The following is a 72,089-nucleotide window of genomic DNA, read 5'->3' on the forward strand; positions in this document are numbered from 1 at the left end:
TACCATCTCACACCAGTTAGAATGGCCATCATTAAAAAGTCAGGAAACAACAGGTGCTGGAGAGGATGTGGAGAAATAGGAACACTTTTACACTGTTGGTGGGATTGTAAACTAGTTCAACCATTATGGAAAACAGTATGGTGATTCCTCAAGGATCTAGAACTAGATGTACCATATGACCCAGCCATCCCATTACTGGGTATATACCCAAAGGATTATAAATTATGCTGCTATAAAGACACATGCACACGTATGTTTATTGCAGCACTATTCACAATAGCAAAGCCTTGGAATCAACCCAAATGTCCATCAGTGACAGATTGGATTAAGAAAATGTGGCACATATACACCATGGAATACTATGCAGCCATCAAAAAGGATGAGTTTGAGTCCTTTGTAGGGACTTGGATGCAGCTGGAATCCATTATTCTTAGCAAACTATCACAAGAACGGAAAACCAAACACCGCATGTTCTCACTCATAGGTGGGAACTGAACAATGAGATCACTCGGACTCAGGAAGGGGAACATCACACACCGGGGCCTATCATGGGGAGGGGGGAGGGGGGAGGGATTGCATTGGGAGTTATACCTGATGTAAATGACGAGTTGATGGGTGCAGCACAGCAACATGGCACAAGTATACATATGTAACAAACCTGCACGTTATGCACATGTACCCTACAACTTAAAGTATAATAATAATAAATAAATTAAAAAAAAAAAAAAACAATAGGCAAGATATGGAAAAAAAAAAAGATGCATCATTGGGTTATTTGTTAGGAAGTTTTCTTCTTTTTTGAAGTATGCATTCATAAATGTAAATGTCCGTTAGTACTGCTTTTGCTGTATCCCATAGGTATTGATATGTTATGTTTCCATGATCTTTTTTTTAAATGAGTTTTTTCAAATTTCTTCTAAATTTCTTTATTGATCCATTGGTTATTTAGGAGTGTATTGGTACATTTTCATGTGTTTGTATAGTTTCCAAAATTCCTTTTGTTATTGATTTCTTGTTTTTTTTGATTGTGATCAGAAAAAATGCTTGATATTATTTTAAACTTTTGAAATGTTTTAAGACTTGCTAACATATGACTTATCTTTGAGAACGATTCATGTTCTGAGGAGGATTTGTATATTCTACTGCCATTGGATGAAATATTTTGGAAATATCTATTGGGTGTATTAACTATATAGTACAAGTTAATTCTTATTTTTCTTTGTTGTTTTTCTATCTGGATACTCTGTCCAATGCTGAAAGTGGAGTATTTCAGTGTCCAACTATTATTTTATTGAAGTCTATCTCTCTCTAGTTCCAATAATATTTGCTTTATATATCTGGGTGCTCCAGTGTTGGGTGCCTGTATATTTACAATTGTTATGTCCTCTTGGTTAGGTGACCCTTTTATCATTAAATAATTACCTTCTTTGTCTCATCTTACAGGTTTTGTCTTTTAATCTATTTTGGCTGATATGAGTATAGCTACTTTTGCTCCTCTTTGGTTTCACTTGGCATGGAATGTCCTTTTCCATCTCTTTATTTTCAGTCTTTGTGTATGTTTATAGGTAAAGTGTGTTTCTTGAAAGCAACAGATCATTGGATCTTGTTTATCTTTTGATTGGAGAGTTTAGTCCATTTTGATTAAATGTTGTAATTGGTAAGTAATGACTTACTCCTGAAATTTTGTTATTTGTTTCCTGGTTGTTTTGTAGTCTTCTCTTTCTTCATTTCTTCCTTCTTGGATTCCTTTTAGTGAAGGTGATTTTCTCTTGTGGTATAAGTTAATTTCTTGCTTTTTATACTACCAGGGTTTCACTGTTGGTTATTCAGGGCCAAAGGCTTTTCAGTCAGCAGGTGATGAATCCTGCTTGAACTGAGTCATTTCCTTTGAGGTAGTGGGTTCTCTTGACTGGCTCATGGTGTGTCTAGAAATGCTGTCTGTGAGCTAGGGCCTTGATTGGAGGCCTCATGACCCTGCCCAATACTTTATCCTATTGTGGCTGAGGTGGTATCCGAGATGCAAGACAAAGTCATCTTTACTCTTCACTCTTCTCTCCTTAAGTAGAAGTAAGGAGTCACTTTTGTTGCTGCAAGCTGCACTGCCTGAGGTTGGGAAAGGATTTGTGAAAGCACTCCCATAGACACGCTAGATGGTGTCTCTCTAAGTCCCATGTCATCCTAGTCCATTAGCTCTAAGCCCAGCCCAACACTAGGACTTGCCTAGGAATTGCAATGCTTCTGTCCTAGACTGTCTTTCAATTTTATTTATGGCCCAGTGCATTTTGACCTTTCGTGGTGAGGCTTGCTGATAAACCCTAGTTTCAACCACTGAGATGGGTGATTCCTCTTTAGCTAGAGCTTGGTCAAATCCTGCCTGTGGGGGTGGGCACCAGCTGAGCCCAGCAAACTTTGCTGTCTGCTGTGATAGGGCAGCACTGAGTTCATTGTCAATTTCCATAGTCATTGTGCTCTCCCTCCCCCAAAAACACAGATTCTCCCTCCACACCGCAAAAACACTGCCGGGGAATGGAGGAGAGGTGGCATCAGTAATTTAGGACTGTCCTTCCAACCTTCTTCAGTGCCTCTTTCAGTGATATGAAGTTAAAACAAGGTACTATGATTGCTAACCAGATTTTTGGTTCTTATGTTGGTGCATTTGTGTCTGTAGTTTGTTGTTAAAATCTGGTGTTTCTGCAGGGGGGATGATTGGTTGAAGCTTCTATTTAGCCACCATGCTCTGCCCTCTTATGGCTCCAGCCAAATTTTTTATTATGCACATATGTAAACACTGGAGAAGCCTATAACCCAATTTCTCATATGATCATATCTCTGGAAAACTAACATCCTGCTCAAGAAAATAAATAAAGAAAAATTCTGCCTTTTCAAAGTAATATTATTCTCACATTTATTACCATTGATTAGTTTTGCCTGTCCTTGAATATTATCTAAATGGAATCATGAAATATGTACATTTTTTGTCTGATATTTTATTCAATCTGGTTTTCAAATTATTCAATATTCTTTTTTATGAGAGATATATTCCTTGCATTGTTATGCTGAATCCCTGTTTGTCAACAAAACAAAAAATAAATAAAAACCATAATCCCCATATCCATTCTTGTATTGATTGAAATGTGGGTTGTTTCCAATTCAAAGTTTTTAAAAAGCTTTTATTAACATTATTGTATGTGTCATTAGCCTTGGATTTCCTACGTATACACCAAAGAGTGTAGTTCTTGGATGATGGTTTTGGCATGCATTTAACTTTATTAAAGGAGCGAAATAATTTTTCAAAGAGGCTGTAAAATTTACCCTCCTATGAGAAATGAAGGGGAGTTCTATTTGCTCACAACTTTTCTAACACTTAAAATCGCCTAAAAGAGATTCACTTCAACTGTACGGATGTGCATTGACTGAGAGTAAACATGGAAAAATGTTACTTCATGCAAATGGAAAGCAAAAAAAAAAAAAAAGGTAGAAATAGCTGTACCTACACAAAATATACTTCAACCCAAATATTTTAAAAGATGAAAAGAAGGCCATTATATAGTAATAAATGAATGGAAACATCAAGATGATGTAACAATTATAAGTATATATATAAACTAACATTGAAACACCCAAATATATAAAGCAAATATTAATAGAGTTAAAATGTGTGATAGACTGCAATACAATAATAATGGGGAACCTAAATACCTTACTTTCAGCAATGGAGAGATTATTCAGTCAGAAAATCACCAAAGAAACACTGAATTTAAACCACACTCTAGACCAAATTGACCTAAGAGAAATTTACAGAACATTCCATCCCACAGCTATAGAATATACATTCATCGCAAGGGCATATGAAACATTCTCCAGGATATATCACATATCTATCTACAAAAAAAGTCTTAACGCATTTTTAAAAAATTAAAATCATACCAAGTATCTTTTTTACTACAATGGAATAAAATTAGGTATCTATAATAAGGTGAACTTTGGAAACTATATAAATACATGAAAATTAAACAACATGCTTCTGAACAACCAATGGGTTAATAAAATAATTTTTAAATATTTTTGAGGTAAATGAGAATTGAGAACAGAAATAAACAAAATAGAGACTACATGAAATAGAAAAGATCAATAAAACAAAGACTTGGATTATGAAAATATAAACAAAACAATCAAACCTTTAACTAGACTGTGAATAAAAAGAAGTAACTCAAAAAATAAAATCAGAGATGTCAAGGAGGCATTGCAACTGATGCCTCAGAAATATAAAGGATCTTACAAGACAGTTATGAAAAGCTATATGCCAATAAATTGAAAAATCTTGAAGAAATGGATAAATTTCTGGGCACATACAATCTACTAAGATTGAATGATACAGAAATTTAAAAAAAGCTAAAGAAATCAATAGTAAGTAATGACATTGAATCAGTAACAAAGTCTCCCATCAAAGAAAAGCCCAAAACCTGATAGCAAATACTAATTTTTTTCAAACTATCCCAAAAAGTTGAAATGGAGGGAATTCTTCCCAATTAATTGCTTGAGGCCATCATTAATTACTCTAATACAAGTAACAGAGAAAAACACAACAAAATGAAAACTACAGGCCAATACTCCTGATAAGCATAGATGCAAAATCTTCAACAAAATGCTAACAAACCAAATTCAACATCCAAAAGATCTTTCACCATAATCAAGTGGAATTAATCTCAGGGATGCAAGAATAATTCAACATACCCAAATCAATAAACATGATAAATCACATTAACAGAATCAAGGATAAAACTTATGTAATCATCTCAAACATGGGAAAAATCATTTAACAAAATTAAGCACGCTTTTATGGTAAAACACTGAACAAATGAGGTATAGAAAGAACATACCTCAACACAACAAAGGCCATATGTGACATACCCCAACTAACATCCTACTGAATGGGGAAAAGTAAAAAGCTTTTCCACTAAGATCTGGAAATAGACAAGGGTTCTCACTTTCATTACTTCTATTCTATATAGTAGTGTAAGTCCTAACCAGAGCAATTAGGCAAGATAAAGAAATAAAGAGCACACAAACTGGAAGACAAGGTCAAATGTTTCTTACTTGCAGACCACATGATGCTATTTACAGAAAACCCTAAAAATTTCACCCAAACTATTAAAAGTAATAAATTTAGTAAACTTGCAAGACGCACAATCAACATATTAAAAAGTAGCATTTTTATAGGCCAGGCAAACTATCTGAAAAAAAATCAATAAAAGCAATTCCATTTAAAATAGCCACAAAACAAAAAGTACCTAGGAATAAATGTAACCAAGGAGACAAAATATATGTTCACTTAAAAATATAAAGCATTGATGAAAGAAATTGAAAAGGACAGAGTCAAAGAAAAAGAAATCCTGTGTTCGTCAACTGACAGAATTAATGTTAAAATATCCATACTATCGAAAGGGATCTACAGATTCAATGAAATCCCTATTAAAATATTAATGATAGTCTTCACAGAAATAGAAGTAAAAAAATCTTAATATTTGTATGGGACCACAAAGGACCTGGAATACTCAAAGCAATCTTGAGCAAAATGACCAAAGCTAGGCAGGGTGTCATGGCTCACACCTGTAATCCCAGCACTTTGGGAAGCTGAGACGGGGGCAAAACCCCATCTCTGTCTCTACTAAAAATACAAAAGTTAGCTGGGTGTGGTTTTGCGTGCCTATAATCCCAGCTGCTGGGGAGTCTGAGCCAGTAGAATCACTTGAACCTGGAGGCGAGGCTGCAGCTAGCTGAGATTGTGCCACTGCACTGCAGCCTGGGCAACAGAGTGAGACTTTTTTTTTTTTTTTTAAAAAAAAGGAACAAAGCTAGAGGCATCATACTACATTACTTCAAAATATACTACAAAGCTATGGTAACCAAAACAGCCTGGTGCTGGCATGAAGACAGATACAAAGACCAATGGAACTAACTAGAGGACTGATAAATAAGTTCATGCATTAACAACCAATTGATTTTCGAAAAGTCTGCCAAGAACACATGTTGGAGAAAGGATAATCTCTTCATTAAATGGTGCTGGGAAAACCTGATATCCACATCGAGAATGCAGCTAGACCCCTGTCTCTCACCATATACAAAAATCCACTCAAAACTGATTAAAGACTTAAATATAAAACCCCAATTTATGAAACTACTAGAAGAAAACGTAAGAGAAACACTTCATGACATTGGTGTGGGCAAATATTTCTTTAGATAAGACCTCAAAATCTTAGGAGCAAAAGCAAAAATAGACCAATAGGATTACATTGAATGAAAAAACCTCTGCACAGCAAAGGAATCATTCAACAAGGTGAAAAAACAACCTAGAGAATGAGAGAAAATATTTACAAACAATGTACCTGATAAGGGGTTAATATCCAGAATACATAAGAAACTCTAGCAACTCAATAGCAAAAAAAGTAAAAATAATATTAATAATAATAAACAGTAAATCTGATTTTAAAATGGGCTAAATATCTGAAAGGGTATTTCTCAACCAAAGACATACAAATGGCCAATAGATGTGTTAAACATACTCAAAATCCCTAATCATCAGGAAAATACAAATCAAAACCATAGGGAGATATCACCTCATCCCAGTTAGAATGGCTATTATTTAAAAAGACAAAATATAACAAACCTTGACAAGGATGTGGATAAAGCAGAATTTGTTGGTGGGAATGTACAGCCATTATGAAAGAGAGTATTGAGGTTTCTCAACAAATTAAAAACAGAACGGCAACATGAGCCAATAATCCCACTACTGAGTATGTACCCAGTGAAAAAGGAATCAGTATGTTGAGGAGATATCTGTACTCCCATGTTCTTTGCAGCACTGTTCACAAAACCAAGATAAGGAATCTACCTAACTGTCCATTAATGGATAAATGGATTTCTATACATATGCACAATGGAATATTATTCAGTCATAAAAAAGAATGAAATCCTGTCATTTGAGGCAAGATAGATGAAGCTAGAGGACATTGTTAAGTGAAATAAACCAACACAGAAGGACAAATACCACTTGATTTCACTCATGTGAAATATAAAAAATTTGATCATGTAAAGTAGAGAGTAGAATAGTGATTACCAGAGGCTGGTCAACAGGAACAAAGATACAGTTATATACAAAGAGTAAATTCTGGTGTTTTATGGCTCTGTGAGGTAACTATAGGTAACAATAATATATTGCATATTTCAAATAACCCAAAGAGAGGATTTTGAATGTTCTCAAAACAAAAAATAATAATAAATGTTTGATATGATGTATACACTAATTACCCTGATTTGATTATTACACAATGCATACATATATGGAAACATCATACTGTCCCCAAAAATATGTATACTTTTATGTCAGTTAAAAACAAAATAGAACTTTAAAATAAAGTTTGCAATTCATGGGTTGTAATGGTGTCTCATGGTTTTCATTGACGTTCCACTGGTGACTGGGGATGCTGACCATCTTTTCATATGTTTATTGCTCATTAACAATAAACATATGAAAAGATGGTCAGCATCCCCAGTCACCAGTAACATGAAGTGTCAGTTCAAGCATTTGACCAGTTTTTTTGTGTGCTTCCTGATTAATTTGTTGAAGTCCTTTATATAGTATAGATCTGAGTTCTTAGTCAGTCTTCACCTGACTTAATGCCTTTTCATGTACTTAGCAATGTCCTTTGCTAAGACAAAATTTTGAATATTGATGAAGTCTGATGAACTTTTTGATGTATGTTTAGTAATTTTTGAATTTAGTTTAAAAACTACTTATAAAATAATCTGCAATGTTTTCTTCTATAGACTCTGTGGTTTTATCTTCACATATTGGTATAAAATCCATCTTGAATTAATTTTAGGATGTGGTATGTGGGAGAGCTAAAAATTCATATTTTTGTAATTGCATATCCAGTGTCTCCTGGATTTTCTTTCCACATGGAATTGCATAGGTATCTTTGTCATAAATTAGTGATTCTATACACGAATATCTATTCTGGATGCTAGTCTTTTTTTCTATCTTTATACGTGTCTGCATTTTTATATAATTTTTTATTATCCTTATTGATTTCTACACAAATACCGGTTGAAACTTTGATTGGGATTATTTTAAGTGCATAGCTCAATTTAAGATAATTGACATTTTAAAATCTTAAGTTTTGCAGTTCCTCAATATGGTTCTTGTTCTCCATGCCTGTAGATCTCATTTGGATTCTCTTGGAAAAATTCTGTACTTTTCAGTGCAGTGGTGCTTTAGCACATTTTAAATAATTAATTTTATAACTTAAGAATTTATTATGATAATTACAGTAAATAATAATTTTAATCTACCAAGAAATTAATTTTGCCTTTTTGGTTTCTTTTTATTTCTTTTTTGTTTAATCCCTTTGTTGCTATATTGCCTATCTTCCTTGTATCTAAATTCTTCAAAGGGTGAAGTGAACTGAAGAATTATTAACCTGCTTCTTTCTTTCTTTTTTCTTTTCTTTTATCTTTTATTTATTTTTATTTTTAGAGACACTCTCTCTGTGATGCCCAGGCTGGAGTGCATTGGCACGATCTCAGCTCAATGAAACCTCCTGGGTTCAAGCGATTCTCCTGCCTCAGCCTCCTGAGTTGCCGAGATTACAGGCACTCACCACCACAGCAGGCTAATTTTGTATTTTTAGTAGAGAAGGAATTTCGCCATGTTGGACTTGCTCTTCTCAGAATTCCTGACCTCAGATGATCAGCCCGCCTTGGCCTCCCAAAGTGCTGGGATTACAGACATGAGCCATCATGCCTGGCAACCTGCTTCTTCTTTCTAAATGCTGTTCTCATCACCCAAACTGCGAGCAAAAATTTGATATCTTTCTATGGGTGAAGATATATTAATTGAACTACTGTTCAGAAGGCAACCACCCTGTCACAAAGCATAAATCACCACTCCAAGAGATGGGCAATTGTGACTTTATCCACTGAGGCATCTCTCTATGGTTTTCTAGCAAGACCCAGTCTTTCTGGATGGTGTCTATTGCCACAGACTTAAAAGTCACTGGTTCTCAATCCCTGGCTTTTAGGTTCCCATGAACACATTTCTGGAGAAGGGTTTTAATCACATGTCACAGGAGAGAGCTAATCCCCAAGTGTGAGGGGTGTGTTTGTGGGTACTGGTGTCAGTAACCCCACTGCCAGTTCGTCTTGTAGGCCAGAGAAGCTGACCAGAAGCATGGGGTCATGTAATCTGCAGGTATGGGAAGCCAAGTTTGTGTTTCTGTAATAATATTTAACAACACTTAGAGAAGTCATCACATTGCCTATAAAGTGTAAACTTTCCAGTACTTTTGTCATTTGAAATATTTAGCAATGATATTTGGTGTTTGCATTTATTTTGTTTCTCCAAAATATATACCTCAGTATTGACTGGGCAAAAAAAGATGGCACTAAATTTCAGAATATCTTTTCCTTAATTCAAACACTACTCAATTTTGATGTATTCAAATTAACCCTGTTTCTTTTACTTTGCTTTCTATAATTCAGCAAATGTTAACTAAGTAATAAATCTAGCAAACATTTTACAAAATACACATCTTCCGGGATTTACTTAAGGTATTATATAGGTATACACTATTCAATGGACACCAATTTGCTTCGGTATGTATTGAACCTTTGCACTCCACATCTAGAGAATATAAAGTTAAAAATTCTCTCAACGGTGTGAAAATGTAATTTATCTATATAAATATATCATAACTGAAGATATTATTGGTATTATTCAATTCTGAGAAAATAGTTGAAGAAAACATGAAACTATGTAGATAAAATACCTGCAAAATAAAATGATTTATTGGATAAACCATTGTCTGTGTGTCAGTCATCCTTTACACGTGCTTTGATTTTACCCAGTACGGCTTGTTCCCTCAGATACAGGGAGTGCTGTTGGCAAAAAGCCTTTAGCTACAGCCCCTACAGAATTGCCTCAGATGTGGTTGGCTGCTTCACCCAGTCATCATCTTAGGTCGTAGCTTACATCCAATAACTGGTCCAAGTGGTGATATAAAATCTGACTCAAGGTCAACAACTCCGAGATACCATTCCAGCTCTACAAATTCCTGTAATGTTGACTGAAGTTTTGAGGCCTGAATTTAATTTGACTTCTTTGCTCAATCCTGCTTCTCCTCTGTCCCCTCCAAGGACACTCAGTGAGTATTCTGAACATTAAATTATTTCAAAATCTGCTCCCTACTGGGAAAAAAACAAAACAAAACAAAACAAAACAAAAATACTTTCCACAAATCCTATTACTTAATTCAAAACTTGTTTAATATATTTGCAGGTTATATTTTTTTGACCTATATAATTTTATGAAGAGCATGTACTTTTCAGGGTTGTAAATGTTACCATTATTAAATAACCAGCTTTACTTACTCTCTTGGGTGATTTTATTTTTTATTTATTTTTATTTATTTTTTATTTTTTTTCCTAAGACAGAGTTTCTCTGTGTCACCCAGGCTGGAGTGCAGTGGTGTGATCTCAGCTCACTGCAACCTCCACCTCCCAGGTTCAAGCAATTCTCATGCTTCAGCCTCCCCAGTAGCTGGGACTACAGGCACATACCACCACATCTGGCTAATTTTTGTAATTTTTTGCAGAGACAGGGTCTTTCCATGTTGACCAGGCTGGTCTCAAACTCCTGGACTCAAGTGTTCCACCCGCTTTGGCCTCCCAAAGTGCTGGGATTACAGGTGTGAGCCACTGCGCCTAATTTTATCTTAAGTTGTACTTTGCCTGATAAACATTTTGCTACTTCTACTTTACTTTTCCTTCACTGCTTATTCTTTTATTTTTATACATCTCTATTCTTTTCTCTTAGGTGTTTATTTTGTGCATAGCGTATATTTAGACCTTTGCAACATTCAGTTTAATAGTGTGCTCTTTTAATAGGGGAGCTGAAATCCTTTATGTTTACAGCTGTAATTTACATATTTGGTATTATTGATTCCTACTTGCATTTTTCTTATTTGTATTTCCCTTTTCTTCTGTTTCATTCTATGTGGTTTGTATTTCATTTTTATTCATATTATTCAGTGATTTAAGAGGCATATGCCACTCTTATATTTGGCGGTGGTTAACATAAAGTTTAAAGTAGGAACCTCTGCTTTTCAAAGCCTGGCAGACAGTATGTGGGGAAACTTACTTCACAACCAAAAGAGCATAAGCGGTATATCTCTTGTGCATTTTAATTTATACTTGATCCTAAGAAACTCATTATAAGAAATGAGGTTTTCAACAGTTTTTCCTTAGTAACATAAGGCAATGAGCAATTTAGATACACAAGAACATTTTATATTTTTAGATCCAAATTTAGTAATTTTAGAATTGTTTTGTTTACATTTGTATATGACTAACACTAAACTAATTCAAACATAGTTTGATGTTGAAAGGAATGGAACTCAGTTTGAGAGTATTTATGTAGAATCCCTCTTGTAAACCAAAATAATTTCACTGAAATCAACCGTAGTTTACTTAACAACACATTTAGAAAATACTGTATATGTTTTCCCAGCAAACCAACTGTTCAGAACCCGCAAAATTGATGTTTCTGCTAACCTTTTCATAAAAAGCTGTTTCAAAGAAGATGTGAGAAGATTAGCAAATGATTAGTTTAAACTTTCTATTTTAGTGTAATCAAATAGTTCACATTTCTAGATTGCATTTTTTTAATCGACCAGTATTATTTTCTTACTCAGCCCAGCTGTTTTTGACAGACGAAATAGTGCAATTTGGGAAGTGGCAAGAGAAGCTTATAAACTAACTACAGAGATGGAAAATTACCTCCACTGCTAAATACCAAGGGAATCTACAAGATAAGAGTAAAATGCAATGTCACAATTCACAGCAATGGCGTAAAACAACTGGACTTGGGGGAGTACTTGAGTATTTGCTTTTGCTGCATTCTATAGTACACTCCAACTAGTTTTTTTTTTTTTTTTTTTGTATTAAGAAACTTAAAGTTTCCAGTGTATTAAAAGAATAAAATGTATTTCTGGCATTATCAACATAGCTATTTCTCACTCAGAACATTTGATGTGTTCTAGTCTGTCATTAATTACAAAAAAGATTAGACATAAACATAAGTGGTGCAAAACTATTATCAGTTTTCATTTTAATCGTATTTTTAAAAATTAACTTAATTTTCTTACTGAATTTTTACTATTGTGATGTGAAAATTGTGTATAAATTAATGCTTTCTCAAAAGACTGAATTAACCATCAGTCTTAATCCCATGTTCGTGTAAGATAATATTGTAATTCTACAAAAGGATAAGAAATAATAGATATGGGTCAATAATATTATAGGAATGATAGCATAAAACAAAGTGGAATTATTCTCAATTTCAGATACAGTAGAAGGACAGAAAGTTTAAATCATTAAGATCGCAAATTGTTCATTGGCCTACGAAACTACCCAAATTCATCAGTAACATTTTGCAGTGTTCTTGATGGTCATGAAGTGGGAGGAGGAAGCCATGAACAGCTATAAGGCTTAGATTTATTTAGCTAAAGAGATAAAGGATTTAAGGGCAGAAAGAGGAGGTGCGGAAGAAGGGCGGAAAAACAGAAGATGGTTAGGGGTCTTTTCCTTTGCCCCCAGATTTCTTGTGAGAATGCTCAACTAATGGTGAGATTTTAGGCAGAGTTAAGATTAATTCTTGTGATGCCATTGTCCTTTATATTTAGTCTATACTATCTTTCTGCAGGAATGTATACTAATACAAAGTGTGTTTCCATGGAAGATAAAGCTTACAAACTTTATGTTCTCCTGGTTCTTGAACCAAACTCAATGTTAGCAAGTATACTTCCTCAATATAGTTGAAAAACAAAGACATTTTCCAGAGAAATGTTATTGCCTCTGGCTTTCAAAGATCCCACAAAACACATCCTTCTATCTAACTCTTCAACTCAAGCTTTAACTCTTTATTTGTCTCCACTGAATAAGATAAGACCGTAGTTGTCAAAGATGCATCATGATCACCTAGAAGCCCTGGTTAAAAAGCACACTGCTGGCCCATCTTTTCCAGTTTCCCCATCATGTTTCCTGGTGATGCTCATACCACTAGTCCAGGGACCGTATTTTGAGAACACTGGATTGAAGAAACATAAATCACTTTTATACCATGTATATTTAAACTTTGCCAATACAATTTCAGAAGAATCTGTTCAGACCTCAAAAAAGGAAACTAATATACAAATGCTTTAATTAGGTTTATTTGAAAATGTAATTCACATTGTTAGAGTACTTACACTAATCACTTCTATACACATGCACATGATCTTTGCTATAATTTTTATACAATGCCCTTTTACATAATAGTCATACAGCATAGTGATTTTTTTTCTCTTAAACACTGCACATTGCAAGAAGTTGTCAAGTATTTTGTTTGTCACTAAAAGTTTTACACATTTATTCCTTTTTATTTATATATGAGTGAATCCATCTTTCAGTCCTGGCAGTCATGGTGACTACCACTATCAAATGATATTATTCATACCTTGTCTAATAGCCTACAAAATTAAGGTTAGAAAATAATATTAAGTCAAATATCTCAGGCAATTTAAGACATGGAGTGAGTAGAATTAAACTTTTATTAAAGTCCTTTTCTCTATTCAAACAATAAGTAGAAATCTAAAGAATAACTACGAATAATGGTGATGTTAGATACATCATATACCCCAAAGTCCTTATCGCCACAATTTTTCAGAAGACATATATATATATATAAATTTCTATTTTTATATATAAATGGATATATAAAATTATTTTTATTGTGGAAAAATACACGTAAAATTTACCATCTTAACCTTTTTAAGTGTACTGTTCGGTGACATTAAATACATTTATATTGTTGTGCAGTCATCACTACCATCCAACGGCAGAATGCTTTTTCATTTTGCGTAACTGGAACTCTGTATCCATTGAATAATAATTGCTCATTCTCCTGTTTCTGCAGTCCCTGGTAAGCACCATTCTACCTTATATCTCTATGATTTGTCTACTGTACATCCCTCTTATAAAGTACAATTATACAGTATTTATCTTTTTGTGACTGGCTTATTTCACTTAGCATGATGTTCTCAAGGTTCATCCATGCTGCATGATATGTAAAATTACCCTTTTTAATATTGAATAACTTTTTTGTGCATGTATACCACTTTCGCTTACTCATTCATCTGTGGCTTCCACATTTTAGCTATTGTGGGTAATGCTGCTACGAACATAGGTGTACAAAGATCTCTTTAATGAAAATTAAAACTTTTGTGCCTCAATGAACACTGACAACAGAGTAAAATCCAACCTACAGAAGTAAGTATACCATTAGGTATATATCCAGAAGTAGAATTGCTGGATCACATTGTAATCATATTTTTAACTTTTTGAGTTACTGTTTTCCATAGTGCTGGTCAGTTTTAAATTCGCACTAACAGTGCTCAAGTGTTCTAATTTCTCCACATCTTTGCCAAAACGCTCCTGTTGTTTAAATAGCAGTATTTTAATGCGTATGAGGTGGTATCTCATTGTGGTTTTGATTTGCATGTCCCTAGTGATTAATAATGTTTAGCATCTTTTTGCCTGTGCTGGTTGGTCATTCATATATCTTCTTTGAGAACTGTCCATTCTAGTAATTTTCCTTTGTTTGAATTAGATTGTTTTTTGTTGTTGATTTTTAGGATTTATCTTCCTATTCCAGATATTAATACTTTATCAGATATATGATTTTGAGTATGTTTTCCCATTCTGTAGTTTGGATTTTACTCTGTTGTTAGTGTTTATTGAGGCACAAAAGTTTTAATTTTCATAAAGCCCAATTTGTCTATTTTGTCCTCTGTTGCTTTTGCCTGTGGTGTCATATCAAGATATTGTCAAATCCAGCATGTCAAGCTTTTCCCTTATGTTTTCTTCTAAGAGTTTTAGAGGTTTAGGACTAATGTTTAAATCAGTAATCCATTTTGAGTTAATTTTGTACATGGCATTAGGAAAGGATCCAGCTTCATTCCTTTGCATGTGGGTGTCTAGTTTCATAGCACCATTTGTTGAAAATACTGTCCTTTCTTTATTCAATAGTTTGGGCATCCTTTTCAACATTATTTAATCAAATATGTGAGAGTTCATTTCAGGAATCTCTTCAATTCCATTGATCTATCTGTCTGTCGTTATGCTGGTACCACACTATTTTGGTTATTGTGGCTTTGTGGTGAAGTTTGAAATATGGAAGTGTGATTCCTTCAACTTTGTTTTTACTTTTTAAGATTGTTTTGGCCAGTGGGGGTCCCTTGAGAGTTTATATGAACTTTATGAAAAGTTTTTGTATTCCTACAAAAATGTCACTGCGTTTTTGATATTAGGTATATTGAATCTATAGATTGGTTTTGGTAGTATTGACAACTTAATAATATTAGGCCTTCCAATACATAAATATGGAATGTCTTCCCATCCATGTATTTATATCTTTAATTTCTTTCAGCAACGTTTTATAGTTTTAATTGTACAAGTCTTTTATTTCCTTGATTAAGTTAATTCCTTATTATTTCATTCTTTTTGATGCTATTGTAAGTGGAATTGTTTTCTTTATTTCATATTTTGATTATTCATTTTTATTATACAGAAATGCAAATAATTTTTGTATACTCACCTGTGTCCTGCTGCTTTATTTAATTCATTTACTAGTTCTAACAAGTTGTTTTGTAGCGTCTTTAGGGTTTTCTACATATAAGAACATGTCATCTGCAAACAGATGTTTTACTTCTTTTCCCATTTAGATGTGTTTTATTTAGCTGCTCTGGCTAGAATTTCCATTACGATGTTGAATAGGAGTGCCTAAATGGGTATACTTGCCCTCTTCTTGATTTTAGAGAACAAGCTTTCTGTTTTTCATCATTGAATATCACGTTCACTGCAGGTTGTGTGTGTGTTTTGAGACAGAGTCTTGCTCTGTCACCCAGGCTGGAGTGCAGTGACGCTATCTCGGCTCACTGCAACCTCTGCCTCCCAAATTGAAGCAATTATCCTGCCTCAGCCTCCTGAGTAGCTGGCATAACAGGCATGAGCCACCACACCCAGCTGATTGTTGTATTTTTAGGAGAGACGGGGTTTCACCCATGTTGGTCAGACTGGTCTCGAACTCCTGACCTCAGGTGATCCAACCACCTCAAAATATAACTTTTTAAATGTTGATGTAGTAATGTAGTTTTCTTCTATATCTAGTTTGCTAAGTGTTTTTGTTATGAAAAGATGTTGAATTTTGACAAATGTATTTTCTCATTTGCAATTATTCTATTTTTTCCTTTATTCTATTAATGTGGTATATTAATCCATTTTTATATCTGAAAACATTCTTAAATTCCAGAAATAAACCCCACTTTGTGGTGTATAATTATTTTAATATGTTGCTAAATTTGGTTTACTATCTTTTTTTGAGGAGTTTAGTATTAATGTTCAGAAAAGATACTGACTTAGATTTTTTTTCTTTTCTTGTACTGTCTTTGTCCATCTTTGGTATTAGGGTAATGCTGGCCTCAAAGAATAATTTAGAAAATATTCCCTCCTTTAATTTTTTCAAAAAGTTCTAGAATGATTTGTGCTAGATGTTTTGTTGTTGTTGTTGTTGTTGTTGTTTTGTTTTTTCTGTTTGTTTGTTTTTTGTTTGTTTGACAGAATATATCTGTGAAAGCATCAGATGGTGGGTTTTTTTCTTTTTCTTTTTCAGGAGATTTTTTATTTATAGGTCTATTTAGAGTTTTGATTTTTTTATTATTTAGTCTTGGCAGATTTTTATTTCTTGGAGTTTATTCAGTCAATCTAGGTTAACAAACTTGTTGTCACATAATTTTTGTAACACCCTCTTATAATCACAATACTGGAAATATTGTCCTCACTTTCATTTGTGATTTTAGTAATTTGAATCTTTATTTTATTTCTTAGTCTATCTAAAGATTTATAATTTTATACTTATTTTCAAAGAACTAACTTTGGTTTAATTGATTTTCTCTATTTTTTTCCTGATTTTTAAAAATTTAATTATAATACTCTAATCTTTATTGCTTCATTCCTTCTGTAATTTTGCACTTAGTTTGTTCTTTTTTTTTTTAGTTCTTGAAGTTGTAAAGGTAGGTTTTTCACCTGAGATCTTTCTGCTTTTTAAATGTTTTAATGTTTTTATCTGTTATTTTAGGTTCAGGAGTACATGTGCAGGTTTGTTCCATAGGTAAACTTGTATCATGGGAGTTTGTTGCACAGATTATTTCATCATCCGAGTATTAAGCCTAGCAGCCATTAGTTATTTTTTGTGATTCTCTCCTTCCTCTCACTCTCCACCCATCAATAGGCCCAAGTAAGTGTTGTTTCTCTGTATGTGTCCGTGTGTTCTCATCATTTAGTTCCCACTTATATGTGAGAACATGTGGTATTGGGTTTTCTATACCTGTATTAGTTTGCTAAGGATAATGGCCCCCAGCTCCATCCATGCTTCTGCAGAGAAGATGATCTTGTCCTTTTTTATGGTTTCATGGTATTCCTTGATGTATATGTACATTTTTTTTTATCCATTCATCCATTGATGGACAACTAGATTTATTCTATGTCTTTGCTCTTGTTAATAATGCTGTTCACATGCATGTGTCTTTATGATAGAATGATTTATATTTCTTTGGGTATATTCCCAGTAATGGGATTGCTGGGATGAATGACAGTTCTGTTTTTAGGTCTTTGAGGAATTACCACACTGTTTTCCACAATGGCTGAACTAATTTACACTCCCACCAACAGTCGAAGTTTTTTCATATGCTTTTTGGTCACATGTATGTCTTTTTTTAAAAAAGTGTCTGTTCATATGTTTTGCTCACTTTTTAATGGGGTTGTTTGTTAAATTTCTCTGCCAGAACTGGGTTTTGACAATCACCATAAGTTTTCTTATGTTGAGTTTTCATTTTCATTTGTCTAAAGGTATTTTCTAAATCCCCTTGTGATTTTTTTTCTTTTATCTACTGGTTGTTTAAGAATGCGCTGCTTAACTTAAACAAATTTGTGCATTTCCTGGTTTTCCTGCTGTTACTGGTTTCTAATTTCATCTAGTTATATAATCAGAGTAGATACTTTGTACCTTATCTATTTTTGAAAACTATTGAGACTTAATTTGTGGCTCATATCATAATATGGTCTATCCTGGAACATGTCCCATATTCACTTGAGAAGAATGTGTATTCTGTTATTGTTAGGCAAAGTGCTCTGTATATGTCTGCTGGATCTAGTGGGTTTATTGCATTATTAAAGCATTTTTTTCTTTAATTATCTCCTGTCTGGTCTATCATTATTGAAAGTGGAATTTTGAAGTCTCCAAGCATTGTTGTAGAACTTCCTATTTCTTCCTTCAATTCTGTCCATTTTTGTTTTATATACTTTGGCCTGTTATTAGGTGTGTATATGTTTATAATACTTGGATCTTCTTATTGTATTGAAACTCTTTTAATATACAGTATTCTCTAGCTCTTGTAAGCTGTTTCAATTTAAAGTTCATTTTGTCTGATAGTAATATAGCCACCTATATTCTGTTTTGGTTACTATTGATATGAAATATTCTTTTCCACCCGTCCACTTTCAACCTGCACATGACTTTAGATCTAAAATATCTTGTAGATGGCAAATAGATGGATCATTGTTGTTTTTAAATTCATTTTGAAGGTTTTGTCTTTTGATTGTAGAGTTTAAACTATTTATGCTAAAAGTAGTGGATGATAAGAAGGGACTCTGTCACTCTGTTATTTGTTTTCATATGTTTTATAACATTTTTGTCTTTCATTTCCTGCATTAATATCTTCTTTTGTGTTTTTGGTTTGTAGTAAAAGATTTAAATTATTTTCTTATTTTCTTTTGTGTATATCCTTTAGCTATTTCTTGGTGTTTACCATGGGAGTACTTTTAACACCATAAAGTTAGAACACTCTAATTTAAATTTATGCCAGTTTAACTTCAGTAATATATAAAAACTTTGCTTCTTTATATCTTTATCCCTAGCTCTTTCAGTTGTTGTTTTGAAATATTACATCTTAACACACTGTGTGTCCATAAACCTAAACTAATATGTTTAGATGTTATTAGCTTCTTAAATTGTGTAGAAAACAAAAGTGAAGTTACAGAGCATTGTTATATTAATACTAGTTTTCATAATTGCCTATGCATTTACTTGTATTGAAATCTTTATTTAGTTATTCCGGCTTCAAGTTACTATCTAGTGACCTTTCATTTCATCTGCAAGACTCCCTTTAGCATATTGCAGAACAGGTTTATTGGGAATGAACTCCCTCAGGTTTTGTTTATCTGGGAATGTCTTACTTTATTCCTCATTTTTGATTGACAGCTTGCTAGATATAGGATGCTCCAAATTGCCTTAACTTTCTCTAAGAAACTTTTCATTTCTGTAATTGTGCTTTTCAGCTCCAGATTTTCTTTTTGGTTGATTGTTAGGTGTTTTATCTCTTTATTTATATTGTTATTTTGTTCAGGCTGATTTTTTATCTTTCTCTATGTCTTCTTTGAATTCTTTAAGCATATCCAAGAGGGTTGCTTAAAAACCTTTGTCTAGTAGATTCTCCATCAGGTATTCTACAGGAGCAGTTCCTGTTGGTATATTATATTTTCCCTTGGAGGACCATACATTTCTGTTTCTTTGTATGATCTGTGATTTGTTTTGTTGTTATTGAAAACAATATTTGATTTTAATAACATGGTGATTCTGGAAATCAGAGGCTTCCCTTTCTCTAGGGTTTGCTCCTTTCATTTGTACCACTATAGGCTGCCTCTGTGTTGAGGATCAGCTTGAATTATAACCTTAAACTGTTTACAGATCTTTTCTGAGGTGGCTTCTTTCCTGGGCATGTACAGTGACTTTCTATTTTCCTCCATGTATGTGTTTGTTTTTGAAAGTGTTGTTCCTTAATGTTTGGTAACTAAATGAGAAATAAAAATTTGAAAGCTTAAAAGAGGCCCTGACCTATGAAATCTCCTGAAAATCACTTCAGTGGGAGGGGTAAGGTCTCACAACAATGATGGGAGGTACAAAAACAACAGCCGCGCTTGCCTTTGTGTTTGCATCTTAAAGATCAGATGCATCAGTCAAAGATCAGAACACAGATCCCTTATATTTGGAAGACAGACTCCTTTTTCCAACCTGGACTCTCACAAACTTTGTGTAAGCCACTCCTGTGACGTGCACTGACCTGTTTCCAACCTGGACTCTCACAAACTCTGTGTAAATCACTCCTGCAACGTGCACCGCTGCTTGCCATTGGGGTGGGAGAGGATTGATAGTTGATACTGTGGCAAGAGTTGAAATTGACTGAAAATAATGGCAATTTACCTTTCAGATATCCATTTAGACGTTGCAAGCCTTCAGTGGACTCTAGAGTTTCAAAATAGTTATATCAGATGATTCTCCCAGTGCAATTGTAATCTATGTATGAAGAAAGATTCCTGGTGCTTCCTACTCAGCCGTTTTACCAGAATCATTCTCTGTATATAATTTTTCAATAAAAAACAGAGTTTGCAATTTATATGATTTATAATTATATATAAATTAACAAATTAAGAGAGATGTTTACACTTTCATTAGACATAGTATATTAGTCCGTTTTTATACTGCTATAAAGAACTGCCTGAGACTGGGTAATTTATAAAAGAAAGAGGATTAATTGACACTATTTAGCATGGCTGGGGAGATGTCAAGAACCTTACCATCATGGCAGAAGGTAAAGAGGAAGCTAGTCACTTTTTTCACAATGTGGCAGGAAGAAGTGCTGAGTGAAGGGGGAAGAGCCCCTTGTAAAACCATCAGATCTCATGCGAAATCACTCACTATAATGAGAACAGCACGGGGGAAACTGCCCCCTTGATTCAATTACCTCCACCTAGTCTCTCCTTTGACATATGGGGATTATGGGGATTAAAATTCAAGATGAGATTTGGGTGGGGGCACAAAACTTAACCATACCACTCAGCATACTAATCACTTGGCCAGAAGAAGTTTTATCAGCTATTGAATTCCAGGAAGACACAATTAACAGAGAAAGAGAGTATTGAATATATGATGTGAAAAAAATGATTCATTTTGGGGGAAATAAGTATGAAAACAAAAGAAAAATATAATTTTATGGGCCTTACAATTTTCAATAAGATTGACCCTGCTGAACTTCATTTGATTGGGGAATAATAAACGCTTTTTTCAAAGACAACTTTGTGAAATGATGTATGTAGAAAATTCCAAATCACAAACCTTATCAATGTATGTATGTTAAATTTGTTTGTTTTATTTATTTTTCTGGGGGGAGGGTTATTTGTTTGATTGTTTTGGACAAAGCTACCATTCTCTTAATGGGTTTGTTAGTTTACTTGGTGAATCACAATACTCATATCACATTGAGCCACAATAAAATCAGAGGACACTGGCAGAATCAGTAAGAAAATTTTAACTTATTATTTCTTCACTTTGTTTTCAGGACATGCACTCACCCTACCTTTATTGACACATCTAAGGTACTTCCCTTTTGAATTACCCTCATTCCAGGTTCTAAATATTGCAATTTTCCAGGGCTCAGTTGCTGACTTTTTTTTTTTTTTCAATTATTATTTCATAGACAATCTCATCTAGACCCATGTTACTGATTAGTCACTGTACTTTTATTACCGATGGCTTTAAAATTTATATCTTCAGTGTAACCACATACTTTAGCATTTACATAGGCACAAAAAGAAGATTCTAGGAGAAACAATACTCTCTTAGGTGATCCCATCAAGTCTCTTGATTCACAATAATATCTAAACCAGAAATAAGCAAACTTTATTGTTAAATAGTAAATAATTAGGCTGTATGGGTCACACAGTCTCAATCACAACTGTACAACTTTGTCAATGTAGTGTGAAAGCAGCCATAGGCAATATGGAAACTAATAGGCATAAGTGTGTTTCAATAAAACTTTATTTATTAAAAAAAGATGGTGGCATAGATTTGACCCATGTTTCCTATTTTATCCTAATCTATACCATCTAAATTCTAATAATTCTCAATTACATATCTTTATCCTATTACCTCATAGCACTGGATACATATATTTGTCTACTAAATATCTCTGCACAAATATCCAGTACTTAGCTCAAACTTAAACTCTTCCAAAGTAGTATAACTGATATCTCCCTCACAAATTGGTCATTCTCTCAGTGTTCATATCTTAGTAATTAGCAACCCCAGATACCCACTTGTTCAAGCCAAAAACCTTGGAGTACCTGTTTGATTTCCCTCTTTCTATTTCTACCCCCAATCCCATCCGTCCATAAGGTTTACCATCTGCAATCTCAAAATATGTAATGAATCTGACAAGTTTTCACAGTCTTAACCCTCCCACTCCCCTACCACCGCCAAGTACAAAGGACCATCATTTTACTCACACATTAATGCAACAGCCTGTAACTGGTCTCCTTACTTCTAATATGTCTCCCATTTTTAGAATTTTCTACAGTACAGCTGAGACTTGTGGTTTAAAGAATAAATAAAGATTATGTCTCTTTCTTGATCAAAACTCTCAAATGGCTTCACTTCACTATCATAACAACTTCCAAATACCTTATCATGGACCTATAAAAGTCTGTTGGTATCATCACTTTCTAGCTTTCTCCTTCCTACTCCTAACTTTGCTGTAGTCACAGTTTTCATTTTACGTCCTTGAAGGCGCCAAATTAATTTTTATCCCAGGTTCTTTGTACTTACTGTTTCTCTTTTAATAGTAAACTTTATCGAGACTTTCATCTGGCTTGTATAAACTTTAGGAAGTTCCTGAGATTACTTCAGGTTTTCGTAATTCACTAGAAAGACTCAGAGCTGAGAAAAGCCATTATGCTCATGGACGCATTGTGTTTCACTGAAAGGATATTGATTAAAACTAGCAACAGAAAAACAAGGCAGAGTTCAGGAAAACCAAAGGTAGAATTTTCATTTGTACTCATACTGCTGTCATGTGTACAGTGATCACTTCTCCCTAAAACAGTGCTTGACGGTATGCATAGTGTTGTCAACATAAGAATGCTATCCTAAGCATTAATATCCAAAGACTTTATTGGATATGCATCAGATACACAAAGCTGAACACTCACACAACTGACCTTAGACTCCAGCCCCTTTAGAAGTTGAACTGTTACTCTGTGGCCCAAGACCCCTATCATAAGTCACACTGTTAATATAGAATGTTTAGCATGGTCCCAGGACCCCAGGAAAACAAAGTAATTCATAAGATTGAACATTTCAAGGACTTAGAGGTTACCTCCTAGGGGTTGGGGCAAAGAGCCAGACTTTTTTTTAGGCACCATTAGTCTTTTACTACACAGCTTGCTTCCTCATTTTATCCAAGTCTCTCTGATGAACACTTACTGGAACACCTTCCCTAACTTCATAATGTAAAATGTCCACTGGCTCCATCACTCCCCACCATTCTGCTTTATTCGTTTCTTCATTTCCCTTACTAAAAAAATGACAAGCTTATTTATCATTTATTTATGCTTGTCTACTAAAGTAGAACATGAACTTCATGAGGGCAGAATTTTTCTCTCATTTACTATTTACATCTCTATGGACTAGGCCCAGAAAAGGTATTTTCAATGAGTGAATCTAAAACCAAAAGACTTAAATCAATGTGTATATACTCTACATATGTATTTATGTATCTATGTATGTATATCTATAGGAATCTCTTGAACAAGGTCTAATATATAATTAGTATTTTGGGGGAAGAGAGAAAGAAAACCAAATTTCATAAATTATTTTTAATACCCTAGTATTTTCTAAATCACATGGAGTCTAAAATATAATAAGTTTGTTTTATTCTGTATGAGGGATTATCAGATTTTGATAAATGTCATAGTCTTAGAAATTTAAATGAGGATTTATGATTTTATAATTTAAAATATTTTAAATATTTTAAATATTTTAAATGTAGTGTTTTATTTCACTAATAGCTGTAATAGATTAGTTTTTTAGATCTCTTTCATGAAGAACTGAAATCAATATTATTTCTTCATTACATACCAAATTGTATAATTTATTTTTTTAAAGTAAAATTATTAGTGTTATATGCAAGATCATTTTAAGAAAATAATATTTTTTCCCAGCATATGGGGAAAGATTGGGATACATAGCACTTATGTGGACATCACTAAAAAATTCACATACAGAAAAAATATCTAACATAATTGCTCAATCCTGAATATAAATATGAGCAGGCACTGAGTATGTCCTTTGGAGAGAAATATACTAACACTCATATATTTTTATTATTCTGTTTTTTCCACTAATTGTAAAATGATTACTAGGTATTTTATTACACTCTCCTCTATAGAAAACCTACTTAGTGTCTTTCTATTCAAAGAAATCCACAAGAGTGGGGCAATAATGAGACAAGATACCTTGAGCTGAAAATTGTACATTACCTCTTACTAACATAGTATTTAAATAAGTTTTTTTTTTCTCTGCGAAAATTTGCTTTTGCTTATATTAGTGACAGAAAAAGAAGTTGTCACAGTGTGAGAACAAGCAGTTTTGTGTGACGCTCACAAAAGAGGGAGGACACCTAACAAGCAACATAAAGGTCACCAGCATATTTGATTTTTAGGGAAGATAAAAGTAACTGTGATAATTAGCATTTGTAATATTTATTTGATTATGTAAATAATCATAAAAGCCTTCATGTTGCCTTTATAGAACTAAATGACATCTAATACAAGTCAGATTCTACATTAGAGAAAAATAACAAGTCTAAATGGTGAAAGTGATTTGGAGGTTAGCAAAAAAAAAAATACAATTTTACCTTTGGTATTTCATAGACTTACAGAATTGATAGAAACATTAAATATTACCAAATTCAACATTCTAACGTTTCAGATGAGAATCAGAAAACTTATCTTAGTACTGGAAAAGGTGCTCACAGTTGGAAGCCTCATCTATATTAACTGTTAAATGCAAGCAAAATGTAGTCAATAGTTTTGTAGCTTGTGAATATGTTCTAGGTTTTTAGGTTGCATACAATTTTGTATTTTAACCGAGTCATCATCCAGTTCTTGTTTTTAAGCCTCATTTTGTCTTCTGTATGCAAGTATTCCCCTTCAATACCTCTGCAATTCTTGTGTCCTTGGAAGACCAACCCCTATATGTCACTGCAACCACCTATCATAATTATCAATTGCTTCATTTCTCTGGGCTGTCATTGTATGAGGCTCAAAACTCTAGAATAGTGCACGCTTTTAAATTTTTTAAAATTTATTTGCTGAGCATATCCTCCGCAGCACCACCAGTGGAATCTTCTTGGGTGGGGGGAACAAAACAACTTTTGAATCCAAGTTTAAAACCCTAGTTCTACAAGTGAATGAATAGAATGTTATTAATTGTGCCTGATTGACAGAATAGGTAACAAAAAAAAGTGGAACCTAAACAACTTGTTTAAAAATGTTTTCTGGTACCCAACAGCCTACAAAAACAACAACAACAACAACAACAACAACAACAAAATTTCTAAATCTCTATATAGCATTAAAATTGTAATGTTTGGTTTTATCCAGGTCTGCTGATTTTCATTCGTATAGAAACTTTCTTCCCTCACACACCATATGTGGCCATGCCTTGGCATCTTTAACATGTCATTTGCTCATTCCTTTGCCCACACTCCTTTCTCCAGAACATGCAGTGGGCTCTTAATAATAATTCCAGTCTCAGTTGGAGTGTGACTTTCTTGCTGAGAGTTGCCTCATTCAATCAGGCATAGTCGCTGTTTTCTTTCTCATAACATTTTGAGAATTATGAGCAGCTTATTACACTTTTAGTAAAAGTTGAAATTCTTATAATGGCTGTAGAGTTCTACATTATTCTTTATAAGCTCTCTCCTCCAGACATGTCCTCATGCTCTTGTCTTAAAGTTTTCCACTGGTTACTCCTGCCTTCAGTGATCTCCATGCAGACATCCACATAGCTATTGTCTTCACAACCTTCCAATCTTTGCTCAGATTCTGCCTTCTTAACGAGACATATCTTGACAACCATAGTTTAAATTGCAATTGTGTACCAATCTGTTTTATGACATTCATTTATTCATAATATTTAGTATTTTGTAGAAAACTGCACAATGTATTTATTTCATTTATTTGATAATGGTATAACCACCCATTAAAATGTAAGTTCCATCAGGTAAAAATGTTTTGTCTGTTTTTTTCCCCATTGATGTGTACCAAACCTATCGAATGATACATTTTTAATACATATGTATTGACTAAATGAAAGAAGAAATCTGGAGCAAGATACTTTGCCACTTTAGCCTCTATTTCCCTGTATTCAAAGCGGAGGTCACGAGAATTCCTAAGCGAGAAGACTATTGTGACTAATAAATGAGATAATGCATTTAAAGCAGTCAGCACAGCGTCTGACTCATCATCTTCAATTAATAATGCTAGCTTCTGTTGTTAATCATGTTATTATTTTCCAAATTTTAGGATTCAGAAACCTAAGTTGTTAACTATTAATTGCACACAAACGAAAAAAGTAAAGGAGAAAAATCTAGGAAAAGCATCTATAGATAGAATTTATAATATCGTTATATATTTTTTACTTCACAAAAGTGAATGATGATATTTTATGGTATAAAATAATGTTTGAAATATTAAACTATTAACAAAAGTGTTTTTTAAACATTCCAATTATTCTTTTTGATGCAATATAAATAATGCAATTTATCATTGATTTGAACTTATTAGAATTATTAGTTTAACACCATGTTTGTCAAAACTTATCTCACAATAAGTAAAATACCATTAAAACATAGGACATATATATTTGTTTTTTTTAATTTATAAAAACTAACTCAGAGTGATATACATTTTTTAAAAAAAATAAAGTACATGTTATTGATTGAGTTAAACTCAGCAATCATTTGCCCTAACCTTCTGCATGCCTAGCTCCGCTCACTGAAACTGTATTAATGTCTGTTCAGAGCTGTTTCGCTGCTTCCCTTCACATAACTAACACATATGTTTATACTGTTATTTTCTGATTCATCGACTATAGATATTTTTCTATTGTCTTTGGCTTGTGATAGATGAGCTATTAACTTATTTCTCTACCCTCAACTCCTCTCCCACCTTCTTTATTCCAATTCTTGATAATTTTAATATCCTAAAATTTTTCAATTAATATTTCTTGTTACTTTTTTTAGAAAACCTACTAAATGTCCAATTTTTATCAACTATAAACATTATATTTCCAATTTCTATTTTGTGAGAGGAGCATGTTAGTGCCTCTATCCTCATCTTAATTTTCACTTTAAGACTGATAATGTTTATATCCTATTATGTTACAAATAGTTAACTGTGTTTTGCTTTCTGTATAGTTTGATCCTAAAAGTTGAAAATTAAAAACCGGTTTATTATTATGATTGTTTAACTGCTGTTCAATTCAGAAACAAGTATTGTACACAGTTCCATTTCCTCTTCTGTTTTCTTAACATCACTGCAGCTGTGCCGTTCAACAGTGAATAGTCTTACTGTCAATGGCAAGTGTATTTTTACTTTTTATATTTCACTAACTCTTAAAATCATGCTGACTTTGTGTTTACATGTTTTTGAACTATGACTATATTTTACAACAGTATAATCCTCAATCAACAATCACTGATTACAGTTGTTTTTAGTTCTTCATAGAACCCTAAGTCCTAATATCTTTTAGATAGCTGGAGAGTCATCTCCTAAAAACCAATTTATCATGTAGTTTTAATTTGCTAGCATTTAACTTTTCCTCATAGCAGCATTTAAAAAGGACTTAACTGACCTCTCCCCAATCCCCTACTATTGCTTTAGGAGAATGAGGGGTGAAAAGAAGTTGAGAATTGGGCCTTAAAAATATTCACTATGTTTGATTTTTTTTGTCTCACTTTCCAGAATCAATGTGCAAATAATTTCATTGGGAGGAAATTTTTATGTAAGTAAATGCTGAATAATTTTGCATTAATGAGCTTTACTTATCAAGTAAAAATTGATTAATAATTTGTTGAGATAGAGAATTCCAGATTTTATCACATTTTCCCTCTCTGCTTTGAGACCTTGCTCTACTGTCTCCTAACATTTCCTCTCACTGATGAAAAACATAATGCTATACTGATCCCTGTTTCCTCAAAATTCACTTGCCTGTTATTTTATTGTTTTCTGGCTGAAATCATTGGGAAAATTATTTTTGTCTTTAATGTGTAACATTACACAACAACTTATGTACATGTGATTTAAGTCATATTTGGTGTTCGATGCTCAGTTAAACTGTTGCTCTTTTATAGACTTGTTTCCCTTTTATACAGTTACTTCTGTGCTCAAAGTGGCATTTAGTTTTTCAAAAAGACTTTCTTGTTTTTTCCCCTCTTTCCTAATTCCCTGTCCTTGTGTTACAAAGGTAAAACTTCTTGAATTTTTAGAACATCCTGAAATCCTCTGAACACACTTAATCTCACACACACACACACACACACACACACGTGCACACGCATCTCCTCATAACATTCTTTGCCTTTGAAGGTTGACTTGTTTATTCTGGTCTTTCTTTCTGAATCCTCAGACTTTTTTAACCCTATTTTTTTAATAATGAAGGAATAAGTTTAACCAGATGCTTAAAGTTAATAGGCAGAACGCGGCAACCCATGGCATTACTTTAGTGTCAGTTGCTATGGAATAATAACAAGGACACTGTTTTAACATGGTGATACACACATTAACAGTTTTATTTGTATCCTGAGAATGTATTCACTTTTTAAAAGAATACTTTGAATTAGGATAAGGGACTTCATTTTCAGTCTCCTAGTGGAGTGTTTGTACACATGTTTGGGTGTATACCAATACACACCACACCACAAAGCATTTATGAGAGAAAACTAAATTAATCCTACATTTCAGGTTCACATTTTATTACTGCTTTCATTTATATATTTATAATGAATATTCTAAATTAGAGAACTCTGCCCTCACCTCTTGATCTATAGATCTCTAAAAGAAAGAGAAATTTATTTGTTTCTATGTGTGTGAAAGATCTACAGAGAAGGGAGTATCTCTGCAATTAATGCTTTTCTAAAACAATGCCATTAGTCTTTTTTTCTGATACTATTAAAATGAATTGTGAATATTTTATAACAAATTAAACATAGTCGTTTTTCATTAGATGGAACAGAGAAGCTACAGTGGCATGTGAAAGATTTTTGGAAATTTATTTTCCAAAGAGCTTACATAATTAAATTGAATGCAAAGAAGAAATTATCTGTCATTTTTTCCCTTACAATTGGGTTGAATTGCCAAAAGTGTCTAATTAAACAAAGATCATGGAAACAGCAACACCTCAATTCATTATTTATGCAAACATTTGTAGAGCAGAAAATTGTAAATTAACATTATATCAAGTTCTACAAATATTGTCAAACTCATGTTTACAGATCGGTATTAGATTTTGTGAGACTACTGTTAGCACATATAATTAAAGATCAGAAGATTCAGTAATTGCCATAGAAAGTAAAGAGCGAACAGATAAGAGCAAGCTATGGTTTATGATTTTCTTTTTTTTCAATGTTTCATTAGAAGAAATATTTTAGGTAAGTGCAATTCAAGCTTTGGGCCTGGTTGAATAGTTTAAATGATTTCTGGTAAGAAATTATTTGAACCTGACTTCTGAATTCGCCATACTTCTTTCTAAAATGTACCTATCAAATTATGGACTTTTTTCTTTTCACATTCAACTGGAAGTATATTCTACATCTTATTTTGATGTAATTGAGAATAGTTAACTTTTACTGGGAGCTAAACTGTACCATTTTTTCTGTTTATTAACTTTTTATTCTTCACAGTCCTATGAGAGAGGTGCCATTATTATCTCAGTTTTAAAAACTAGGACACTGAGGCAGAGACATTGGGCAATTTGTTAAGGAAGGTCCCACACATAGACTCAAACACCAGAGGCCATGTTTGTACTGCCTTTCACTACGTAGGTCTCATTTAATGACAGTTGCATATTTTATTTACTTTTCATATAGTACTACCAGTTAGACGTCTTCCGCAATTTTCAGATGAGAAAACTGCAGGCCGGAGAGGTTAATACATTTTCCCCAAGACACTCAGCTATCAAGTGTTAGAGGTGGAATAGCATTTTCAGAGAAAATTCCGTCACTCCACTAGAATGCAAGATCAATGAGGGCAGTGATTTTACATGGAAACTACTGAAAGTGCTAGCCCTGAAAATTGTAGTTATAGCACAAATGTATATTTATGACGGTCAAAATATTATGTTACTATGAATTGGAAGAGGTATCATGGATAAATATTCCATAGTATCTTATATATGACTGGAGCATATACAAATCATACAATTATCTCTTAAATGCAATACATTTCATTGTGTAGAGATATCATTACATATCATTGTGTAGAGAACTCTAAGAAAACCTGGAAAGATAACCAAGAATTGTTTTCATAATTTCATTAATTTGGGAAGTGGATTTGCCAAATAATAAAGGTGACTAACCTCTTTTCCATGCCTTAAATTAACTAAAATATTTGAAGAGATAAACAAAGTGAAGAGACAACCCACAGACTAAGAGAAATTATTTGCAACTCCCAGCTGACATGGGATTAATAATTAGAATGTATAAGAAATTCAAACAACTCAATAGTAGAAAAGTTAAAAATGAGCAAAAGATCTAAATAGACATTTCTCAAAAGAAGACAGACAAATGGCCAACAGGTACATGAAAAAAAATTCAACATCACTAATCACCTGAGAAATGTAAATCAAATCATAGTGAGATATCAACTCACCACAGTTAAAATGGCTTTTATCAAAAAGATAGGCAATAATGGATGCTGGTGAGGAGATGGAGAAAGGGAAACCCTTGTACACTGTTGGTGAAAGGTAACTTGGTAGAGCCACTATGGAGAGCAGTAAGGAAATTTTTCAAAAAACTAAAAACGGGGCAACATAGTAAGGCTCCATCTCTACAAAAAATAAAAATTAGTTGGACATGGTGGTGCATGCGTGTAGTCCTAGCTACTTGGGAAGCTGAGGTGGGAGGAATGCTTGAGCCGAGGAGGTTGAGGCCACAGTAGGCCATAATTGCACCATTGCACTCCAGCCTGAGAGATAGAGTGAAACTCGGTCTTAAAAAAAGAAGAAACATACTAAAAATACAACTACCATATGACTCAGCAAACACAAAAACATTAAATGCATTTTTATACACTGACAATAAACAATTGAAAAATAAAATCAAGAATGCAATGCCATTCCCAATAGCACCAAATAAAGTAAAATTATTACATGTAAATCTGACAAAACATCTGTAGGAGTTGAATGCTTAAAGCTACAAAAGAGATAATGAGAGAAATGAAAGAAGACTATTTTGGTGTGATGCTTAATATTGAGTGTCAATTTGATTGGATTGAAGGATGCAAAGTATTTATCCTGAGTGTGTCTGTAAGGGTGTTGCCAAAGGCAATTAACATTTGAGTCAGTGGGCTGGGGAAGGTAGACCCACCCTCTGGTGGGCACGATCTAATCAGCTCCCCTGGAATATAAAGCAGTCAGAAAAGCATGAAAAGGCGAGATTGGTCTAGCTTCCCAGCCTACATCTTTCACTTGTGCTGGATGCTTCCTTCCCTCAAACATCAGACTCCAAGTTCTTCAGTTTTGAGGATTTAACTGGCTCTCCTGGCTCCTCAAGCTTACAGAGAGCCTATTGTGGGACCTTGTGATTGCATAAGTTAATATCGATCTATCTATCTATCTATCTATCTATCTATCTATCTAATATACATATCTTCTATTAGTTCTATCCCTCTAGGGAACCCTGACTAATACATTTGGAGAGATATATTTCATTCATGCTACAGTAATCAAGAACGTGTAGTATTCCCAGAAAAAGATACCCACAGATCAATAGAACCAAATAGATAATCCAAAAATATAGCTACACAGATATGTCTAAATAATCTTTGACAAAAAAATGAAAGTAATTCAGTGAAGGAGTGGTTTCTTGCCAAAAAAAGGCACTAGAGTAATTTAACATCCATAGTCAAGAAAAAAAAAAAGATTCTTAATATAAATTCACACCTTATACAAAAATTAACTCATAATAGATCATGGGCTTAAAGTAAAATTATACAACATAAAAATATGTGGTATACATTTATTATAAACTATAAATCATATGTTTATAATGTATACCACATACTTATATATACATATAAAAATATGATGTATACCTCATATTTATATGTATATATAAAATATATTTATAATAGATGTATGAAAGACATCCATGGCCTAAACCCAGAGTTTTTAGATATGACTCCAAAAGTACAATTCACAAAATAAAAAATTGGTAATTGACCTCATTAAAATCACAAATTTTTGCCTCATGAAAATCTTTTTTAAGGAGGTGAAAAGTCAAGATGCAGACATGGAGAGTATATTTATTAATCTTAGTCAACAAAGTATTTCTACTATATAAAGAACTCTCAAACATCATCATTGAAAAAAACAATAAAATTAGAAAATGACCAAAACACATGAATAGATGTTTCACCAAAGAAGATGAAAGATGTACAGATTTATTAAACATTAGGAAAGTAAAATTTAAATCACAGTAATATATTGCTATGCATGTATCAGAATGGCTAAAATTAAAGATAGTGATAATACTAAATGTTGGCGAGAATGTGGAGAAACTGGATCACTCATATCTGGGAATGCGAGATGGTTTAGCTACACTAGAAAGTATTTTATCAGTTATTTTAAAAACTGGTCTTATTATATGACCCAGCATTTTCACTCTGGAGAATTTATGCCAAAGAAATGAAAATTTATTTTCACACGAAAGTTTGCACATACGTATTCATAGCAGGTTTATTTTTAATAATGTAAAACTTTAAACTTCTCAAATGTCTTTCAGTAGGTGAATGGTCAAGCAAACTGTCATACATCAACATCATGAAATACTGTTCAGCAATAGAAAGAAACAAACTATTGATATATTGTCATACAAATTTAATAAACCTCAAGAAAATTATGTGACGTGAAAAAAGCTGATGCCAAAGGCATACATGTTGTATGATTCCAATTCTTATGAAATAACATAACTATAGTGGTGGAGAATCAGTGGTTGCCCGAGGTCAGGGAAAGGTTAAGGGCTAGGTGTGGCTCTAGGGATAAGTACATTCATTGGTGGAATGGTCATATAAAGCTACCCTGTGATAAAGTTACATCAAGCTATACACACACAAACACACAGACATGAATGCACGTGCCACTGGTGAAAAGTACACAAGCTCTATGGATTGCCCAACATCAGTTTCCTTGATGTGATACTGCATTCTACTTACACAGATGTTAGAAGAGGAAGAGGCTGGGTAAAGGGTACATGGGGACTCTCTGTACTTTTTTTTTTTTTTTTTTTTGCAACTTCCCATTAATCTATATTTATTCTAATAAAAAAAAGTAACATTAAGTGAGGCATTTGGATTTTATTTTTATAGGAGGTGTTAGATAGGGATCTGTTTTAGTTTCCTAGGGCAGTGCTATATATAACCACAGACTGAGTGACTTAAAAAAACAGAAGTTTGTTCTCTTACATTTCTGAAGGCTAGAAGTCCAAATTCAGAAGAGAGTCTCTCTTCTGAAATCTCTGAGGTAGAATTTGTTCTATGTTCTCCTCCTAGCTTCTGGTGTCTGCTGCAATCCTTGTACTTTCTTGACAGCTGCATCACTCCAATTTCTACCCAGTGTTGTCAAATAGCATTCTCCGTGTGTGTGTGTGTGCGCGCGCGTGTTTATAAATTTCATTTTACTTATTACATTAGTCATCAGAGTAGGACCTACTTTAATCCAGTATAGCCTCATCTTCACTTGATTATCTGCAAAGACTATTTCCAAATAAGCTTACATTCACTGGTACTGGGGGTAAACTATGTTTTAAGAATTTATAATCCAGCAGAAATGACATCAAACTACTTTACCAACTTTTAAAATATTTTACCGTTTGGCTCATACAGTCAATTTCCCACATCTATCAAATAACTATTTTGGACTCGAATTTAGTATATATTTTAATACTCTATGCCATATTAATTTCAGCTTCCCTCTTAATTTATGTTCCTGTTCAGAGTAATGTCCCACCTGACTTCAACATTTTCTAATTTGACAGATTCTTTAAGATCCAGATCATGAAACATCCTTTAATATTTAGAACCAAACTTTGCTGCATTTTTTCCAAAACTCTTTTGTAATTATAATTGGTACTGTGGTTTAGCATTCTGTTATTTCCAAAAATGCCTCACCAAGTTTTGGCTTCATGTTTAGAATGTAGGCTCAATGAAGTCTGTGCATATGCTGATTAGATCCAGAGTCGGATCTTGTGTATGTCCCTTCAAGGGTAATAGTGAATATACAAAAGACATTATTAAATGACTGACTGAATACGGGAATGTATCTTTAAAATAGAGAGGTGAGATAATTTACATGTAGATTATGAATAAACCTTTATCTTCTCATAAAGTAAGAGAGAATAAAGACACCTGAATTAAAATTGCACAAAATTGCAGGTTTAAAGATAATAAAACTTATAAACAATGTAAAAAAACTGTTATGTAATGGAAAATGTTTTATTTCTTATACTGTGATTTCAAAGTTGCAGTTGTTTGCAGCGATACAGTAATAAAAATAGACTTCATATAGCAAAATGGAGCTAGTCAACAAAAATAAAGGAGATTTTAGTGCTTACATGTCTACTCCCTCTCTCTCTTTCCTCTGGAGTCTTTGTAGTCTTATCTCTAGGCTAATAAAATGCAGCCTTTCTCCCTTAGTTTCCTATTTATTTTTCTTGGGATCTTGAATTACCTCAGCTTCCAGAAACTTTACCCAGTGGAATCTGAAGAAACAATCTGTAATATCTTATTTTTAGAATGTTAACTATATAAAATTTAATAAATTATAGTTTTAGTTTACCATTTTTGATTCTTATGACTTAGATACTTCCCTTAATGTCATTTTAATTTCATTATGTTTGTTATATTTTGACTGTCATTATGGCTTGTTTTAAATCCTATGTTAATTACTTTGTTTCTCTTTAAAACTAATTTTCTCTTTCACTACTCAAGGGGATTCTTTCTCTTACACAGTAAAAGAAAAACCAACAACTTCTCTAAACGATAAACAAACACTAGCTTCAAGGAGGAATAATTCAATTCACTACAAAAATATCTGTTTTGTAATCACTATGTATTTATAAACCAACATGCAAGGCGCTGCATATGGCCACAAAAAACAGATATGGGACAGCTATTGGCCTTTCAGAGCTTAGTCTTGCCAAATGAATGAAAATAAGCATACATTAAACGTATTACACATGAAGTAAAATGATAGGACTAGGAAAATTACATAGACATAGACATTCAGAGGACTGAGAGGAGATAGAGTAGGGAAGAGAAATAAAGGACCAAAACAAAAAAGGTTAAGGTATTTTTAAAGATTTATTGGATAATCCATTATTTAAATAGGGACTAAAAGAGATTAAGACTCTAACAGATACAATAATTGAGTTTTGAGGAATCCTGCATCTGCTCTCTAACCATTTTAGGCCTTAAGAAAATTATTCTACCTTCTTAACCCTCAGCTTTTACTGTAGGTGAAAAGTAAGTATAAAAAGACCACCTACCTTATGAAGCTTTTATAAATGTCAAGTGAGAGTTGTATAAAACCTTTGAAAATTGTATATAGTGTTCTATATTTTTTTCCTTTCTTTCATTTTTTTTTTTTTTGCAGAAAATCTGGGATTTTTTTTTTAGGAAAAAAATGTCAGTATGGATAAAGGTAAACATCCTATTAATATTTGCAAAATAAATTCAGAAATATATTAAATATAGTATATCATGCCCAAATAGGGTTAATCCCAGGAATGCAAGGATGGATTAGACTGATTAGAGAATCTGCTTATATAATTTTCCTTATTTAAATTAAAAGGGAAAATGTAGGTACATAACTGTGGAAAAACCTTTGACCTAAAGTCAATACCCATGCATCATAAAGATATTTAAGCAGGCTGGGCAGTGTTTTATGCTGGTAATCCCAGAACTTTGGGCAGCATAATGAGACTCCCATCTCTATAAAAGTAATAATAATAAAAATAGCCAGCCATAGTGGTGTGGGCCAGTAGTCTTAGCTACGTGGGAGATCAAGGTGGAAGGATCTCTTAAACTCAGGAGTTCAAGGCTGCAGATAGCCATGATTGCGTCATTGCACTCCAGCCCGGGTAGCAGAACGAGACCCTATCTAAAAAACAAACAAAACAAAAATAAACCAAAAAAAAAAATCTCCTAGAAAACTAAAGATAACAGGACACCACCTAAAGAAAATGAAGAACAAACCTAAACCAACATAGTTTTAATGGTGAAATGTTGGAAATATTTATTTTTTTAAAGTAACAAATGAAAAAATGTCTCTTCCTACCACCATTTGTAGTCAGTATTATGTCTAAGGCCTTAATCAATTCAGGAAAATGGAAAAAAATACCCAGCATGAGGACAGGAGAGAGGTACCATAATAATAAACTGACACACTAACAGAGTAGATACAATTTTAAGTATTTTTTTGGTATAAAATTAACTGCATTATTATACACTAAGTTAAAAAGTAAGAAAAGACTATTTAAAAAGTACAAGATGTAGAAATATGATGTACATAAGAATGCATTTGACAAGGAAGGTCCAAATCCTTTATGGAGAAATTATTTAACTTTATTAAAAATCATAAAAGATGACAAAACTGAATATAGACTGTATTCATGAATTAAAAAAAGATTCAGTATCACAAAGATGTCAACTGTCTTATGTCAATGTGATTCTAATAAAAATCTCATCTTTTCTTTGAACTTGACAAACTGATCTGAAAATATATTTAATTGTAGAGACATAATGATAGGCAAGATAATTTTAAGGAGCAACATGGAGGGAATTGATGCATTGACACATGTTAAAGTATAGCTACCATAAAACAATGGAAATTGAGACAGTGAATTTGGCTGTGGTGCAGACAAATGACCAATGCCACAGAAGAAAGGTTCCAAATGGAACTATGTATTTCTGGACAGTTTTTGTATGAAGAAGGTGTAATTATAGATCAATGTAGAAAGAGGAACAACTTAACAAATGAGGATGAAAGAGGTTTTCCATTTTTAAAAGTTGGCAGGGAGTGATGGCTCACGCCTGTAATCCCAACACTTTGGGAGGCCAGGCCGGCGGATACCTGAAGTCAGGAATTCGAGACCAGACTGGCCAACATATAGCAAAACCCCGTCTCTACTAAAACATACAAAAATTAACTGGGCCTGGTGGTGCATGCCTGTAACCCCAGCTACTTGGGAAGCTGAGGTGGGGAAATTGCTTGAACCCGGGAGGCAAAAGTTGCAGTGAGCCAAGATCATGCCACTGCACTCCAGCCTGGGCAACAGAGCAAGACTCTGTCTCTCAAAACAAACAAACAAAAAGTTACCTATACTTCACATCATATACAAAATTTCTGGTGAACAAATAATTTGGTATAAGAAAATTTTAAAACTTTTAGTACAAAATATGAATTTTCATTTTTTTTTTTTTTTTTTTTTTGAGACAGAGTGTCGCTCTGTCGCCCAGGCTGGACTGCAGTGGCAGGATCTGGGCTCACTACAATTTCCACCTCCCGGGTTCACGCCATTCTCCTGCCTCACCTCCTGAGTAGCTGGGACTTGGGTGCCCACCACCACGCTTGGCTAATTTTGGTTTCGTATTTTTAGTAGAGACGGGGTTTCACCGCATTAGCCAAGATGGTCTGGATCTCCTGAGCTAGTGATCCGCCCTCCTGGGCCTCCCAAAGTGCTGGGATTACAGGCATGAGCCACCTCATCTGGCCCAAAATATGAATTTTCTTTATGAATTCAGGGTACAGAATACTTAATAAGATCTGAAAATATTAAACATTTTAATTTTGATTATTAAAAATTTAGTGCTTTGCCTGAAATGACACCATTAAAATATTAAGAATTAAATTTGGGCTGAATGTATTCAAAATACATAAAACTGGTAGAGAATTAGTATCTAGACTTCAAAATGCCCACCTATAAATCAAAAATAAAATGTTAAAATACTAAATTGTTAAAATAGCAAATATGTTACTCACTTTCCTGGTCTAACGACCGTATATAACCCATGAATATATGAAAATATTTTAAATTTCAATAGAATCCATGATAAAGCAAAATTATAATCACAATTAAATATCTGTCACGCTCCTAAACGAGACAATAATTTCAATGTTTGCCAATAACAGGGTTGGCAAGGCTGTAGACAAACAGGCAATCTCATGTGGCTGCTGGTGGAAGCATAAATTTTTTCATCCACTTTAGGGAGCAATTTGGCAATCTCTAGTAGCGCTAAATATGTGCATACCCTATGTCATAGAGAAACTCTCCCACAAGTACACAAGAACAAATATAGAATGTTTGTATGAGCATTTTTATAGGAAAACAACACCATAGAAAACTCTGAAACAGCATAAACAAACCAATACATTTGGTATAGTTATCCAGTGGAAATCCACCTAATAGTAAAACTAATGAAACAGATTTAGATTTATCAACATGAATAAACATAAAATAAAGTTGAACTAAAATAATTTTCAGGTGAGCACACAAAATAGGATATCATTTATATAAAAATATGCACATCATTATTTAGAGACACATATATAAGTAGAAAATGTATAATAAACATGGAAATAATGCAGCCTGAATTCATGATTGTAGTTAGCTCTGGGAAGAGAGGGGAGTAGGGAGATGAAGGTGAACTAGGACTTCAACTGTGCTTATAGAAGTGTATTTCTCAGGCTGGGTGGTGGCTATATTGTTATATAACATATAGATGATAATAAGCCTGTAATATATAACAGATGCATGACATTGTATGTATTGATATGGTTTGACTGTGACCCCCCTCAAATCTCATCTTGAAGTGTGGTTCCCATAATCCCAACTTCTCTTGGGAGGGACCAAGTGGAGGTAATTGAATCATGGGGACAGTCACCTCCATGCTGTTCTCGTGACAGTGAGTTCTCACGAGGTCTGATGATTTTATAAGGGACTTTTCCCTTTTGCTCTGCTCTTCTCCTTGCTGCTGCCATGAGAAGAAGAATGTATTTGCTTCCACTTCTGCCATGATTGTAAGTTTCCTGAGGCCTCCCTAGCCATGCTGAACTGCGAGTCAATTAAACCTCTTTCCTTTATAAATTTCCCAGTCTTGTGTATGTCTTTATTAGCAGTGTGAGAACAGATTAATACACATGTTAATATGTATAGAATTTATGCTTATATGCATTAATATATATGATTATATGTATAACAAAATATATATGTATATTATACATTATATGATATATATTATATATTATATATAACATAATTGTTTACAAAATACCCTTTTGCATGTCTGAAATATTTCAAAATAAATAATATGTAATATATAATGCAGGGAGGAGGCAATATAGGAGAGTATTTTCAAAGAGTACAAAAATGTAACCTGATGGCTCGGTCTGCTGTTTAAGGTGAGAAAGGTGAATGTTTGACGAAATATTCTGCTAATATATTACAAGGGTGACCATATTTCCAGTGAAATGTCTGATTGATAGTAGAGAGTCCTTATTATTCACCTGCCCTTTGACGAAATATTCTGCTAATATATTACAAGGGTGACCATATTTCCAGTGAAATGTCTGATTGATAGTAGAGAGTCCTTATTATTCACCTGCCAGCCCTTCCCTTCAATCAACTCCACATTTTATGCATCATTATTATTTTAGATACCAAATTCTGTATCACTCAGGAAACAAAACCCAAATAATAGTGATGGCAGTGGCTGCCGCCATCACTATTATTTGTGTTTTGTTTCCTGAGTAATACAGTGCAGCCACCCAAACCTCAGCTGCAGACCCAGACCTCCTGCTCCATGGAGCAGGCAGGAGTCCTGACCTCTTGGTGGGGCTACAGCCACCCAAACTGCAGTTGTGGATCCAAGTCTTCCTGTGCTCTTGATGGGCGCCAGGAGCAGGCAAGTTCTGCCCTGCCTGGTGCAGCTGCAGCTGCCCAACCTGTGGTTGCAGATCTGGGCCTCCCACTCCACAGAGCGAGCAGGAGTGGGGGACAAGAGGGAGCCCTGCCCCTTCTGAGTTGGTGGGTTAGGAGCTCCGGAGGTGCAGCTGCGGTAGCCCTCCCAAATGCAGGACCTGGGCATCTCTGCAGCCTGCATCCTCAGGGGCCCTGGAAGGACCTCCTCATCCCTGCAGGCTTAGGAGTTTCTGCTCTGGCTGTCTGGTCTCTCTCCCCTCCCAGGGCCTGTTCTGATCTCCAAGCGGGCTTCAGGCTGAGCCCCAAGGTCCATGAATGGAAGCAGAATGTAGATAGATTCCTGGGCGGAAGGGGACAGTTGGGTAAGGCCACTTCTTCAGGCCGGAGAGGTCCTGAAGGTTGGGCGCTGGGCTGTCAGTCCAGTGGACCAGGGTGGGGACTTGTGGTGCCTCCTCTGGGCCCACCCATGGCCGTCCATGGACCAATCTGAATGCACTTCCTCCCTTCTGAGGTCCATGAAAGCCCCAGGCTCAGGCAGAGCACGGCAGAGGACAGAGAGACAACAGGCTGACCAGCTGGAGAGGAGCTACCCTCTTTGCTAATAGCTGGTAGCTGGAGATGACAGGCCAACCTGCTCAGGTGAAGAGGAGCCACTCTCTCCAGGACCTCCTCTCTGCTGAGAGCTGACACTCCACGAGATGACTACCTATAGAGAGGAGCTACTCCCACTGTGGGTTTCGTCTGAGTTGTTGTAACACTCAAAGCTCCTATTCACCTCAGTCACCTTCCACTTGTCTGCATACCTCATTCTTCCTGGATGCAGGACAGGAACTTGGGCAAAGGTGCCACCAGCCGCAGAGGTTTCTGGCCGGAAAAGCAACAGCCTAAAGATCCTGTAACAATAGTGGCTTAAATAAATTATTTTTCTCCATGTAACACTATGCTGAGCATAGGTAACTCTGAGCTATTTCTGGAGAAGGACAGATCACAACTGGAATGGAACCTCCATAGTCCTTCGGGAACCCAGGCATTGATCTTTTTCATCTACTATGCCTATAATGAAGTTGCCACTTTATAGTCACGAAAATTATCTAGAATTGCATCTATGATGCCCATGTTCCAGGCAGTGGAAAAGAGGGCAATGAAAAGGATAAATGTTTGTCCCCCATTTAAGGACCTTCCAAAGAGTCTCAGGTATCAACATTATGTACATTAAATTACTAAGTTTAGCTATAAGGGAAGCGGGGAACTGAAGTACTTTATCTCGGCTGGTCTGAACACAATTGTTTTTCTACCATTCTGAATATTTATTAAAGTCTTCACTCCTTACTAGGTCTATTTCTCTTTTACCCGTTGGATCCTCAGTTGATTCTTCAGGATGTTTATTGCGTTTGAAGAATAGCTAAAGAGTCATCATAGTGGTTGAAGAGAAGCAGTCAGTCCATATGCTCATGCTTTTGCTAAACTTGAGGTCTTTACTGACCTCTACGTAAGATGTCCCTTATGTACCTGTTCGCAAGGTATCCCACAAGCATTTGTTCTAGAAGTATACTGCACTCCAGGTGCTGTCAAAATTTGGGGGTTTGTCTTCAAGTGACTCAAGTCTTCAAGTTTCTGAATCTTGACTGCTTCCGCATTGTGTTTCCAGTAAATCTGCTCAAACCTCCACCATCTACAAGACCACAAGGTAGGTCCTCTGGCTCGCAATAGGAACATGCAAGAATGTTTGCATCCTTTCAAAATGACATGAATGCTGAACAATACTAACTCCAGCCTCTCCTTATCTATCTAAAAATGTGTTACTGTATTTTTTTAATGTGTTGCAGCTAAGCCATTATTTTTTGGGCTTAGGGACAATCTTCTGTCAAAGGTCAAAATGAGTAGCACTATAAAAATAAAATTTCATAGTATTTTTTCCTGTATTTTATAGGAGTTTTTTTTTTTTTTCCACTACATACTCAACTTTCTTTTGGTTCTGCATTAAAAATAGGAGTAAAACAAATTGTTTAACTTCTTTCTCCTTCCTCTTTCTTGTCCATTTCCTACCTTCCTTCTGCCATCAGAATGATTGTCTACTTTGCCTTTCTACCAAAGGAAAACTTGCTGACATTTTAAAATTATTTCTTACTGTATTTGGAATTCCCTGCCCATCTTCTGTGCAAAAGTCATGTGGCTTAAACTTAGTGATAGAAAGAAAGCAGGGTAATTTATTTTGTGGAGGAAAAAAATGAATCAGTCTAATGTTCTGTGTATATATATATATGTATTTTATATTAGTGTCTGTGTGACTTTGAAAGTTGTCCTAAATAGACACTCATTCTTTCCCAAACTTAGTGTTCTCATATCCCACAAGAAGTAATATTGAGTCCAGTCTGCTCAAATCCTGACTCTGTCTTATCAGTTTTGTTGACTCGGGAGAGTATAGACTGTCATTGCATTCTCTCCAGCCTGATTCTGTTGCTTGTGCAGAAGGTAGGAGTATCTTTGGTCTCAGTGTTTACTCTGCCTCAAGGGACTACAGATGGGTGAACTTTTGGACAATGGACTGAAAGAGGCAATAGCCAGGTGATTCTGAGTTAGGACTGGCTCTCTCATGCATTATCTGAAAAGGAACATCTCTTATCACTACAGAAAAATGTGAACATTTCAATCTATTTCCTATCTACTAATGACAATTTCTTTTCCTTTTAAGAGAAAATTTTTTCATCATCTTCTGGCTTTTGATAGCCACTCCATATATTGACTAACAGTGAATAGTAAATTGCCCAGATTGCTTTGCCCATTAATTCTAGTTTGGATCTCAGTCATCAAAGGATTATACCAGGGTGCAGTGAAAATCACACTGCCACACACTACTCTTTTATTAGCTTTTCTGGGGGGAGGGGGACAGTTTAAAACTCTCTTAAACAATAGTTAACACTTACAAAGCATTTGTAATGAGAAGGCACTGTTCTTTGTGCTTTATCGGTATTTATCTCACATAATCCTTGTAAAAACTCTACTAATATCTTTATCTTACAGATGGAAAGACTGAGTAGCAGAAATATTAAAAAACTTGCTTAAGGCCATATGGCTAGAAAGTGGTGGAACCACAATTCAATTGAAGCAGTCTATCCCAGAATCTGTGCTTTAAACAGAATACTATATTGCTATACTTAGGTGCTTAAATCTGATAATTATATTGGCTAATCCAATAAATGTTTGCACCTGAAAATTGGTGTATAAGGCTCTGGAATGTAATAAATTTGCTAGATAAGTTAGTTCAATTCTGTGGTAAGCAGAACCATTTTTAAAGTCAGCCATTTTGCTCCAGGAAACAAATCTCAGTATTTCTGTGCACTATTACACTTTCTTTCAAAAAATCTATAACAGGTATTGGAAGACAAATATATACAAAGACAAGTATTTATTTATTTTTAAAGTGTTACTGTGGTTGCTGAGCTAAGATTCTTGGAAAAGACTGATTAAAATCTATTTAAATTGTAAATGGTAGGAAAGCATCATAAAACAGCTTGATGAGAAGGGAAATACCAGAAAGAAGTGGATATATCACTAATTAGAGAGGCAAGTATATTGAAAAGCAACTTTAAGGAGAATTAGTGAAAACTTATTGTTGAACGAGGGAAATTAGTGCTACAAAGGAACAAGACACCAGATATAGGACAGAAGGGGTGTAAGTAATGGAGCGAAGTCTACAAAGATGAGAGGCTGTTGGTATTTTCAGATAAGCAAAGTATCAATGTCTGCCAATGTCTACCAATTAGTATTCCTTGCAAGATAATTAAAAGTAGAAAGATAGGAGAGTTTCCTTAATGATATGATGGGAGATGATTCAAAGGAAAAAACGATATTGGAACGTGTAGTAGAAGAGCAAAATCAGTCAAGGCACTGAAGGCAGACAGCATTGGGGTATTTAGTTTTGTGAATGGTATGATAGGAGTTAATTCAAATGAGAATTCCTTTGGGAGTATAGAGTAGAAGAACTAGAAGTCACAAAGGTTCTAAAATCAAAGAAAATGTAGTGATCTCTTAGGGAAACAAGAAAGGCAGATTTGCAAAGTGGCAGAGTTACAAAGACGAATTTCACTTAATATGAATTTTTTATTATTTTCAGTCCATTTAGGAAAATTTGTTGCAATTTTAGTGTTCAAGAGACAATTGGAGGGAAATAGATGTCACATTAAAATTAATGTAACTAATGTGAAAGGATGTGATTTTTCAGTGCTGTACAAAACTACTCAGTAACTAGTATATTGCAGTTCTATTCTATCCACATACAATGGAAGAATTACCATGAGAATTTATCTTCTTGGTCATTCAGTATCATAAATTTAGCTTTCTTGCCTGCACTTACTTTTGTGTAGCGATACTTTTTCACCGTCATATATATTAATCTGTCACCCACAATTAGACTCTTTTGTTGAATTCCTAAATAAGTAAATGCTTTGATAAAGTTGGGAAATTCTTTGAAACAGTGTTTCAAAGAGGAAATAGGTTCTCAAGATTAATTGACTCGAGCACTCTGTAACTTAAGAAAAAAATTCTTTACTAAAAAGAAATAGTAAGAAGACCTATCTTCGTTCATTTTATGCTGCTCTAACAGAATACCTGAGACTAGCAATTTATAAAGAAGTGAGACTTACAGCTTACAATTTTGGATGCTGGGGAGTCTAAGATTGAAGGACCTGTATCTTGCAAGAACATTCTTGCTGCATTATGCTATGACAGAAAACAAAAAGGCAAGAGCATGAGAGAGAGTGAGAAAGACAGAGACAGAGACAGAGACAGAGAGAGGAAGGAAGGAAGGAAGGCTGAACTTAGGCTTTTAATTAGAAACTCATTCCTGCTATAATTAACCTACTCCCTAGATAATGGTGCTAACCCATTCATGATGGCAGAGCTCACATGATCTAATCACGTGTTAATCGTCCAACCTCTTAATAGCATCACAATGGCCATTAAACTTAAACATGATTTTTGGGGAGAAAGTTCAAACCATAGCAGGACCTGAATAGACCTTTTTTTTTTTTTTTTTTTTTTCCCCCAAAGAAGACATTAATGTTGCCAACAGGCATATAAAAAGGTTTTCAAAATCACTAATTATCAAGGAAATGCAAATTTAAACCACAATGAAATATCACTTTCATGCCTGTTAAGATAGTTATTATCAAAAAGACAAGAGCTAACAAGTATTGATCAGGATATGGAGATAATGAAAACCTTTTACACTGTTGGCAGGAGTGTAAATTGGTAGAACTATAATGAAATACAGTATGGAGGTTTCTCCAAAATTAAAATAGAATTATATGACCTAGGATTTTCTTTTCTGGACATATACCCAATGAAATTGCAATCAGCACCTCATAGAGATGCTATTCATTGCAGCATTATTCACAATGCCTAAAATATGAAAGAAATCTATATAGTCTATCAGCAGACAAATAAAGAAATTGAATACAACACACACACACTAGAATATTATTCAGCCATAAAAAAGAAAGAGATCCTATCATTTTTGTCAATATGGATAAACTTGGAGGATATTATGCTAAGCAAAATAAGCTAGACACTAAAAGAAAAATATTACATGATCTCACTTACGAGTGGAATTTAAGAAAAGTCAAACACATAGAAACAGAGAGTAGAACAGTTGTTCCTAGCAGTGGGGATGGGGGAAGGATGAGAAGATGTAGGTCAAATGGTACAAAGTTGCAGTTATGTCAGATTAATAGGTCTAGAGGTCTAATGTACAGCATGAGGACTAGAGTTAGTATTACATTGTATACTGGAAATTTGCTAAGACAGTAGATTGTAGGTACTCTTACTACAGAAAAAAAGAGGTAACTATTTGATGGTGAAAAAGTTTATGAGGTGATATGTTAATATTTTTACTGTGGTAATCATATCACCATGTATTAATATATGTATATTAAAAACACCATGTTCTACACCTTAAATATATTCAATAAATAAATAAATAAATAAAAATGAGGCATTTAAAAAAAAATAAGACAGTAAAAAATACGGTGGTTCTTGATGGCTGACTAGATGCAGCTAGTAGGCACCTCTTCCATGGAGAGGAATCAAATATTCAGACTCGAATACATCATCTAAAAGAGAACACTGGCATTCAATAGAGAGGCAAAAGGAATCATGAAAAGAAAATGAGAGTGAAGCCAGACAGGGGCTGGGATTGGCATGAAGCTGGGAGAAGCTCCCTGATATGGCGAATGGTAAGAAACCCCTGGGGCTCCACACTTCCACTAGGGACTATTACAATCCTGGCTATGAGAAAATCTCTCAACCCTCCTGGGCCTCCAGCCTAACACAGGAAGGTGCCTAGAGATTGTGTAGAGGCATTGCTGAAACTCAAATGGAATCCCAGATGTTTTCGAGCCCTGAGCAGCTGCAGTCCAGTGCCATTCTAAGAGCCCAGGCCCCAGGGCTTGTGTTCTGCCCTGAAGCTGCCACTACAACCTCAGGGCAAGGGAAGGGGTGGAAAGGCCAGGCAATTTTGCATGCTCAAAGACAGATACCATCACCACTGCTGTGAGATGAAGGAATCAGCAAATTATGTGCCCCCACAGCTGCCAGCCTCCACTGCTCCTTCTAAGAGGGGCTTGGCCTCCCCGGGGGCAGGCCAGCAGGGTAGCCACCCTGCCCCCTACTGAGCATTTTAGCTACAGCCTCATGCCATTCTGAAAGCCCAGCCCTCAAAGACTTGTGTCCTGCCCTAGGGCTGACACCACTGTTGCTACCAGTACCACTACTGTCACAGGGCTTGGGAGGGAGCAGGGAGGCCATGCACTTTCGTGTGCTTTAGGATAGATACTTCTGCCACTGCTGTGGGACCCAGGCACGAGTAAACCGTGTGCCCCATGGCTGCCTACCACTGCTGCTCCCACTGAGAAGGACATGCCCTTCCTGGTGGCAGGCCTGCAGCATAGCTACCCTGCCCCCACCTGACTATTCTGCCATAGCCTGGGAGCAGCCCACTTTCCCCTATCATAGCCAGCACATAAACTCTTGAGACCTGAGGGCAAGTACACTGGTCTGGTCCCAGTCTAGTCCCCCCCAGGACTTGTGCATACAGTTCAGGGGGCTGTCTAGGGGCCTGTGAATTGGAGATTGCCTTGTCCAGTCCAATACTGCTAGTACCTGATCACTCCATGGGGTCTGAGGTCAGGCCAACCCAACCAACAGACACCATCCCAGCTGGTATTCACCCACATAGGCCAAAAGGCAGACAGACTTCCCCGTCTACACAAAGCAGCAGCACTTCTGCATCAGAGAAAAGGTAAGTCACAAAGCTGTTTGTTTTGAGCCCAGGGAAGAGCTTCCACCCTGAAGCCAATCCAGTGGAGAACTGAAGAGACATTTTTTAGTTCTCAGCTAAATTATGGACTGAAGATAGACAACCGTATTGATCTGAACTGAGTCAGGAGCCCAGTACAGGAGTGTGATAGTGAAACAAATCATTTTTCTGCCTACCTAAGACATACAACTGGTGCAACTCCTCCTGGACATATGGAGAACTTGGTGATTGTTACCATGAGCAAGCTGCACTACCCCCATCAGGGATGATGCCTGTGATTATCACTGGGGTATATACGAGTGACCTTTCCTGTGCAACTCTGCCTAGCATTGCCACCTCATCACCACAACCTTGGTTCTGAGCAAGGAACTCAGAACACCAGGCATTCTACAGACAAGTCCATTGCCTGAGGCAACAAAGAGGACATCCCAGTAAACAAACATCAAGCACATACCCATCTGCTTCTATTCAGCTGGTTCTTGCACATAAGCATCATCTACTGGCCTGGAGGTTGAACTGCACAACTCTATACAAAACCAACTGACGGAAGTGCACAGCCTTGGAGAATGAGATAAGATTATTGAAAGCTCTGCAGATTGCGGTCCTGAAAAAGGAAATTAATCGGCTCATACACCCTGTACATCACTACTACAACCAGCATATTATGACACCTCCAAAGGGTCACATAAGTACTCTAACAATGGATTCAATTCAGAATGACAATTTTGAAATGACACATAAAAAATTCAAAATATGATTGATAAGGAAGCTCAATGAGATCCAAGAGAAAGCTTAAAATCAACCCAAAGAAATAAGAAAAACAGTTCAGGATATGAAATAAAGACTTAACTAAAGAGATAGATATTTAAAAAAACAAACAAATTCTGGAAATGAAACTTTTGTTGAAGTAATTACAAAACACAGTTGAAAAATTTAACAATAAGCTAGACCATGCCAAAGAAAATAAAAGAAACTGGAAGATAAATCTTTTAAATTTACAAAGTCAGACAATAAAAAACTTTTTTTTTAAAAAAATGAACATAACCTTTGAGAAATATGGGAGAATATAAAGCATCAAAACCTATAAATCATAGATATTCTAAAGGGAGATGAAGAAAAAGTTAAAAAGTATACAAAACTTATTTAAGGAAATAATTGAAGAAAATGTCCCTGGTTTTGCTAGAGATTTAGGCATCCAGATAGATTAAGTTCAGAAAACTCCTGGGGAATATGCTGCAAGACGGACTTTGATCAGAGCAGAGCTAAATGACATTGAGACCAAGAAAAACAAACAAACAAACAAACAAACAAAAAACCCAGCAACAACAACAAAAATCCACACACACAATACAAAAGGTCAATTAAATGATGTTTGTTTTTAGAAAATATTAAAAAAATGGACAGACTGCTAGTTAGATCAACCAAAAAAAAGAATGAAGATTGAAATAAGAACAATCAGAAATTAGAAAGTGACATTACAACTGATATTACAGAAATAAAAGAGATCGTCAGAGACTACTATAAGTATCTTTACACTTAAACTGGAAAACCTAGAGAGACTGAATAAATTCCTGAAAAAGTACAACCTCCAAAGATTGAGCCAAGAGGAAACAGAAATTACGAACAGACCAGTAATGAGTAGTAAAACTAATTAAACAAAAAAATCGCCTTCCTAAAAAAAGTAGCCTAAGCCCAGGCAGATTCACCACTGAATTTTACCAGACATACAGAAAAGAACTAGTAGCAATCCTACTGAAACTGTTCTAAAAAATTGAGGAGGAAAGAGTCCTCCGAAACTTATTATACAAAGCCAGTATTAACCTGATAACAACATCAATCAAGGACACAACAAAAAAGAAAACTTCAGGCCAATATTCTTGAAGAAAATAAATGTCATAATCTTCATTGAAATTAGCATACTGAATCTAAAAGCACATCAAAAACATAATGCACCACAATCAAGTAAGTTTTACTCCAAGGATGCAAAGATGACTCACCATATGCAAATTAGTTAATGTGACTCACTGCATAGACAGAATTAAAAACAAAAACCATATGACTATCTCAATAAATGTGAAAAAAAGCTTTCAATAAAATCTAGCATCACTTCATGATAAATACCCCAAACAAACTAGGCATGGAAGGAACATACCTCAAAATAATAAGACTCTTATATGATAAACCCATGGTCAACATTAGAATGAGAGGAGAGAAGTTGTAAGCATTCCCCATAAGAACTGGGACAAGACAAAACTGCCTACTTTTCTCGCTGCTATACAACATAGTACTGAAAATCCTAGCAGCAGCCTTCTGGCAAAAAAGGAAGAAATAAAAAAGCATCCAAATGGGAAAAGTGGAAGTCAAATTATCTCTGTTCACTGATGACATCGTCTTATACTTAGAAAACGTTATATACACCTGCAAAAGACTTCTAGATTGACAAACGACTTCAGTAAATTTTCAGGATACAAAATCAATGTACAAAAATAAGTAGCATTTCTATGCTTCAGTAATGACCAAATTGAAAACCAAATCAAGAACTCAATCCCATTTATAATACCAAAAAATATAAAATGAAATAGCTAGGAATATATTTAACCAAGGAGAAGAGGATCTCTACAAAGAGTAGTATGAAAGTCCTATGAAATAAATTGTAGATGACGTGAATGGAAAACCATCTCATGCTCATAGATTGGTAGAACCAATATTGTTAAAATGATCTTACTACTCAAAGCTATTACAAGTGTTATTTTTCACATAATTAACCAAAACAATCCTAAAATTTGTATGCAACCAAAAAAAAATCCAAAGTAGTCAAAGTAATCCTAAACAAAAATAATAAAGCTGGAGATATCACATTATCTCACTTTAAATTATACTATAAGGCTTTGGTAACCACAAAAACATAATGTTGGAATAAAAATAGACACACAGATCAATGGAACAGAGAATTAGGAATAAAGTCACATACACTAACTGATCCTTGACAAATATGACAGAACATAAACACTAAGGAATTAGTGTATATTGAATAGTGTAAACACTATTCAATACATGGGGCTATTAAAATTAGAGAGCCATAAGCAGAAAAATGAAACTGGACTCCTATATCTCACCATATACAAAAATTAACCCAAGATAGGTTAAATACTTAAATGTCATACCTAAAACTATAAAAATCCTATAAGGAGTCCTGGGAAAACTCTCCTTCACTTTGCCCTAGGCAGTGAATTTAAAACTAGGTCCTCAAAAGGAAACCCTACAAAACCAAAAATAGACTAAGAGAACTTAGTTAAACTAAGAAGCTTCTGCACAACTTGAGAAATAATCAGTGGAGTAAACAGACAAACTACTACGCATCTGCCAAGGAACTGATATCCAGAATCTACAAAGAACTCAAACAACTCAATGAGAAAACACACACACACACACACACACACACACACACACACACACACACACACAAAAATGATCTCATTAAAATGTGGGCAAAGAACATGAAGACACTTCTCAAAAAAAGACAGACATGTGGGCAACAAAGATGAAAATATCATCAACATCACTAATCATCAGAGAGATGCAAATCAAAAACAATGAGATACTATCTCAGTCAGAATGGCTATTATCAAAAGGTCAAAAAATAAGAGATGTAGGATGCAGAGAAGAGAGGACCTTTATGCACTGTTGGTAGGAATGTAAATTAGTACAACTTCTATGGAAACCAGTATAGAGATTTCTCAAAGAACTAAAAGTAGAACTACCATTTGATCCAACAATCCCACTACTGTTTATCTGCCCAAAGGAAAGGAAATGATTGTATAAAAAAGATACCTGCACTCATATGTGTATCATAGCACTATTTACAATAGCAAAGTCATGGAATCAATTTAAGTGTCCATCAATGGATGAGTGGATTAAAACATTGTGTATATATGCCATGGAAAATTAAGCAACCATGAAAAAGGATGAAATAATGCCCTTTGCAGCAACATGGGTGGAAGTGGAGACCATTGCATTAAGTGAAATAAACCAGAAACTAAAATTCAAAAACCACATGTTCTCACTTATAAGAGCTGAACAATGAGTGAACATATACTGTGCAATAATAGACATTGGAGACTCCAAAAGGTGGGAGGATGCAAGGGGATGACAGTTGAACATTTCCTATTGGATACAGTATTTACTATCTGGGTGATGGGTACACAAAGAGACCAGACTTCTCCACTTCACAATATATCCATGTAACAGCTGCACTTCTACACCCTAAATCTATAAAATTAAAAAAAAAAATAAAAAGAAATAGCAAGGAACAAAGTATTCTCAACCTTAAATTCTCCAATGCCATGGAAAAATTCCTGTGGGATCAGAACAATGATCTTGTACCTGACATGCTATTGACTTTATACAGACTAGCAAGATTGCCACTGTTTTCTTTTTTGTTTCCACGAGCCCTAAACTTTTCACTTAAGTGTTCTCCCTATCAGTTGGGTAACCCACTAGTGTGAATGGCTATCTAAATTTCAGAATGAAATGTCCTTTGATCACTATTCCAGTTGTTTGTCTTTACAGCTGTTGTTGCTCAGCAATATCTCTGTTCCGTTTTGTGAATACTCTTTACAGTTCCTCTTTGTTTTTTTGAGCTGTGTTTTCAAAGGAAGCTATCCTGAGATAAAAAGCAGAGGACATTTTTGTGCTTAGTAATCATTGACAAATTTTCATTCAGTAGAGACTCAGACACCTAGTGATATAATTAACATTAACTATATAAAAGTTGTCTTAAGACAGTGAGTGCTGCCATAACATAGTACCATGTACTGGATGGCTTTAAGCAACAAAAATTTCTTTCTCACCATCTGGAAGCTACGAGTCCCACAGTCAGGGTGCCAGCATAGTTAGGTTATATTGGATGATCTCTTCAATGTAGGAGACTGCCATCTTCTCACTGTGTCCTCACATGATGGTAAAATATTTCCAAGAGCTCCCTGGAGTCCCTTTATAAGTGCACTAATCTCCTCCTAAAGACCTAATCTCCTTGAAACCATCACAATGGGCCCAAGACTTCAACATATGGACTTGAAGGGGACACAAATATTCCACCCCTTGGAGAAAACGAATATTTAAATGAAATTATAGATTTTGTTTAAATCTGTAATTTAAGAGATTATAGTGCTAAAAGCTTACCCCATAAGCTAACAGAGGTTATACATGCCCTCGTGATGTTGTGAAGAACCATGGAAATAACAAAATCTAAGAGTAAGGGATCCAGATTAGTAACTGTTTTTGTTAGCTTTCAAATTGTCAATTGTTACAGCTACTGAAAAGGAAGGACATTGGACTGCCTATAGGGAATGTTAACATTTTATTTAGCACTTTCCATTGTCTTTCAGATGTTATTATAGTCAAAGTTTTCTTCTTTATATTTTACTGTAGGTCTAAAATATCAGCATTGTTACTAATCTTATCCTATTTGATGAACACCTAGAGATCATATAAACTACATGAAGTAAGGCAAGTCCTCTGATTCTAGCCCTGGTGCTTTTCAAAGGAACTGCTGCAACGAACCCACCATGAGTTTTCCCTCACTGTGCAAAGTAAAGATATCCCCTACACCCACTTTATTCCTTAAATTCTCTGAAGTTTCTTATCTTTTAGTGAAGTCTACCACCCACATTTTTCATCTGTGCTATCCTGAACTGACCACATTTAACCTAAAAAACTATTGCATCCATAACCATGTTTCTGAGCATTTTCATCAACTCTTAAACAGATTTTCATCTGATGACATCATCAACTCTCCTATAGCCTTTAAAAGTGGTGGTCGTGTTGTGAAGATGTGGAACAACGGGAAATCTCATGCACTGCTGGAGGAATGTAAATTGGTACAACCTACCTGTCAAAACAGCAGCAGGTAAATTCGATACTTCAGCAATTCATCATCTTAGGTATAAAACCAACAAACATTTATTCACATAGTCACCAAAATACAGGTACTAAAATTTATAGCAACAATGTTCATAACAACTCCAGAAAACATGTAGTGTAGAATACTCTTATTTCTAGAATATCCAAATGCCTACAATGTAGTAGAATCAATAAATACAATGTGATATATAATGCAAATCTGTATAGCAAAGAAAATGAACATTATATAGTTATGATAGTATGTCTTACAAATAAAATGTTGAGTGAAATAAACTGAATATAAAATCCATGCATATTCTGTTATTCCACTTAAATGAAGGAAATAAGAGTAACATGGTATTAGAAGTCACATGGTATTATTCTTAATGGCGAGGGGCTTTAATAATGTCTGAAATGAACGTTGAGTATTTATTTGTGGGGTATTGGTAACATTCTGTTTATTGATCTTGGTTCTGATTACATTTGCGAATATTTGTATTGAAATAATATTTAACAGTTTAGAAGGTTTCTCTTCTCTCTTGTTATCATACTTTGAAAAACAGAAATTTCTATTTTAATTATATCAAATAAACTAATTTTTCATTTATGGTATCTTTATCTCCTGCTTTAAAAAATGCTTAAAGTCAGGAAGATATTCTTAAATATTTCCCTTTAAAGTATTCCTCTTATAACTTTCACACTGTGATCTGCAAAACTTTTGAACTGTGTGTGTGAGTGTGTATATGTGAGTATGTATAGTATATGTAGAGTTCAAAATGCATTTTTTCATAAGTGTAAGCATTTTCATGAAAGAGGGTTGGATCTGTTTCAGTACTCATAGTTTGTTTAAATGTTTGCCACTGCCACATTTTCTTTATGACTCAGGTTAAATAGATCCGGATATGTGGTAGTATAAGTCCTTATAGCTCATAGCTTTGCTCTTCTCCAAGTTTGAACTGACTAAATTTTGATTTATATTGCATTTATTCTATATATTAAAATTTAGAAAGTCAACATCTATAAAATATTGAGGTTCCCAATCTATGTATTTAGTGCTTAATTTCTCTCAATGATACATTATAGTTGTCAATGTGGAGATCTCATACAACTTCAGATTTATTCCTTGGTATTTATTATATGTAATGATATTGTAAATAATATTTTAAACCTTATTATATTGTTTGTCCCTGGTATATAGAGACACTATTAATTTGTGGACTATGTATCCAATATTTATGTCTTTAGTTTATATTTTACATTTCAATACACTGATAAAGACTATAGTAAAGTATACACAACATAATACTATGTAGCCATAAAAAAGAACAAGGTCATGTCCTTTGCAAGGACATGGATACAGCTGGAGGCCATTATCCTTAGCAAACTAACACAGGAACAGAAAACCAAATACTATGTGTTCTCACTTAAAAGTGGGAACTAAATGATGACAACACATGGAAGGGAACAACACACACTGAGGCCTTTCGGAGGGTGGAGGATGGGAGGAGGGAGAGGATCAGGAAAAATAACTAATGAGTACTAGGTTTGATACCTGGATGATGATATAATCTGCACAATAAAACCCACAACACAAATTTACCTATGTGATAAAGTTGCACATATAACCTTGAATTTAAAATAAAAGTTAAAAAACTTAAAAAATATTATTAACTATTTGTTGAAGAAAGAAAATAAAGTTCTTAAAAGAGAAAGACTATAGTACAATATGAAAAAATATGGCCATTTTTGTCTCACTGACAACATATAAAATATTTAATATTGTTATCATTGCATATGATATTTGCAACTTATTGGTATATTTAACAGGTTTCAAAGTTTTTCTTGTATTTCTAGTTAACAAAATACATATTTTAGAATCATGAGTAATTGTTGAATTTTGTCAGAAGTTTATTCTACAGCTATTAAAAAACCATATATTTTTTCTGATTTTCTCAATTAATGTGGTAAAGCATAGGCTGAGAAATACCTTTGTATTTCTGAAACAACCTGCGTAAATCGACTACATATTTAGTGCAGTTTGAAATTCACAGCAAAATTGAGGAGAATTTTCATATACTCACTGCCCACACACCTGTACAACCTTTCCTACGATCAGTATCCGCCATCAGGGTGGTACTTTTTTTTTTTTTTTTTTTTTTTTTTTTTTTTAATCAGTACACCTACAGAGACACACCATCATCCAAAGGCCATATTTTACATTAAGGTTCACTCTTGGGGTGTACATATTATGAGTTTGGACAAAAGTATAAAGACATATATTTAACATTGTAGTGTCATGCAGAGTAGTTTCACTGCTGTAAAAATCTTCTGTTCTGTGTCCATTTATTTCACCCTTCCCACTAACCTCTGGCAACCAACCACTGATCCTTTTATTGTATTCATAGTTTTGCCTTTTTCAGAAGGTCATGTAGTTGAAATCATACAGTATGTAACTTTTACAAACTTGCTTCTTTCACTTAGTAATGTTCATTTGAAGTTCCTTCATGACTTTTCATGACTTGATATCTCATTTCTTTTTAGCATACAATAATATTCCATTGTCTGGATGTACCACTAATTATCCATTAACCCACTACAGAACATCATGAATGCTTTCAAGTTTTGGCAATTGTAAGACTTGTAAAAGTTTTATAAACATCCATGTGCACATTTCTGTGTGTAAATAAATTGTGAGTAAATACTAAGTAATGTGATTGCTGGATGAATCCTACAGTAAGAGATAGTTTGGAAAGAAATTCTAAAACTGTGTTTTCTTTATGAGAATGATTTGTAATAAGAGATTCAATTTTATTAGAAAATAATCAGAATTTCCATATCTTATTCTGCCAGCTTTGTTTTGTTGTAGATTTTTAAGGGATTTGTCCATTTTAAAATTTTTGCTAAACTTACTCATTTTAAGTTCATAATACCTCGTTTTTCTCAGTTTCTGTAGGATTTCCATTAATGTTCCCATTTTTTTTTCCTGATAATCTCTCTTTCTCTTTCTCTCTCTGACTAGTTCATAGAGTTCATCATTGTACATTCTTTTTTGTTGACATCTGTTCTTATTTTTACTATTTTATTCTGTGTACTTAATGTGTTTACTTAGCTCATTTTAGAAAGTGTCTCACATGCTTTATATTCTTTAATTATTTTTCATTATTTTTCATGTCTGTGCTTTAATTCAGACATTTTTATTGACCTGTTATCCATTTCACTTTTACTTGGTACCACTATATCTACTATGTCAATAATCCATTTATTAAGTTTTTAATTCCAAGTATTGTTATTTTTAGTTTTAGGATGTTTATTTGACTCTTTTTCATACATCTTTCATTTCCATATGTCTTTAATAAAATTTGCAATGTTTGGGGAAAAAACATTTATACCTGGTTTTTTATCCTTTCCTGTATTGTCTTAAACATAGTTATTTAAAATCCTCACTTGAATAACTCTAAATCCTGGATTATCTCAGGGTTTACTTCTGTGACATACTTCTTTTCTTGAACAATATCTTGAATGTTGGTCTCATTTTACTGCTGCTTCGTATGTCTAAATGTTTTATTATGTATTGGATATTTATATAAATGATGTTACCATTCCTCAGAAAGCATCCCTTATTGCCTGTATTTGAAACATGGGTAGGTGACTGACCATATTTGTTTTGCCTGGTGTGGACCTGGGCCTGTGTTGGATTACCAAGTTAGCAAGATAGAGCCTGCCTCCAATTTATCCTTTTTTTAAAAATCCATTTATCTCTAGAGGTGACCCTCTAGAGATTTCAATTGAAATCCTATTAACTCTTCCTTTATATAACCCTGAAAACAGGAAAATTCATTTAAGCTCTTCAGAGTATTATCAGCAAAGCTCTTTGACTTATTTTTCCCTTGTAGATTAAAAATGTAGTACTAAATTTGAGGAGGGACTAGCTTCATTCTCTATCTGTCACTTCAACCCTGAATGAGTTATAAAGTCTCTACTGGCTTCTTTGTAACTCAAAATAAGCATCTGCCAGAGGGCAAGCCTGTTTTCCCAGATTCTAGCCAGCTCTATAATCAGTAAACTGGCTGCATATCATCAATATTATTTCACGATTCCCTTTTTAGAGCTTTCATCTTTTGCATGTTTAACCTTTGGGCCTGTTACGCTCAGTGCTGTTGTTGTTTCCCAAGTGCTGAGGGTCTGATGGAAATACATCTTTTTCATTTATAAGGTTTTACCTCAGCTCTTTTTAGCCTCCCTTAAAGACTTACATTTCCAGAAATATCTTCTGGGGCAAATAAGCAATCTGTTTGAGGCTTTTCAAGCTTTTAGTTTTATCACTTTAGCCCTGTATGAACATTCTGCTGGTTCTTTCTTCCATTTTCACCCAAGAGTATCCCTCAGAGTGATTCTCAGATTCTCAGCCCCAGTCTGAACTAGCAAATGTCCTCTTAGTGCGGGGGATCTTACAATATTCACCTCATCTCTAAATCTTAATTTTCTCTTTGTTAATTTAATCCACCTAATACTCATTGTTTCCACAACTCTCTGATGTTTTAAAAAGCATTATTTAAAAATACATAGACTTTTCTATATGTTGTCAGAGGAAGCATATTTCTGTCATCAAAGATAATGGGTCTCATCCTATTAAACATGACTCCAATGGTTCTTGCTAATGTGGTATGATTCACGACAGAATTAATGATATTTTATGGCAAAAAAAGGAGACCAGATCATAGTTCTTCACAAATGATAATGGTTTTCTTAATAATCCAAAAAATAGGTTAAAACTTATTATAGTTATTTAGAAAACTTGCTAAAGTGAATCATCAAAAATACTTGAATGTCCTGAATAACAGACTGTCAAATATCAACAGTGGTTAGGCTTGATAATGTACATTTGTAAAACAGAGCTGATAAGAGAAAACCTGTCCTGTGAAACAGAAATAATTTCCACTGAGTTCTACCCAATGGAAAAACATGTTTACTGTGACAATCTTTCATTTTTCTTAATATAAAGATGTAAATTAGCATTTTCAAGTCAAGTAGTCTGTTATTTTATAATTATCCTTTTTTTTTTTTTTTTTTTTTTTTTTGAGACGGAGTCTCGCTCTGTCGCCCAGGCTGGAGTGCAGTGGCACAATCTCAGCTCACTGCAAGCTCCGCTCCGCCTCCCGGGTTCACGCCATTCTCCTGCCTCAGCTTCCCAAGTAGGTGGGACTACAGGCGCCCGCCACCACGCCCGGCTAATTTTTTGTAATTTTAGTAGAGACGGGGTTTCACCATGTTAGCCAGGATGGTCTCGAACTCCTGACCTCATGATCCACCCACCTCGGCCTCCCAAAGTGCTGGGATTACAGACGTGAGCCACCGCTCCCGGCCTAATTACCCTTTTCAAAGAGGTTCTATGGATAACATATGTCATTATTTTCCAGCTAAACTTTTCTATGGATGGCAGGTATGCTTCCTTATATCTTTTATGTCCTGTTAGAATATACTTTGAGCAATAATCCATTTACAGCAGTATTGCAAGATAAATTAACTTGATATATACTGCATGTAATCTATGGAAGAAAATAAGTAAAACCACAACATTTTATTGGGAGATAATGCACACCTGGAGACAATGTACAATTCCTTATTTGGGAAAACTGAACATTATAAAGGTGTTTGTTACTTTAAAATATGAATTTAAAATTTAGTCTACATATAATTTACAGATTATTAGAATGGTGCCTTCAGTTCCTAGTTCTTAATATGAACATTCATCTCCTGGTATCCACAGGGAACTTTTTCCAGGACCTTGTGTAGATTCCAAAAATACATGGATTCTCATGTCCTACATAAAATGGTGTAATATTTGCATATAACCTATGAACATTTTCTCATGTACTTTAAATCATCTCTGGATTACTTAGAATACTTAATACAATGTAAATCCCGTATAAACAATTATCATACTGTATTGATTAAAGAATAATAAGAAAAGCATGTATATTTTCAGTACAAATGCAACCTTTTTTTAATTTGAATATTTTTGATATTCAGTTAGTTGAATCCACAGCCTTGGAACCCCCAGATATGGAGGGTTGGCCATACTAATTTTAACACAAATTGAGTCTGAACCTGATTATACTTTTACTGAACACTGTGTGATCTGTAAAAGCGAAGACTAGGCGACGGTATGAAGTGGTTGAGTAAAGTCATGTCATAATGAGTCTTGAGGGACTGGTACATTTCCAATATGTGGGGCATAGAATTTGCATTCAATTTGTTTATGTTGAATGAATACTCAACTACTACATCTTGTTATTGAGTCAAAAGTGAGAAGAGAATTTGGTAAGCAAGTAGAAAAGTTGTTCATGGTAAGAATAAAGAAAGCGTGTAAAATATTAGAAGAAAAGGAAGTGAAGAACAGATTGAGTTAGGTTAATATATGTGCAGCAGGCCGGGCGCGGTGGCTCAAGCCTGTAATCCCAGCACTTTGGGAGGCCGAGACGGGCGGATCACGAGGTCAGGAGATCGAGACCATCCTGGCTGACACTGTGAAACCCCGTCTCTACTAAAAACTACAAAAAACTAGCTGCGCGAGGTGGCGGGTGCCTGTAGTCCCAGCTACTCGGGAGGCTGAGGCAGGAGAATGGCGTGAACCCGGGAGGCGGAGCTTGCAGTGAGCTGAGATCCGGCCACTGCACTCCAGCCTGGGTGGCAGAGCGAGACTCCGTCTCAAAAAAAAAAAAAAAAAAAAAAAAAAAAAAAAAAAAAATATATATATATATATATATATATATATATATGTACAGCAGACAGGTAAAGAACGTTTTCTTTTAAGTGTTTTGGGGAAATAGCCACCTGTCATCAGCTAAGAGTTATAGGTGGATTTGGGAGAAGAGAGAAAAGAAAATATGAATTAATCATCTAGAATAATGCAAAAATGAGTGGTTTACACATGGATACTATGAATGCTGGATAAAATTACTATCTTTCTAAGATTAATTGCTTTATAATTTAAAATAAGTTTTGCCAGCAATGTGGTACACTTTTGTTCAGCCATATTCAGCTATATGATTACAGGCAAAAAGTAGGTGGAAAGCCGAATATAAGGTTTTATTTTACTAATAGATGTAAGTACAGTTGAGAAGTAGATACATGTTATATGTATATAGTAATAATTCTCCTAAAATTTAAGCTTGTTAAGGAATAAATTTAGACTATCAATGAACAGTAAGTCCAAACGGGATCAAAAGCTTGGGTTGTCAGTCAGAGAGTTAGATGGCTGAAATTAAGACTATGGAGAATATTCTACTTGTTATTAATCAAATGACTCTGTCATTTATTATACAACTTGGCACATCTTTATTTACTGGACACATTATATGTATATTAATTTAAGGTATTTATCCAAGGTAGGTGACCTTTGGCCTGTGGAAGGTAAATGGCTGGATTGGGCAGTTGGGAAGAACTTTGGAAAATAGAAAGAAAAAAGTCTTATGATGATAGGTTTTGGAGAGATTAGGCATCTAATTAAGACAGAATTATGTTGGAGATAGAGACAGTGAGTTTAAAGCAACCTCCAAAGAAAGACGGGGAGAGACCCTGGATTACCACAGAGAGTTAATTGTATAAAATTAAGAGCTGAAAATGTTAGGGTTTCTTGTTTTTGTTTTTTTTAATCAACTAGGCATTCAGTGCTTATCTTCACTGCTATACTTTAATTCAATGAAGAAAAACACAAATTAATATTCATTGTTGTAACTGAAGCACCAAATATTATAAGCACTCAAGGAATATTGGCTGAATAACTGAGTTAATTAGATTAAATGTATATGAATATGCATTGACCATATAATGCCACAAATATATTTGAAATCAAACTTTCAAAGTGAATGAATGATTTTGTGAGAGTATTTCCTAGGAGTGAATATTATTATTATATGATGTTGCTTCTATTATAAGGCATATAAATACTTATTTATTTTTATCTTCTAACTACTACAAAAATCATACATTGAATTGACCAAATTGAAGCAAATCAACTTCAGGCATTACAATGTTTTAAATTGAATTACATTTATATCAATGTAGTTTAAAGGAAGCATGGACAATATGCAGCCTGCAAAGAGGTCTTTGCTGCAGAATTTTACATAATACAAGTGCTTAACAATTGCCAGGTTTGACACTGGGCAATATCACTTTAATATCAACACTTGGAATCAGTCATGCCACGTTAGGAATAGAAAATGACTTCCTTTTTTTAGAGATAGGTAAACACTCATAAGACTAACAAAAATGTTTGTTAATACCCCCCTACTTTGCTACTTCACTGCTTACATTTACTGAAAGGATTAGATTTTTTTTGTTTGTTTGTCATATTTTATCTTCTTAATGATTATGGAATTAGAGCATGTGGGTACCTGGTATTCTACTTAGGTATATGGGTCCATAGCTTCTCTCCCCCTTGAGGATTCAAATGTCAAAAGGAAAAGTGTGTATATATATACACACACACACACACACACACACACACTTTATATATATATATATTTTATTATATATATTTATATATAATATTATTTTATATATATATATTTTTTTTATTACGACAAGGACCACTACAATCAGAAAGCAACATAGAAAAAGTTCGCACTTCAAGTTTCACGATGTTTAACTATTTCAAATTATATTCCTTAGAGACTAGGGTTTCGCCTGAGGTGAACCTGGCTTGTCACAGGAGGTGAGGTGAGTGAGAAGCTCAGCATGTGTCCCCTTGACACACAGAGTTTCAATCTTTATTTAAAAGACAAGAGAAGCTCTATTTAGGTATGTTATATATTGGAGTTTCATATACCAATGTTAAAATATTACATTGTTTAATATTCTTTAGTGACATTTGTCTTCCTTTCCTTTGCTCCTAGGGTAGTGATAAGTACAATCCCAAACTCTTGGAGTTATCATAAACAAAGGACCTGTCCTGGCTATTTGCTTATTCTAATGTTGCTAGTTTACTGCATATAAATGCTAAAACCTTGGTATATTTGCTCTTAAATTGATATAATTCATATAATAATTGATATTTCTTCATAAGCTTAAATGGTTGCATTGTTGTACTTGGAGGAGATTTACTCTATTTCAAGAGATTAGATTTGTAATTAGCAAGTTCAATTTTGAGAAGCCTGAATTTAGCTTTAGACAGTGATATTGTGTGTGCTTTAAATACATACCGTACAATAAAGAAACGGGGTACTTTATTAGCTAGTGAACTCCTATCACTGGATCTGTTCTGCAGGATTGCAGGGGTACTTTATTGAACTGTTGGTTAGAGAATTCCATAGATTTCTTCTGTGTCTAAAACTGTATGAGTTGTCTTCATATAAAAGTGGACTATTTAATTACTTGTATGATTTGATGTATTTACTTTGATTTTACAGATTACAAATAGATGAATAAGGCCCATTTGCCTTTCTTATATAACGAAAACTTAAAGTCTTACATTGGTTACTAGTTAATCTTATTACACATGCCTTCACCTGTTTGTATACACTTTATTGCTGGGATAGGAGTACATTTTTAAAAATTAACATTTCATAATGTATTTTAATGTTTGCTCACTTTGTAGACATAAAATCCTATTTGCATGCAAATAAAACATTATTTTAAAAATTATATATTGTTTCAAATGTTCAATTTTAAATAAATAATATCTTTACAAAAAGGTTCAATAACCAAAATAGTCAAAAGAAACAGTAAAATAAGTCCAGAGTGAGAAAAACATTCATTTGCTTCTGGTATGGTTTTTTTCTTGACATTTAATTGAATTTCTTAGAAGGCAGTTTTACTTTTAGTATTCCCACTGGGATGTTATGATGCCTTAAGCCAAAGAACTATTAGTGCTTCCAAGATGGCAATGTGTAGACATAATCATCTTGTTTAAGTTGGCACGCCTCACAATAGTCAAGCATTCTGGGAATCAATGTGTTACCAAATCCATATGCTGTAAATCACTATGTTTAAGTAATCGACATGTTCCTTTCTAAGACCTAAGGCTCAACAGAAACCTGAAATATAAGATCATTTACCTCCAATAGGCTTCATAAGAAAACAATCAAGATATTCTATGACATAGACACACTTTATTAATTGTCTATACAAGGATGAGAAGGTGGAAAGCTCAGCAGGTTTGTTTCAGTGCTGTATTTTTGCATGTCATTGTGGTTGGGGTAACTTACAGAAGATAAATGCTCTAAAATATATCAGTTGGGTTAAAATCACTCCTTTTAGTCACAGCTTAGATTATTTTCTTTTTTAAGCATTACATTTGAATTTTCAGCTTTCAGTAAGCCAAAGGATTGTAGAGGAGCCAAAACATTCTAAAAGATAAATTCTGAGGTACTAGAAAGGTATGTAATTTCTAGATTTATCAGGCTTAGCAGACAGCAAGTCTGAGAAAAAAATATGATCTCCAATTATTTAAATATTTCTCAGAGGCAAAAATACTAAACTGATCTGAGAAGTTACATTTTGGAATCATAGCAACACAATTTATTCTGCCAGTGGATGTTAAAGAATATCTTCTCTAAATAAACTAATTATGTTTCTATTTTTCATACAGAAATTGTACTTTTAAAAATGTATTTTAATTTGTTTTGGGCTAGACATTATTATAGTGAAACGATTAAAATATTGCTATACTTTAAGCAATTATTAAGTTGTTTTAATATAGTTGAGTTCTTCTAACAGGCATTTTCATAATAATTTATTTATAGCTCATGGTTTGTTATTTATATATAATTAATATGTGAAGAATTAATGTAAATAATTAATTTAAATGTAGATTTTAATTAATTGTTTATATGTATTAGTTACTTGATAAAAATATATTTTGATAATCCATTATATATGAAGAAGACCTTAGACTACAAGACAAAGGTTGCTGGAGTTTGGCCAAAGGGAAAATATTAGCATATATATAATGATAGTCATAAAATTACTTTAATATTTTTTAGTTACACTAAATAATTTATTTGAATTCTGTGATACCTATTATTGAGAGAAATGTGTTTTAACTAGGTTACTTTATCCACATTTCCAGGTTAGTGAGAGGTCAATAATGTATTGCAGTAATTAGACCTTTTTCAATCTTTTCCCAGACTTGATACTTTTAGTATGGATATATCAGATAAACGAAAAGAGTAAAAATAGATGCTATAATTATGAGAGATAAAACTTCTGAAAAACCGTAATTGTATTTCTTAATGAATTCATAATTCCAGACACTTAAAAACCATTTTCCTACCACTTATATTTTCATTGTTGATCTTGGTTTACCAAAAACCGTTTTAATTATCTGTTTAAAGTCAATTGTGAAAGAGAGAGACAGAGAGACAGAGAGAGAGAGAAAAAGAGAAAGAGAGGGAGAAAGAGAGAGAGACACTCACTGGCTAAAATAGAAAGTACTACAAAGTCAAGTGGCAAAGAGTATGGACTACAAAGAAGGAGAAAAAACAGTAGGGAACAGTAACCTTAACTACTTAACTACCTATAACATCTTGTCAGGATTAAACAATTCAGGATTTCAGGGTTAAACAGTATCCAAGGGAAAGCAAACATGAGCTTATTGATTCTGAATTTCTTTTTATAACACAAAAATATATTGGTTAAAATCCCTTTTAGAATTTTAATTCACCATGATTTTTCCCAACCTGTTTTACTGAATATTGGAAAAGTCTCAGGTATGTTTAACAATGAGATAAGTTTATCAATATTAATACATTTACAGTCAATGTAGTAAGTCTAGCAGCTATTGAAGCATGTCTTGCACTATGATCTTTTATGCCAAAGAATTATATCACTTAACTTTACTACAGAAAACTAGATTTTAATAAGTATCACCTTCATTAGTAAAAATAAGTAATAGTTTATTCTTTCAACAAGAATTTAAAATATACAAGGCCACTTGCATGTATTCTAACGCATAACAGTTGAGAAAAGATTCCTGTGGAGTATATTATTATTATTATTATTATTATTATTATTATTATTATTGTTACTCAATTTTCCAGATGAAAGAAAAAGGAGCACCATTGTGACACATTACTGAGTTAATGTCAGAATTCCACTAAGGTACTCATACAAAATTCTAGATAGCAAAATATACTTAAAACTGTAGTGAATCTTTAATTCTTATAGCAAAAATGATAAAAGCAACAGTAAAACAATTTACTACTGTCTAGAAATAGAAATATGAATGAAATAAAAAAGAATATAGAAAGGCAATATATATATTGAAAAAAAGAAAGAGAGAGAGATGAATATAAAATAAGAAAGAATAGGAAAAAGGTTCCATTACAATCTTTGAGATGGAGAAAACATTCCTGCCAATTATATGGAACAACACATTAGACACAATGGAAAGTAAATGAATAAATAGACAGATATAGATAGATAAAACAAGAACCATACTTATCTCCTTAAACTAAAATATGTTTTAGGATGATCGAAAATGTAAACATAAAAATAAGCTATACAATAGAAAAAAATAGATGATTGCAAAATATTTAATGGCAAGTCATGGACCCGTAAATCAGAGAAAAAGATAATTAAATTTGATATTTAATTTGAATTTCAAGTAGCTAAACATATATGCAATTAGGTAATAATGAGGCTTGTCATTTAAATATTGAATCAGGCCACTGCACTCCAGCCTGGGCGACAGAGCGAGACTCTGTCTCAAAAAAAAAAAAAAAAAGAAAAAGAAAAAGAAAAAATCAACAGACTAACAGATAATAAAAAATATATCACAACCAAAAATAAAAGACTTTTTTTATTCTGAAACAGAAAAGATGCTGAACATCTCTTATAACATTAAAATGGCTGGGGGCAGTGGCTCACGCCTCTAATCCCAGCATTTTGGGAGGCCGAGGTGGGTGGATCACAAGGTCAGGAGATGAAGACCATCCTAGCTAATACGGTAAAACCCCGTCTCTACTAAAAATACAAAAATTAGTCAGGCGTGGTGGCGGGCACCTGTAGTCCCAGGTGCTGGGGAGACTGTGGCAGGAGAATGGAGTGAACCCGGGAGGCAGAGCTTGCAGTAAGCCGAGATCGCCTCCGGCCTGGGAGACAGAGCGAGACTCCATCTCTAAAAAGAATAAATAAATAAATATATAAATAAATAAGCATTAAAATATCCAGATATACTTATTTTATATATTAAAATTGAATTTATTATAATAATAATTTGTGGGGAAAGAGGCACTCCTATACTGGTAATCAGGCAGTAGTTATTAAATTAAATGAACACACATTATTTCATCCTGCAATTCATCTAGTAGAAATGTGTTTTACGTATTTACTGTCAGTTGTATCCAAAGATACTCATAAACTGAGGTTTTTTTTTTTTTTGTAATAACACACAGAAAATATAATTAACACAAATGTGTTTTAAAAGAGGACTAATTAAATTATTGTTTACCAATATATACTCTAAAGGACTCTACGTTATTATTGTAGGATGAAGTGATTAAGATATATTGTTAATTAAATTACAAAGGAGAGTACTGAAAATGTGGGTCACATACTCCCACTTGTATAAAAATGAAACATACAATTAGGAAAATGTTCTGTACTGATACAAATGACCTTTTTGGTAGTGACAATTTTTCAAGAATAAAATTATAAGTCAAGTTTGGGAAGATGTTTTACTTTTATAAAGCTTTTTAATGTTTTAGCTTATAATATGTACAAGTTTTTATGATAAGACAAATAAACAGTAATAATGTTTAAAAGGCTATTTTACTGTTACTATATACTAAACATTGTACCCATGTACCCATTTTATATTCACATGTAACTGAATTCTTAAGACATTCTTAAGAAAGTATAAAGACACATGCACACGTATGTTTATTGCAGCACTATTCACAATAGCAAAGACTTGGAATCAACCCAAATGTCCATCAGTGACAGATTGGATTAAGAAAATGTGGCACATATACACCATGGAATACTATGCAGCCATAAAAAAGGATGAGTTTGAGTCCTTGGTAGGGACTTGGATGCAGCTGGAATCCATCATTCTTAGCAAACTATCACAAGAACAGAAAACCAAACACCGCATGTTCTCACTCATAGGTGGGAACTGAACAATGAGATCACTCGGACTCAGGAAGGGGAACATCACACACCGGGGCCTATCATGGGGAGGGGGGAGGGGGGAGGGATTGCATTGGGAGTTATACCTGATGTAAATGACGAGTTGATGGGTGCAGCACAGCAACATGGCACAAGTATACATATGTAACAAACCTGCACGTTATGCACATGTACCCTACAACTTAAAGTATAATAATAATAAATAAATTTAAAAAAAGTATCATTATTATTTCATCTCGCTTTATACAGACAAAATGAAATAGTAGAGCAGAGAAGTTAAATAACTACCACCACTTGTATGACCAGAAAGTGACTGGGTTGAGAAGTCTCATTTCCATATTTCTGCTCTTCAGTGCCTTACTCAAATGTCATGAATCAATATCTGAGGTAAAGGATAGTGATCTTATTATAAGCTCCTGACCTACTTTTCATTTGACCTCACTTGCATTTTATGTTAACATGGAAGGAACAAATAGTTTTATATAAATCAGAGACAAATTCGTATCAGTAGAAATTAAGTAATTCTTCCTTTGTCTGTCACATAATCTTGAGTATTTATATCTTTTCAAGAGAAACAGAAACCTACAAACTTAAGGTTCTCTACCTCTGAAATGACCTTCTAGGAAATGTCCTGATTTGCATGCTTACGGCTTGTCTAATCTTAGTGCCAAGAGCTCAATACATGCTGGTCTTAAAAGGGGTAATTATTTTTAAAATAAATTACTTTTATTTTCTCTATAAAAGACAAAGATTTTGACGTGTTCATCTATTCTTAAGAGCTCATCTTAGTAGTGAAAGCATCTGTGAAAAAACCAAACAGCTGTGAATCTAAATATAGTATCAGATTCAGTCTTTACAACATAAAGGTTGGAAATGTACTGCTGCTCAACATGTGAAAGTGTAAATGACAGTGCTATATGTTACAGAAATTGCAACTTTGGAAATTGAGCTTAATGCTAATTTATTTCACAGACGGATGCTTAGTATGCATCACCACATATATTGTACTATATTTTTCTAGTGTGAATATGCTCCCATGTGACTCATAACTCAAAAGAAAAGTTTATAGAAGACATAGTTTATGGTTATTTCTTTCTTTCTTATCAATAGTATGATATCTCAGGGCACAAAAATACTGCCATTTACTAGGTAAAGAAGAGCAATGTTTAAGGAAATTTCAGCTAAAACGATCCAGTTAATGTGAACACAAAATAAGTATTTTTTAAAAAATAAGGGATCATAAAATGATTTTACTAAAAATATATATTTTTAGTTATGTACTCACAATAAGTCATATCCACTCTCAAATTTCTTCATATTCAATATAGTCTCATTTGAATTAATTTAAAGTTATGATTGTGTGACACAAAAATTCACTCACAAAAATACATTTTATTTATCATGTTATGTTTGCTAAGGTAGAAAATGTACTGTTGTATTTTCAGCAACAGGAATTGAAATAACAAAATTTTTAAAATTAACTAAGAAAGTAATTAGTCAAACATCCTGTTTTCTAATCACTTAGGTTTCCTGGCAATTCACTACAGAAGTGATAAATAACATCTGATTTTATATGGTTAATGAATGTAACGTGATACAGAATTTCTTTTTACCTAGGGTTGCTGTGTCTTTTTCCTCCTCTCATTATATAAATAAATGTATAAAATTGGTAGCTATTGTTGTTACATACTTTAATGTGAAATAGTCACAGTGCAGTCTCTTAGTAGTTTTCTTTTTTTTAACTGGTGAGTTTTTCAGAGCCTGTAATAATAGTGAAATGGATTTAACCTATGTGACTATCAAAAAATATATTAAAATGAAATCCAGGGGCATAAATAGGTAGAATACAAATATCTTTTCAGTGTAGGGGCTGTACTACAGAGGAGAAAATGCTACAATAAAACTATTAAGTAATTTGGGGTTTTAATTCAAAGATATTTAAGCATGCCTTTTATGGAAGAAGATGATTACTACAAATTTATCTTATGACCAAATGAGATACTGGGCAAAAAAGAAGTGAAGAAAATAATGCAGAAGAAATAAAGCAAATGTTCTTAACACTATGTGCTGTATATGCCTGAAAACACTTTATCTTTATAACGTGTATTTTATATTTAATTTAAAATTAAGGAAATGTTGGTACCAAGAAGTTAAATATCTTGCCCATAAATGTATATGTAATAAAGGAGGAGAATTTGATACAATTCTATTAACTTTGAGTCTTTTAAAAAAATAATTCTGCATTTCTCTTGATAGCTCATATTAAAACAGCAAAGATTCCAGGAAGAGAGACAAACAGTAAGGCAAAAATGACTTATAGAGAGTGCTATTCATATGTAGTTATTTAAAATACAATGTAAGTATTGTTTTGCATACAATACAATAATTCTCCAAATGTTTTGGTAAAATTAGTCTTATATTTCCTTAAAGTGTGTTTTTGACACATATGCAGAAGGGCTACTGGGGGTCTATTGTAAAGGCAAATTCTGGTTGCTAGAACAGATTATTTAATCAAATATATTTGGTATTAGAATGTGGTCATTTAGAGATAAGAAAAAGTAGTTCTTTAATTCTCTGCTTAAAAACAAACACATAAACGAAAACAGGTCATCAACCTTTTAAAAAAAACTAATGGGTCTTTAAAATATTTTGTTAATTCCATATATTTGGGAAATACAAAATATCCATGAAACGTTGCTGGATGAAAACAAGATTATGGTATTGAATTAATAGGAAAAGCCTACTGAAGTAAAAATGTACACACATGTTTGAGTATAAAAATGGAAAACTTGTATGTTGAACAAGTGTGATTAATGACCCTAATAAATACATATTTTATTATCGTCTTTTCGTTCTTTTCTACCACTAGTAATTTTTCTGTGGTCCTGGATAAAAAGTTGACCAGTGCCCATAGTACTTTGCTTACTTCTATTTAATAGATAATTCTACAGTTATTTAAAATCTCAAAATACAGTCTTAATCAGAAATCTAATCCAAGATACAAAGCAACCCTTCAGCTGTAGCTGTGGCAAAAGATAAGACCTTCTCTCCTATAAGCAACTAAACAGAGTTTGGGGAGACTTGTGGCTACAAAAGAAGGTCTGATGTGCTTTTGTTTTTGTTTTCCTTCCTCTGCTACCTTGTGGGAATAGAGAAATTGAAAGTGAAAGGACAGGGTTTTTTTTTTTTTTTTTATTTGCTGATCTCTGGATATGACAATATTTAAAGTTGATTTCACTCATGAGTGCTTTGTGGGCTTGTGGATGCCTTTCTGCTTGGACCACCTCTGCCCCCATTTATCTGAGTGTCCACTTTTCCAGTTCTCTGGTCGTTAAGGTCTTCTGGCTCAAGACCTCTTTGTCAATGATTTCTCTTTTTCCTGTTCTGCAACTCACTCCTAGTCCTTGGCAAATGGAATCATCCAACCTTTTCATTAATAGATGTAGGAAATGGAGGGCCTTTAGCTTTCTCAGGTACTAAAAAAGAAAAAAAAAACATTTATGTGTTAAATCAAAGTCTCTGAGTAATATCATCAAAGCTGCCTTTACTATGCTTGGAAATCGAAGGTAATACGGCAGAGGTGATAAGGAAGGAAATCATATCCTGATAACAGTTCTCTTCAAAGAAAACCTTCCCAGAATTCTCTGTATCTTGACTTTTTTGAATTTTAAAGTTGGAAAGTTCCTTGCATCTTTGTTCTTTGTATCTTGATTTTTTAAATATATTTTTAAATTGGAAAGTTGTCCAGTAACATGAAACCAATTACTTTTACTGTTTCTTTTTTTCTTTTTATTATTTTACTATTATTATTTATAAATTCAACATACAGGGAACTATCTTACAAACATTTTGGGTTTTGATATCTATAGTGTTGGTACATAAGTGAGAAATAAATAAGGTGGTTCTAGTTCTGCAACCTAATATATATGTGTACACTTACAAGTGCATACAAACAAGTATATTAAGAGAGAAAGGAAACAGAAAAAGGAAAGAAAAAAAGGAATGACTGTTTAATGATCCTCTGATTATACTGTTAAATATTATAATACAGGTGCTAAATTCATCTTTTTCCATATTAAATTTTAATTAAAAAAAAACACAAAATTATACCAAATGGGTCCTGTCAGAATAAAATAGAGGCATATATAACTCCTATATTGTCTTATTCTCCTTTCTTAAAAGTGCATTTATTAAATGCCTTTACCATATGTTAAGTTCACTCATCAACTATTTATCTGTGATATTTATTTTATCAATTATTGAAGAAACTATCCTTCAGCAATTTAACATCGTTATTTTCAATATGATGATTTTTATTTCCCTCCCGCCTTCTACACGAATGTAATTGTTTAGATGAAAGTAATCCAATTTCTAAAAACTTGTTTTATTGTCATATAGCCCATGTTCTTTGGGCTAGAATGCATGATTGATTATTTATGAAGATAATGTTTAGATATGTAATGCAAAGATATTAATCATGCTATGAACAAGAATGACTT

Source organism: Macaca nemestrina, chromosome 3 (genome assembly GCF_043159975.1).
Source record: "Macaca nemestrina isolate mMacNem1 chromosome 3, mMacNem.hap1, whole genome shotgun sequence".
In the NCBI taxonomy this organism is placed as follows: Eukaryota; Metazoa; Chordata; class Mammalia; order Primates; family Cercopithecidae; genus Macaca; species Macaca nemestrina.